This window comes from Topomyia yanbarensis, chromosome 2, assembly GCF_030247195.1.
Source record: "Topomyia yanbarensis strain Yona2022 chromosome 2, ASM3024719v1, whole genome shotgun sequence".
NCBI classification, from domain to species: Eukaryota; Metazoa; Arthropoda; class Insecta; order Diptera; family Culicidae; genus Topomyia; species Topomyia yanbarensis.
Genome location: NC_080671.1, coordinates 202001562 through 202073650, shown reverse-complemented (window position 1 = coordinate 202073650; position 72089 = coordinate 202001562). Strand labels below are relative to the sequence as shown.

Sequence of the window (72089 nt, the reverse complement as noted above, 5' to 3'; positions counted from 1 at the left end):
ATCTCTATCATTTCGAAGCTGAGTGATTGTATTGCGTTGCCTTCTCCTTTCTCCTAACTGGAACGTGGTCAACGGTTCTCCAGCAATATACGTTTCATTGACGCTGATGCGATGACATTTCTGCCTTTAGACGGTTGATGGTTGTTAACATTGTGGGATCTTGGTAGTAACCATCGTACACTGAACGAAGCTGAGCATAAAGCTGCTGATGTGTACGATGGAACTCGTTGTATGCTAATCTCGACATCCATCGAAAAAGTGATTTTGTTTTCAGTTTTTTTGTATGTTAACCACCAATCCATCCACATATTGAAATTTCGACGTTGTCGAGTCCAATACTACAATTCGTCAACATTTTCCGCAGTCAAAAGATGTGGCGACCAGAAACCTCGACCCGGCGAGGAAGGCAAGTTCGAGCGGTGACGGCCTTATGGTTTATGAAAAAGCAGACATGGGTGTGTATATTTCTCAGCTGATCACAGGGGCCCGAACTGACGTAGATGCTATCTAGTCTCGACATGGAGTTGTGAGTAATGTATGTGTGGCCGGTTATTTGCGGAATCAGTTTCACCCACACGTCGACGACGCGTCGTACAGATTCGTCTGCTGGATGGTTGCCTTGACTGCAGGACTCGTGTTATTTCCTTAGCACGCAGTTGAAATCTCCTGTTAGAATCACGTGTTCGGTCGGGTGTCTAAGGTAGTAGACGATCGTGTTGTTAAAAGCCTCTCCCGTTCTGCTCTTATTGCTGTGCTTGACGGTGCATACACGTTACAGAGTGTCGTATTATGTAGTCGTACCAAAGTTAGGCGACCATCCAGACTTTTTTCGACGTGAGTAAACCGTATGTGCTCTTTCAAGGCGATTACAGTACCTCTCCTGGAATGATCGACGTTGCAGATAGTATTATAGCCTGGCAGGGACAACTGTTCATTTTATACCTCCTGCAGAAAAACAATAACGAATTCCATCGTTCGGACGAAAGAGCATAGCGCGTTCAGCTTGGTCGTGTTGGTGATTGTATTTATATTGATGGTGGCTATATTGTAGCTGTTGTACTCCATTACAATATTATATCTTAATTGTGCGAATCATCGCTTTCGTCGTGTCGTTGTTTTTTGCCTGGTGGACGACAGAGCGAGCGTCGGCTGCCTGTGGAGGCCATGGATCGATCAGTATCATGCCCATCGTTTCTGAGCTCGTTCGGCACCGCTCTGCGCTGTGCGTCTATAGTTGTGGCCGTCTGCTGGGTTGGCACCTTGAAAGCATTGTCGTTCTGCGTAGTACGACCTGGAGGCTGATGAGACTCCGAATGTTGCTGTTTTTGTAGTGGTCTGTTCGTGTGTGTGACAACAGTCGGGAGTGCTGTTGCTGTATTTGGCAGCGGCGGCGAATGCTTCGGGGCCACCGGTGTGTTGGTTTTTATCATCAGCTGAATCTGGATCTGTTTTGGTCCGGCCGGTTGCTTTGCAACTTTTGCGTATGAAACGTTTTGTTGATCGGCAGCAGGGTTGTTAATCGATATTTAATCGTCATCGTCGATAACGTTAACCACCCGTCAACGTCATCGGAAACTCCGTTAACGATTATGTATCGTCGGATTCATCGTCATCGTCGATAATTCATCGGTGGTTATCGCGATACATTTTGCGTTACTTTCCCGTTTATTGGAGTTGAAGTTGATGCAGTTAACTTTCAATTGTTTAGAAATAAATAACTATTGAAGGACATGTTGTTGGCAGTTGAAAATCAATAGTTTTGGAAATTTTCTATGCACAGGAATGGGCCGGCGATGTGTCAAAATGGAATTTTTTGTCAACTTTTCGGGAGAGTTTTATATTGAAGGGAAAGTTATTGGCAGTTGACAATCAATAGTTTTGGACATTTTCAATACATGGGGGGATCGAAGACGTGTCAAAGTGGATTTTTACAGCTTTTGGGGAAAGTTTATTATATTGAAGAAGTTATTGGTAAGTGAAAATCAATAGTTTTGGGCATTTTCAATGTACCGTCGGCGCGTCAAAATAGATTTTTTTCAATTTTTTGCGAACTTTTTATATTGAAGGGCAGGTTGTTGGCAGTTGAAAATCGATAGTTTTGGACATTTTCAATTCACAGGAGGATTCACCGGAGCACAGTGTTTCCAAAGTGGAAAAACGCTTTTAATCCAGCTAACAGTGTGATGAGACATTTCTTATAACTCTTATCACTCTCTTCGGATATTATATCGTTTGAGAACATTTAGAACTTGATGCTTCGCGATGTTTTTGATAACACATACTACATGGGAAAGTGGCAGGACTCAGAGAATCGCTCAAATCAGCATAGGACAACATCAGTGCTAGAAATCTCAAATCAAATCAATGGGAAGCGAAAAAATGGCCCATAAAATAGACATAGCTACGAATTATTGTTAATGCTCTGTTAATAAAATATCTAAATTGTGGTGGGAAAACTGAATTTTCCTAAAGGGGTTATATATTGTACTGAGCCAAAAAAATCGCATTTTTTTTAATCGATTTGAAGTTTATACTTTACCCTTTGGCGATTGTTTACTTTTTCGGTCCCACCTATCAGCATTGAAGTATCGTTCTTACGTTTTTTTACAATAACTACAGTTCTACACCACCTATTTCGTCCGGGTTTTCTTCAATAGCGATCATTGTTACTATTTACAGCTGATATCAGCTTGATAATCCTAAAAAAATACGAAAATGACAGTTTCGCTTTTAAACTGCTAGCAAAAAAAGTATCGCCCTGTTTGTTTGCATGGAGCGTGGAGGGCGAAACTTTAAATAAACAAACAAAAATACAGTTTCTCCCGTTGTATTTTTTGCTGTAGTTTAAGAAAGCAATATCGTAGAATCCAAATTTTTAGGTTAATTGGTTGCGTTTCAAAGCCCTCATTCGCATGTATGAAAAAAGCCTTATGTTTACATTTGTAAGCATCGCCATTTTCACAAAAAAGGGTTGAAATGAAATCGCAGCTCCGGATATCACGCTATCTCTGAAGTGCATGCGTGCATAGTTCCAAATTTTACTTCGACATCGACTTTTTCTAAAGGTGACTTCCCAGTAGTATCCTTGATTTGAATTATTATCGCTAATCCTAATGCCAAAGAACAAATAAAAACCTCTCGAAAACGAACCGTTTGGGAAAATCATCATCATTACTGGAATTTTCATTTTCACGAAATTTTTTGATAACCTTCCGTCACTTGCGTTAATGCACTGTGTGCACAGTGCACTGAAAATCTAGCGAAATCGTCTTAGGGCACCAGCGGGTCTAATTCAGAGCTATCTGCGCGGCGAGTAAAGTAAAGAATACTAAAAATTAATTTCTATTCCATAATTTTCAGTTCAGCAATTCGAGAGATCGTGCTCACCGCAAGCCATGAAAAATAGACTACGTTGTGAAGCGATGGTCACTATTTATTAAAAAATCACGGTTAAATAAAAAAAATTATACTATTAAAAAATTTCAAATAGTTTATAATTTTCACAAACTTATTAAGAAAAATTGTTTAATAATCTTTCGTAATATTGTGTAAGAAAAAAGCTGAAAATTTCAGTATTTTCTCTATCTGCAACATATTAACGCTTAAGTATACCAATTAATTGGTATACGAATTGGAATAGGTTCGCCAAATTTTGGAAGAAGTCTATAAAAAACCCCTTGAAAATTACCTAAAAATTGTTGTAGTTCGATACAATAAAAAATCCCCAAAAATGAAATGTACCTATTAATGTGAAACACAGTGAATAATACATACAATAAAGACCCATTTTTATCAGTCTCATGGTGTATTTTAGGCTGACAAAATGGGGACATTGACTAAATCGGGCAATTTTTTTTTCTTTATGATAAACTGAAGCTGTTAAAATATTCTTCCCGTCCCTTGATGTAGTCTGATAACTATTTCTGATTACGATGAACTTTTTATTTTTGCATATTTCCATCTTCATGATAAGGAAAACATGCTCAAGAAAGGATTTACTCGAATTCAGTCTTTTTTTTTATTTCGATTATAGAGGTTTTAACCTTAAGGTCATTCGCCTCTTCGGGTTAGAAAAATCTCTTATGAAAATATCTAACCCTATGTACGGGGTCGGGACTCGAACCCAGGTGCGCTGCGTACAAGGCAATCGATTTACCAACTACGCTACACCCACCCCCCGAATTCAGTCTTGTTCGTCTGCTAGAGCCCATCAAACATATGTTCATATTTGGCTGATAAAATCAGGGTTTCAATGTATTATAATAGATATTCAGCATTCGAACAAGTTTCTTGTGAACGAGTGTAGAACGACTTTGTTTCTACTTACTTGAAGTCAGCGGCGTAGCCAGAAATTCGGTTTGGTGGGGGTTTGGTGAAAATCGATCATACTGTCCAAACGGCATAATTCCGAAACCGTAATTTTTGAAGTTTTAAAATTCTGCAGAATTAATTTTTCAGAAAATAGTAACAGAATTCGTGTCTAGCGAATTTGTTGAGACTTTATTGTAGTCATGAATATTAACCTGAGAAAAATCACCATAAATACTTCTTGGACGATATACCGTCAAAATTATTTTATCAAATGATGCGCTGTTTAACGTTTGTAAAACTCATCGAAGATACTAAACCTCCGAAGTTGGCGGTTTCAAAATGATGCTATCTTGACCTTAAATTACTGATTTTAAACATTTGACCTATACATATAATTGGTCATACAACAAAAATCAAATGCTCATCAAAATCGATCAGAACCTGCTAGAATCGAATGGAAATCGTCATTTTTCATAAATTTCTCTCTACATTCGGAAAGTGTTATCCTCGTTATTAATCATATTACGTTTTCGTCTCAACTCGACGCATTCCCAAAAAAACCTGTCTTAATCCACCTAGTGGTGCAATTGTGCTTTTCTCATTTGTCCAGACTACGATTCCATGTCTGGTTATGTTCAATACAATGGTGGAAATGAATATTACATGTTCAGTACGATTTGCACATACGTACAATGGATCGACAGCCACGATCTTGAGATACTATGTGATACTGAAACGTCGCTTGAAACCAGGGGCGGATCATGGAGAAAGGTCCGGGAGCTCCAGATCCTGCCGAAAATTTTCAACTTGTTAAGAAATTTTAAACTAGTTTTAATTTTAAAGTAGCTACCCCTCACTGCATACTCCCTCCGGGCCGGTATGATTGACGATTTTTAGAGTGATTGCATAACCTTTCTATATGAGAAAGACAAAAATGTACCAAAGTCCAAAAAAGTCAAAATACAAATTTGATTTTGAAAATTTTTCATTTCAGTTTATATGGGAATTTGCTGTCTGGTTGCACTCTTCAACTCGTAACTCCGGAACCGGAAGTCCAATCAATAAAAAATTCAATAGCAGCCGATGGGAAGGTTGTACCTTTCATTTGAGACTAACTTTGTGCAAATCGGTCCAGCCATCTCTGAGAAACAGAGGTCACATTTTTTCCACATACACACATACATACACACACAGACATTTTCCGATCTCGACGAACTCAGTCGATTGGCATATGACACTCGGCCCTCCGGGTCGGGATTAGATTGACGAATTTTAGAGTGAATGAGAAAGGCAAAAACATTTTTGGCAAATGTTGAAAGTTATGCATTTTTTTGGTGAGCAGTTCTATGTTTCATAGACATTAAATCAATTTTAACTTCTCTTCCTATTAAATAAAGACCCTTATTACAGTACATCTCTACAAAAACGAGATCAATTTCAAAATAAATCTGAGGACTATGATTGATTACAGAACTCTGGAATTTTCTATTGGAATGTTTTCAGGCAGGAATTTGATATTGATGCTATTAGACAACTGTGAAATGAAGACCAATAGATCAGGTACATATCAGGACCCCATTCCGACAATTTATCAAAAGTCCTCATGATGTTTACAACAACAGGTTATCAATCTACGGATCAGATAATTGTTATTGTAATATTGAATTAAATCAGTCTGCATCAATAAATTTTCAACTTCAATCCAATATTTTTTTTGGGTGTGGTGGGGGGGGGGGTTGTATGGTGTTAAACCCCAAAACCTTCTCTGGGCTACGCCGTTGCTTGGAGTTATTTATTTGGCTTTTCATTTTCCGATATGTTTCAGATCGATATCACGCTATCTCTGAAGTGCATGCGTGCATAGTTCCAAATTTTACTTCGACATCGACTTTTTCTAAAGGTGACTTCCCAGTAGTATCCTTGATTTGAATTATTATCGCTAATCCTAATGCCAAAGAACAAATAAAAACCTCTCGAAAACGAACCGTTTGGGAAAATCATCATCATTACTGGAATTTTCATTTTCACGAAATTTTTTGATAACCTTCCGTCACTTGCGTTAATGCACTGTGTGCACAGTGCACTGAAAATCTAGCGAAATCGTCTTAGGGCACCAGCGGGTCTAATTCAGAGCTATCTGCGCGGCGAGTAAAGTAAAGAATACTAAAAATTAATTTCTATTCCATAATTTTCAGTTCAGCAATTCGAGAGATCGTGCTCACCGCAAGCCATGAAAAATAGACTACGTTGTGAAGCGATGGTCACTATTTATTAAAAAATCACGGTTAAATAAAAAAAATTATACTATTAAAAAATTTCAAATAGTTTATAATTTTCACAAACTTATTAAGAAAAATTGTTTAATAATCTTTCGTAATATTGTGTAAGAAAAAAGCTGAAAATTTCAGTATTTTCTCTATCTGCAACATATTAACGCTTAAGTATACCAATTAATTGGTATACGAATTGGAATAGGTTCGCCAAATTTTGGAAGAAGTCTATAAAAAACCCCTTGAAAATTACCTAAAAATTGTTGTAGTTCGATACAATAAAAAATCCCCAAAAATGAAATGTACCTATTAATGTGAAACACAGTGAATAATACATACAATAAAGACCCATTTTTATCAGTCTCATGGTGTATTTTAGGCTGACAAAATGGGGACATTGACTAAATCGGGCAATTTTTTTTTCTTTATGATAAACTGAAGCTGTTAAAATATTCTTCCCGTCCCTTGATGTAGTCTGATAACTATTTCTGATTACGATGAACTTTTTATTTTTGCATATTTCCATCTTCATGATAAGGAAAACATGCTCAAGAAAGGATTTACTCGAATTCAGTCTTTTTTTTTATTTCGATTATAGAGGTTTTAACCTTAAGGTCATTCGCCTCTTCGGGTTAGAAAAATCTCTTATGAAAATATCTAACCCTATGTACGGGGTCGGGACTCGAACCCAGGTGCGCTGCGTACAAGGCAATCGATTTACCAACTACGCTACACCCACCCCCCGAATTCAGTCTTGTTCGTCTGCTAGAGCCCATCAAACATATGTTCATATTTGGCTGATAAAATCAGGGTTTCAATGTATTATAATAGATATTCAGCATTCGAACAAGTTTCTTGTGAACGAGTGTAGAACGACTTTGTTTCTACTTACTTGAAGTCAGCGGCGTAGCCAGAAATTCGGTTTGGTGGGGGTTTGGTGAAAATCGATCATACTGTCCAAACGGCATAATTCCGAAACCGTAATTTTTGAAGTTTTAAAATTCTGCAGAATTAATTTTTCAGAAAATAGTAACAGAATTCGTGTCTAGCGAATTTGTTGAGACTTTATTGTAGTCATGAATATTAACCTGAGAAAAATCACCATAAATACTTCTTGGACGATATACCGTCAAAATTATTTTATCAAATGATGCGCTGTTTAACGTTTGTAAAACTCATCGAAGATACTAAACCTCCGAAGTTGGCGGTTTCAAAATGATGCTATCTTGACCTTAAATTACTGATTTTAAACATTTGACCTATACATATAATTGGTCATACAACAAAAATCAAATGCTCATCAAAATCGATCAGAACCTGCTAGAATCGAATGGAAATCGTCATTTTTCATAAATTTCTCTCTACATTCGGAAAGTGTTATCCTCGTTATTAATCATATTACGTTTTCGTCTCAACTCGACGCATTCCCAAAAAAACCTGTCTTAATCCACCTAGTGGTGCAATTGTGCTTTTCTCATTTGTCCAGACTACGATTCCATGTCTGGTTATGTTCAATACAATGGTGGAAATGAATATTACATGTTCAGTACGATTTGCACATACGTACAATGGATCGACAGCCACGATCTTGAGATACTATGTGATACTGAAACGTCGCTTGAAACCAGGGGCGGATCATGGAGAAAGGTCCGGGAGCTCCAGATCCTGCCGAAAATTTTCAACTTGTTAAGAAATTTTAAACTAGTTTTAATTTTAAAGTAGCTACCCCTCACTGCATACTCCCTCCGGGCCGGTATGATTGACGATTTTTAGAGTGATTGCATAACCTTTCTATATGAGAAAGACAAAAATGTACCAAAGTCCAAAAAAGTCAAAATACAAATTTGATTTTGAAAATTTTTCATTTCAGTTTATATGGGAATTTGCTGTCTGGTTGCACTCTTCAACTCGTAACTCCGGAACCGGAAGTCCAATCAATAAAAAATTCAATAGCAGCCGATGGGAAGGTTGTACCTTTCATTTGAGACTAACTTTGTGCAAATCGGTCCAGCCATCTCTGAGAAACAGAGGTCACATTTTTTCCACATACACACATACATACACACACAGACATTTTCCGATCTCGACGAACTCAGTCGATTGGCATATGACACTCGGCCCTCCGGGTCGGGATTAGATTGACGAATTTTAGAGTGAATGAGAAAGGCAAAAACATTTTTGGCAAATGTTGAAAGTTATGCATTTTTTTGGTGAGCAGTTCTATGTTTCATAGACATTAAATCAATTTTAACTTCTCTTCCTATTAAATAAAGACCCTTATTACAGTACATCTCTACAAAAACGAGATCAATTTCAAAATAAATCTGAGGACTATGATTGATTACAGAACTCTGGAATTTTCTATTGGAATGTTTTCAGGCAGGAATTTGATATTGATGCTATTAGACAACTGTGAAATGAAGACCAATAGATCAGGTACATATCAGGACCCCATTCCGACAATTTATCAAAAGTCCTCATGATGTTTACAACAACAGGTTATCAATCTACGGATCAGATAATTGTTATTGTAATATTGAATTAAATCAGTCTGCATCAATAAATTTTCAACTTCAATCCAATATTTTTTTTGGGTGTGGTGGGGGGGGGGGTTGTATGGTGTTAAACCCCAAAACCTTCTCTGGGCTACGCCGTTGCTTGGAGTTATTTATTTGGCTTTTCATTTTCCGATATGTTTCAGATCGATCCGATGGTCATTAGTTAGAAAAATTGCAGTCAGAAGGTTCGCACAAATGAACATTTTTGCACTGATAAGTTATCATGTTCCTTCCAGACAACTTGGAAGTGTTCGGTGCGGTGATTATTTCTAGCGGTTGTAGATAGAAAAATGAAATACAAAATTCGATTTGTCGAAATAATGTTTGGCTTATTTCAATGGATTATTTCTATATTGAACAATAAATAGGCGACAAAGAGTTATCCACAAACAACAAGCCATAACTTTTAAAGTATTCAAAATAGATATTTTAAGTCTTCAGTAAAGTTATTCGCAAAAGTAAGAGCTACAAATTTGTAGAAGGCATCATTTCTATATAATCACTTCCAAGAAAATTTGTGAAAATATCTCACTCAAAGGGGGATTAATCAGCAAAAGCACAATACGAAAAGAAAGGGCATATTTCCTCCATTAAATTCTCCGAAGATACTATTGACCTAAAATAAGCCGTTTAGGCGTTAATAATAGATTACATGTTTTTGGTCATATTTCTGGCAATGGGAAATGATAAAACGAGTTTAATCCACCTAACAGTGTGATGAGACATTTCTTATAACTCTTATCACTCTCTTCGGATATTATATCGTTTGAGAACATTTAGAACTTGATGCTTCGCGATGTTTTTGATAACACATACTACATGGGAAAGTGGCAGGACTCAGAGAATCGCTCAAATCAGCATAGGACAACATCAGTGCTAGAAATCTCAAATCAAATCAATGGGAAGCGAAAAAATGGCCCATAAAATAGACATAGCTACGAATTATTGTTAATGCTCTGTTAATAAAATATTTAAATTGTGGTGGGAAAACTGAATTTTCCTAAAGGGGTTATATATTGTACTGAGCCAAAAAAATCGCATTTTTTTTAATCGATTTGAAGTTTATACTTTACCCTTTGGCGATTGTTTACTTTTTCGGTCCCACCTATCAGCATTGAAGTATCGTTCTTACGTTTTTTTACAATAACTACAGTTCTACACCACCTATTTCGTCCGGGTTTTCTTCAATAGCGATCATTGTTATTATTTACAGCTGATATCAGCTTGATAATCCTAAAAAAATACGAAAATGACAGTTTCGCTTCTAAACTGCTAGTAAAAAAAGTATCGCCCTGTTTGTTTGCATGGAGCGTGGAGGGCGAAACTTTAAATAAACAAACAAAAATACAGTTTCGCCCGTTGTATTTTTTGCTGTAGTTTAAGAAAGCAATATCGTAGAATCAAAATTTTTAGGTTAATTGGTTGCGTCTCAAAGCCCTCATTCGCATGTATGAAAAACCTATTTTAATCCACCTAGCGGTGCAACTGTGCCTTTCTCAATCATGAATCACGAGAATGTGTGCGTTGTTTATATTCATTAAAAGCTTTTAAATGCATACATTACATTTTATTATTGTACATCACATGACAACTATATACAGGAAAATAAATCAAAAATTTTGAAGAAGAAAAAACAGCCACGGTAATATTGAATTGAAAAAGGTGCGAAATCGGCAAAGTCCCAAAAAGTCGATTTTTACAAAAAAAAATTTTTCGAGATAACATAAAATCTCGACGTTTCATGCATTTTAAAGATGTTTTGCATCAAAAATACGAATTCGATTTCTGAAATTTCATGGGGTCCCCCCTTTGAAAAAAAAATTTGGGTTCCGGTTTATATAAGAATTTCATATATGACCGGACGATTTAGTCTATATTTCCGGCCCCATATAAGCGATCCGTACGAAATTTTATAAACATCTGTGGGGATATTATAGCTGTCATTTGGGACTAAGTTTGTGAAAATCGGCCCAACCATTTCCGGGAAACTGATGTGAGTTCGTAAATTTTGAAAGATGGCCGCTTTTCCCGGGCACTTCCGGAACCGTCTATGGTGGTCAATGTGGTCAATGTAGTCAACGAAAGTTTGGTTGGCCGTCGGTGACCTAGAACAGCAAATTTAAGTTGTTTGAGAGACATTTTAGCGAAATTTTTACCTTTTTTGCTTTCATCGGAGTATCGGTTTGAATCACAATTTGCTATGTGATCGCACGCCACAACCTATAACTCCGGAACCGGAAGTCGGATCGGGATGAAATTAAATAGCCATTTACGGGGACGCAATACTTATCATTTTAGGCCAAGTTTAGTCGAATCGGTCTAGCCATCTCCGAGAAACCAGTCACATCGGTTATTCTGAATTTAGATACTTCCGCCGGGGCTTCCTGAACCGATGATGGTGGCCAATGTGGCCAAATAGACTTTGAATGGATGTTAGTGACCTAATACTACAAATCGAAGCAGCTGTGGTCATATTTTCGAAAAAAAATCACCTTTATGCATTCATTGCAGAATTTATTAAAATCGACATTTTCTGCGTGTTCGTACTCATCACCCTGTAATTCCGGAACCGGAAGTCGGAACCATTAGAAATTCAATAGCAGCCTTCGGGAACGTTGCACCTTTCATTTTAGACTAAGTTTGTCAAAATCGGTTCAGCCATCTATGAGAAAAATGAGTGACATTTTTGGTAACATACACACACACATACGCACATACACACACATACATACATACACACACAGACATTTGCCGAACTCGACGAACTGAATCGAATGGTATAAGTCACTCGGCCCTCCGGGCCTCCGTTAAAAAGTCGGTTTTCAGAGCAATTGCAATACCTTTCTATTGAGAAAGGCAAAAATTTCACCTTTTTACATTCATCGCAGAATTCGTTAGAATCGGGATTTGCTGCGTGATCGTACGTATCACCCTGTAATTCAGGAACCAGAACTCGGATCCGCACAAAATTCAACAGCAGCTGATGGACCTTCCATTTAAAATCAAGTTTGTCAAAATCGGTTCAGAAAATTCCGAGAAACCGATGTGGACAAATCAACAAATTTTGTTTTGTAACCATACTCTTCAACTCGTAATCCGGGACAAGATGTCGGTTGAAAATCAAATTCAATAGCAACCTATGGGAATAGTATACCTTTCATTTGAATCTTAGTTTGTAAAAATCGGTTTAGCCATCTCCAAAAAACCGATGTGGACATTTTGTTAACAAATCCGCACATACACACATACATACATACATACGTACATACATACATACATACATACATACATACATACATACATACATACATACATACATACATACATACATACATACATACATACATACATACATACATACATACATACATACATACATACATACATACATACATACATACATACATACATACATACATACATACATACATACATACATACATACATACATACATACATACATACATACATACATACATACATACATACATACATACATACATACATACATACATACATACATACATACATACATACATACATACATACATACATACATACATACATACATACATACATACATACATACATACATACATACATACATACATACATACATACATACATACATACATACATACATACACACATACACACATACATACACACAGATATTTTGCGATCTCGGCGAACTGAGTCGAATGTTATATGAGACTCGGCCCTCCGGGGCTCGGTTAGAAAGTCGGTTTTTGGAGCAATTGCGTAACCTTTCTATATGAGAAAGGCAAAAGAATAGTATTTAATTAGCTTAATCAGCATGAGTTCAATGTTATCTTCATGTGATTATATTTTGAAAGGTTGGAGGAATGGGTTTGAAAGTGGAGGGAATGGGGGGTTAGTAGAGTGGGAGTGGAGGATGCGTCAGAAATCCTTCATCTTATTTCGGTATACGGGGTGGATGAAGGAAATGCGGGCGTGAGGGTTGTCCAAGGGGAGGGGAGTGATGAAGGAGGGATGTATAAGGGCAAGACGAGAGGGGGGGGGGGTAGGGGCGGCGACGCAATACTCAACTGCATATTTTGCCTTCTATTTGAGACTTGGTTTGAGAAAATCGGTTCATTCATCACCGAAGAACCGATGTGACTTTAATTGTGGAATATGCCCGGAATTCCGGACTTCCGGAATTGTCGATAGTGGACAATACATTCAAAGAATGTTTGATTGGCAATCAGTGATCTAGATCTGCGATTAGAAGTAATTTGGTGACCATTTCAATAGTTTTTAGCCTCTGAGGTATTACGATTGTACCGATTTATATGGGAAATTCCAGTGCATCCTTACTAACACCCCTGTAACTCCGGAAGCAAGAGTCAGAACAGAATGAAATTCAGCAGCAGTCAATGGTATTACTGTATCTTTCATTTGAATTCAAGTTTGTAAAAATCGGTAGAGAATTCGTTGGGGAGTGGGTGTGATATTAGCTTAGGAACTTGGCGGGTTCCTCGGGGGCGTCATGAACTGTCATAGGTGGCCAATGTGGTCAAAGCTGCTTTGATTGATCATTAGTGATCCAGACCCGTAAACTAGAGTAATGTTACATAAATTTTAATATGTTTTACATCATTTGAACATCATGGTGGTACCAGTTTATATGGGAATTTGCTGTGTGACCGCACTCTTCAACCCGTAACTCCGGAACCGGAAGTCGGATTAACTAAAAATTCAATAGCAGCTTATGGGAGCGTTATACCTTTCATATGAAACTAAGTTTGCGAAAATCGGTTCAGCCATCTCTGAGAAAATTGTGTGAGTTTAAATGACACACACACATACACACCCACATACACACACACACAGACATTTGCCGATCTCGACGAACTGAATCGAATGGTGTATGACACTCGGCCCTCCGGGCCTCCGTTAATAAGTCGATTTTTACAGTGATTGCATAGCCTTTCTTTATATGAGAAAGGCAAAAAGCCTTATGTTTACATTTGTAAGTATCGCCATTTTCACAAAAAAGGGTTGAAATGAAATCGCAGCTCCGGATATCGCGCTATCTCTGAAGTGCATGCGTGCATAGTTCCAAATTTTACTTCGACATCGACTTTTTCTAAAGGTGACTTCCCAGTAGTATCCTTGATTTGAATTATTATCGCTAATCCTAATGCCAAAGAACAAATAAAAACCTCTCGAAAACGAACCGTTTGGGAAAATCATCATCATTACTGGAATTTTCATTTTCACGAATCTTTTCGATAACCTTCCGTCACTTGCGTTAATGCACTGTGTGCACAGTGCACTGAAAATCTAGCGAAATCGTCTTAGGGCACCAGCGGGTCTAATTCAGAGCTATCCGCGCGGCGAGTAAAGTAAAGAATACTAAAAATTAATTTCCATTCCATAATTTTCAGTTCAGCAATTCGAGAGATCGTGCTCACCGCAAGCCATGAAAAATAGACTACGTTGTGAAGCGATGGTCACTATTTATTAAAAAATCACGGTTAAATAAAAAAAATTATACTATTAAAAAATTTCAAATAGTTTATAATTTTCACAAACTTATTAAGAAAAATTGTTTAATAAGCTTTTGTAATATTGTGTAAGAAAATAGCTGAAAATTTCAGTATTTTCTCTATCTGCAACATATTAACCCTTAAGTATACCAATTAATTGGTATACGAATTGGAATAGGTTCGCCAAATTTTGGAAGAAGTCTATAAAAAAACCCTTGAAAATTACCTAAAAATTGTTGTAGTTCGATACAATAAAAAATCCCCAAAAATGAAATGTACCTATTAATGTGAAACACAGTGAATAATACATACAATAAAGACCCATTTTTATCAGTCTCATGGTGTATTTTAGGCTGACAAAATGGGGACATTGACTAAATCGGGCAATTTTTTTTCTTTATAATAAACTGAAGCTGTTAAAATATTCTTTCCGTCCCTTGATGTAGTCTGATAACTATTTCTGATTCATTCGTTGTTCGACTTGCGCTCGGATAAGACGTGTGCTAGTGCTTTTGCAGTTGCCTTCCCCGGCTCAGTTTTTATTGTGTCCAGTGCTCAGTGCAGTGTCAAAGCCAGTTGTGATTGCTAGGCCTTTGTTTCGAAAACAAAGTGTGTCGTGCTGGTATTGTCAGCCAGTCCCAGCAAAGGTCATCGGCATCGAAAAGATAAGTACCTGTTTCCCTTCTACTATTATTTTCTGTTTTGCCCTTGATACATTCCGTTACTGCTCTTTTTATCGTTCTTTGCGCGAAGTGCTGATCTCGCGCTAAAATGTCCCTCGACGGTCAGCCCACCGATGATAATATGGATGATGAAACATCCCCTGATAAGCCTCCTACCAAACCCCCTCGCCTAAAAGCATACCCAGAGAACTCGACTGGGCCATTTGTGGTTTACTTCCGGACCACCAATAAATCATTTGATATTTTGAAAATATCACGTGATCTGACAGAGCATTACTCGGCCGTGACCCAGATTACAAAGGTTCGCGCGAATAAGTTAAAAATTGTTGTTAGCGACCTCGCACAGGCAAACGGGATTGCTTCCTGTACCCGCTTTACGCAGCATTATAGGGTGTATGTACCGTGTGTAGATGTAGAGGTCGACGGGGTCATAACCGAGGCGAGTTTGACATGCGAGGACGTGCTGAAGTATGGGGCTGGCTGTTTTAAAAACCCCCTACTAAAGCCGGTGAAAATATTAGACTGCAAGAAATTGCACACGCTCGCTGGAGATAAAGAATCCTATATACCATCAGCCTCGCTTCGGGTGACTTTCGCCGGATCGTCTCTTCCAAATTATGTCCTTCTGGATAGGGTTCGCCTGCCTGTACGCCTGTTTGTACCGCGGGTAATGAACTGCAGCAACTGCAAACAGTTGGGCCACACAGCCACCTTTTGTGGCAATAAAAAACGATGTGGCAAGTGCGGTGGAGAGCATGAGGATGACTCTTGTGACAAAGACACTGAAAAGTGTGTTTACTGCGGGGGCCCTCCGCATGCTCTTAAATCATGCCCTGCGTACAAACAGCGCGGGGATAAAATTAAGCGCTCCCTCAAGGAACGCTCGAAGCGCTCTTATGCAGAAATGTTAAAGAATGCTTCGCCATCTGTCCTTTCCGAAAACTCCTTTGCTCTTTTGGCTCCTGTTGAGCAAGAATCTGATAATCCACAAGAGGGAACATCTTTTGTTAACCCGGGGGAGTCCAGGAAGCGGAGAAATCCTGCCTCCCCTAGACTGCCCCGTAAGGGTCCCAAGGTGTCCTCCTCTGAGAGTGCGCCAACCACATCTAATAAATCCAACGGAAGTGCTGCACTAATGCCGAAGCAATCTGCTCCTGGATTTGGAAATTTTAATTCAAACAAGGAGTACCCACCACTTCCAGGGACACCAGAAACCCCAAGTGTCCCTCTTTTTCAAACAGACACTCAGTCCAGTAATGGACTAATGAAATTTTCTGACATCGTGGACTTAATTTTCACAGCTTTCAATGTTACCGATCCTCTTAAAAGCCTTCTGATACGTTTTCTCCCTATAGTGCAAACATTTTTGAAGCAGTTGACTACTAAATGGCCCCTCCTTGCAGCGATCGTATCCTTCGATGGCTAAGTCATCGAACGAGGTCACTGATTCGATCACTGTTCTACAGTGGAACAGCAGAAGTATCCTCCCGAAAATTGATTCCTTTAAATTTTTACTAAATAGTTTAAAATGTGATGTTTTCGCATTATGTGAAACTTGGTTAACTTCCGATATAAATCTCAACTTCCACGACTTTAATATAATTCGTCTGGATCGAGAAAACCCCTATGGAGGAGTACTTTTGGGGATTAAAAAGTGCTATTCTTTCAACCGAATTAACCTCCCTTCGACACCAGGCATTGAAGTTGTCGCTTGTGAAATAAGGATCAAAAGCAAATACCTTAGCATTGCTTCCATCTACATTCCCCCTAGAGCGTCGGTAGGGAACCGAACGCTTTGTAATATCACGGAATTCCTACCGGCACCGCGGCTAGTTCTAGGAGACTTTAACTCGCACGGTACGGTATGGGGTGGTCTTCACGATGATAACAGATCAACATTAATCCAAGATCTTTGCGACAATTTCAACATGACCATCTTAAACACGGGAGAAATGACACGGATTCCTACACCACCAACACGCGCAAGCGCGTTGGATTTATCTCTATGCTCGACTTCGCTACAGTTAGATTGCACGTGGAAGGTGATCCCTGATCCCCACGGTAGCGACCATTTGCCTATCGTAATTTCAATTGCCAACGGTTCAAGACCATCAGAAACAATCAATGTCTCATATGACCTCACACGGAACATTGATTGGAAGAGTTACGCGACCGCGATATCCGCTAAAATCGAATCCATTCAAGAACTTCCTCCGGAGGAAGAGTACAGGTTTTTGGCTGGCTTGATTCTCGACAGTGCGAATCAAGCTCAGACTAAACCAGTACCGGGCGAGAACACCCACGGACGATCTCCCACCCTGTGGTGGGACAAAGAGTGCTCAGAACTGTACGCGGAAAAGTCCACTGCGTATAAAACCTTTCGGGACGACGGGTTACCGGATAGCTATCGACAGTACGCGTCGCTAGAAAAGCGAATGAAGTGTTTGATGAAAGCCAAGAAACGCAGTTATTGGCGCCGGTTCGTCGACGGGTTAACGAGAGAAACAGCGATGAGCACTCTTTGGGGTACGGCTCGACGTATGCGTAACCGAAATAGTATTAACGAGAACGTGGAATATTCAAACCGCTGGATATTCGCCTTCGCCAAGAAGATCTGTCCAGACTCTGTCCCGGTACAGAAAACATACCACGCCGCGTCTCCTCACGATACCGCGAACGAAACACCGTTTTCGATGGTGGAGTTCTCACTTGCCCTCTTATCGTGCAACAATAACGCCCCGGGGTTAGACAGAATCAAATTCAACTTGTTGAAGAATCTGCCTGATTCTGCTAAAAGGCGTTTGCTGAATTTATTTAACAAGTTCCTTGAGGGTAACATTGTTCCTCACGACTGGAGGCAAGTGAAGGTCATCGCCATCGCAAAACCGGGAAAACCAGCCTCCGACCACAACTCGTACCGACCGATTGCAATGCTTTCCTGTATCCGGAAGTTGTTCGAGAAAATGATCTTGTTTCGCCTCGACAATTGGGTCGAAGCAAATGGCTTACTGTCAGATACACAATTTGGCTTCCGCAAAGGCAAAGGGACGAACGATTGCCTTGCGTTGCTTTCTACAGAAATCCAAATGGCCTATGCTAACAAAGAGCAGATGGCATCAGTCTTCTTGGATATTAAGGGGGCTTTTGACTCAGTTTCTATCAATGTTCTTTCAGAGAAGCTGCATCAGCATGGTCTTTCGCCGATTTTAAATAACTTTTTGCTAAACCTGTTGTCTGAGAAGCATATGCATTTTTCGCATGGCGACTTAACAACATCGCGATTTAGCTACATGGGTCTTCCCCAGGGCTCATGTCTAAGTCCCCTACTCTACAATTTTTACGTGAATGACATTGACGATTGTCTTGCCAATTCATGCACGCTAAGGCAACTTGCAGACGACGGGGTGGTCTCTGTTACAGGGCCCAAAGCTGCCGATTTGCAAGAACCATTACAAGATACTTTGGACAATTTGTCTGCTTGGGCTCTTCAGCTGGGTATCGAGTTCTCCACGGAGAAAACTGAGCTGGTCGTCTTTTCTAGGAAGCGTGAGCCGGCGCAACTCCAGCTTCTACTCATGGGTGTAACGATCAATCAGGTCTTCACATTTAAATATCTCGGGGTCTGGTTCGACTCGAAAGGTACCTGGGGATGTCACATTAGGTATCTGAAACAAAAATGCCAACAAAGGATCAATTTTCTCCGGACAATAACTGGAACATGGTGGGGTGCCCACCCAGGAGACCTAATTAGGTTGTATCAAACAACGATACTGTCGGTAATGGAATACGGATGCTTCTGCTTTCGCTCCGCGGCGAACATACATTTCATCAAACTCGAAAGAATTCAGTATCGTTGTTTGCGTATCGCCTTAGGGTGCATGCAGTCGACCCATACGATGAGTCTCGAAGTGCTGTCGGGCGTTCTCCCGTTGAAAAATCGATTTTGGGAACTCTCATATCGATTGCTCATTCGATGCGATATCTTGAACCCGTTGGTGATTGAAAACTTCGAAAGACTCGTCGAGCTTAATTCTCAAACCCCTTTTATGTCCTTGTACTTCGACTACATGGCACAGAGCATCAATCCTTCTTCGTATAATCCCAACCATGCCCGTTTTCTAGATACTTCTGATTCTACTGTATTCTTCGACACATCCATGAAGGAAGAGATTCGTGGAATACCGGACCATATACTCCCTCAAGTGATCCCCAATATATTTTATAATAAATTCCGTGAAGTCGACTGTGACAAAATGTTCTACACTGGATGTATCTTTCCCGCTTTCATCCTAGCGTTAGCAAGGAGACAGTCGAAAAAATGTCCAAAGAAGGGCTAAACTGCAACGAGGAAATAAAGGTCATTCCGCTTGTTAAAAAAGGCATAGACGTCAGTACTCTGAACTTCATATCTTTCAAAGTTGGAGTTCACCCAAAGTACCGTGAAGCAGCTCTTAACCCTGACACATGGCCGCAAGGCATATTGTTCAGGGAATTTGAGGATAGCCGTACCCAGAACATTTGGTGCCCACCGACTGATTTTCCTACGCCTTCGGAAGCCGCATGTATTCCGCTAAGTCAACCCGGCCCATCAACCCTACAGAGGACTCCGCAACGATTGGCAATGCCACTATACCAAGCTACACCGCCATTGTGAAGGAGTGTCGACGCTGATCGCATACTGGGACGCAATGCAGTTGGTACAATGGAAGCCCTCGATCCCCCCGCTACAGTCGAGCCCTTGCAGCCAGCGTTCAGCAGTCGTCCCGGTCCTGTATGTGTGGGTGGAGAAGGGGTCTTCCAAGCCGCCTTTCTCGGCAAGTATTATACAAATTGTAACGATACAACGGTTAAACCGATTCACGCTTCTAGTTCATCGTCCAACACTCGCCGTAAGCTACTACCGTCCCGTTCCTGCTCTCCGCATCGCTCCATCGGGGTTCAACGCATACTGGGACGCACCGCAGTTGGCACTATGGAAGCCCTCGAGCCCCCCGCCACAGTCGAGCAATTGCAGCCAGCGATCATCAGTCGTCCCGGTCCTGTGTGTGGGATGGGTGAAAGGGTCTTCCAACCCGCCACAAATGGCAAGTATACATCTGATCCGAACACTTCAAGCGCTGATGTATTCTTCGCTTCCAGTAATTTGCCTTTTGCTCTAACATCTTGTGACGAGATGTCAACTATTTCTGTCGCCGATGATGATCGCTGCATTCTGGAGCGCGATGCAGTTGATTCGCCCTCTGCAGAACCTGATCCGTCATCCAATAACATCGAGATTTACTACCAGAATGTTGGTGGCTTAAATTCATCAACGGACAGCTATTTGCTCGCGACCACGGGCTGCTGTTATGACGTCATCGCCTTAACCGAGACGTGGCTCAACAACCGTACTCTGTCTCAGCAGGTGTTTGGTTCAACATTTGATGTCTTCCGCTGTGATCGCAATGCCCTCAACAGCCGCAAGACATCAGGTGGTGGTGTACTCATCGCCGTTCGCCATGGTATAAAAGCCCGAGTGATCAACGATGAGCGGTGGGAGAGCTCCGAGCAAGTGTGGATATCAGTGAAACTTGCCGATCGCAATCTCTTCCTGTGTGTCGTGTATTTTCCACCTGACCGAATTCGTGATTACAGCCTGATCGATGTACATCTTTCCTCCGTTTCTTTCATCACCTCGATCGCTGCCCCATCTGATGATATTGTTATACTGGGCGACTTTAACTTACCTGGCTTGACCTGGTGCCCAGCAAGTAATGGATTTCTACGATTGGATATCGAAAAATCTGTGCTTATCAACAATGCCAGTTGTATCTTGGACAACTACAGTAGCGCAACTCTTCGGCAAATTAATAATATCATCAACGAGAACGGACGTACATTGGACCTCTGCTTTGTAAGTGCCCGGGACTACGCTCCGTACTGCTGCGCCGCTCCGACACCTTTAGTTCAGCATGTGCGCCATCATCCCCCACTACATCTTGTACTCGCTGGTAACCTAGGAGTGAGTTTTGAAGACGTCTCAAGCTCTATCGTCTACGATTTTAAAAACGCTGACTACGACAGCATCGTTAGCACGCTGTTGGATATAAACTGGGACGAAAATCTTAACAATGATGACGCGAACGAAGCAGCGATGACGTTTTCTAATATTCTTAACTACCTAATCGACCGTCATGTGCCAAAACGAACAGTCAGCACAAATCAACACCCTCCCTGGCAATCAACAGTGCTTAGACGATTAAAAACTGCCAAACGAGCCGCATTTAAAAAGTTCTCGAAGCATAAGACACTTGCATTACGAAACCACTACTTTCAACTCAACCACGAATACAAACAGCAAAGCAGACGTGCCTTTTTTAGATATCAGCGAAACGTCGAACGTCAACTGAAATCCAAGCCCAAGTCGTTTTGGAAATATGTGAACGAGCAGCGAAAAGAATCCGGGTTACCATCTTGTATGTCATTAAATGGAGTTTTAGGCACCGACACTAAGGAAATTTGCCAATTGTTTTCCGACAAATTTTCAAGCGTTTTTTCCGACGAGAACCTTTCCCCACAACAAGTCGCTGCCGCTTCAAATCTAACTCCTTCTCTAGGACGAACCATCAACCGAATTTGTGTCGATAATGCTGCCATTCTTGCAGCAAATTCCAAGCTGAAAGCATCTAGTTCCCCGGGTCCAGATGGCGTTCCTTCGATTTTTCTCAAAAAGTGCATCAGCGGGCTTCTTGAACCACTTCGGCGAGTCTTTGTGCTATCACTCAATACTGGAACATTCCCTTCCTGCTGGAAAGCAGCGCACATGTTTCCAGTTCACAAAAAAGGAAACAAATCGAACATTGACAATTATCGAGGAATCTCGTGTTTAAGTGCAGTATCAAAACTATTCGAGCTGGTTGTCTTAGACCCTCTTTTCTTTCACTGCAAACACTACATTGCAGACGATCAACACGGATTTATGCCTAAACGATCGACAACGACTAACCTGCTCTCGTTCACAACATATGCAATGGATGGATTCGCTGACGGATTGCAAACCGATGCTATTTACATGGATCTATCTGCGGCCTTCGACAAAATCAATCATGATATCGCAATAGCGAAGCTGGACAAACTCGGTATTCATGGACAACTTCTGCGCTGGTTTCGTTCCTACCTCGATGGAAGGCAACTTCAAATCAGCATTAAGGACTGTCTATCTACACCATTCTTCGCTACATCCGGCATCCCACAAGGAAGCCATCTCGGTCCAGTGATATTCCTCCTCTACTTTAATGACGTCAACATCAAATTACAAGGACCCCGCCTTTCTTTTGCCGACGACATGAAAATTTTTCAACAAATACGGGATAAAACCGATGCCGAGCTTCTTCAGAGGGAATTGGACAGCTTTAGTACGTGGTGTGATCTAAACAGAATGGTTTTAAACCCGAGCAAATGCTCAATCGTTACGTTCACGCGGAAACGCCATCCGATTCAGTTTAACTACCATCTCTTCGACTCGAGTATTCCAAGACACTCTAACGTCAAGGATCTCGGAGTCATCATGGATTCGGCACTAACGTTCAAACCACATACATCATCCATTGTGGATAAGGCTTCAAGACAGCTTGGGTTCATCTTCCGAATAGCGAAAAACTTTAAGGACGCATACTGTTTAAAATCTCTCTATTGTGCGCTGGTTCGCTCAACACTGGAATATTGTTCTGCTGTTTGGAACCCTTACTACCAGAACGGTGTCGACAGAATCGAGGCCGTCCAACGCCGGTTCATACGCTTTGCACTCCGACATCTTCCTTGGCAAAACAGATTTCAGCTGCCGAGCTACGAAAACCGTTGTCAGTTAATACAGCTCGATACTCTAAGCATCCGGAGGGACTGCTCTCGAGCCCTGTTCGTCTCGGACTTACTGTCTGCCAGGGTGGATTGCCCTACAATCCTCGGACGCCTCGATCTTCAAGCTCGCGTTCGAGCTCTGCGCAATAACTCTCTTCTGCGAGTCCCATTCAGGAGAACTAACTATGGGCGCCAGGGCGCTGTTACCGGACTCCAGCGTGTGTTTAACAGTGTGGCGACGGCGTTTGACTTCAACCTGACAAGGAATTCGATAAAAACTAAAATAATTCGTATTCTGAAATGTAATTAGTTTAAGTAACCACCATTGGGGCCAAGGGGTCTGTTGGTGACGGTACAACAAATAAACAAATAAACACTGACGGATCGAATCTCGATGGGTCCACTGGCTTCGGTATCTTCAATAATACTATCACCGCTTCATTCAAGCTCAATGATCCCGCTTCAGTTTACGTCGCAGAATTAGCTGCAATTCAGTACACCCTTGGGATCATCGACACTCTGCCCACAGATCACTACTTCATCATCTCGGACAGCCTCAGCTCTATCGAGGCTCTTCGTGCGATGAAGCCCAAAAAACAATTCCCGTATTTTCTGGGGAAGATACGGGAGTCCTTGTATACGTTATCTGAAAAATCTTACCAGATTACCTTTGTTTGGGTCCCCTCTCATTGCTCTATCCCGGGCAATGAAAAGGCCGACTCATTAGCAAAGGTGGGCGCATTAAATGGTGACATATACGAAAGACCAATCTGCTTCAACGAATTTTTTAGTATTTGTCGTCAGAGGACACTCAACAGTTGGCAAACCTCATGGAGCAATGGTGAACTTGGACGATGGCTACATTCCATTATCCCGAAGGTATCAACGAAGCCTTGGTTCAGGGGGATGGATGTGGGTCGGGATTTTATTCGTGTAATGTCCCGGCTCATGTCTAACCACTACACGTTGCATGCACATTTGCGGCGTATTGGGCTTGCGGAGAGTAGTCTGTGCGCTTGTGACGAGGGTTATCACGACATCGACCACGTTGTCTGGGTTTGTGCCGAGTATTGTGACGCCAGGTCTCTGTTAAAGGATTCCCTTCGGGCCCGAGGTAGACCACCCAATGTCCCAGTCCGGGATATGCTAGCAAATCGCGATATCCCCTATATGTCCCTTATTTACAATTTCATTAAAACGATAAATATCCCAATTTAGCCCCTCTCTTTTATTTCTTGTTTTTAGAAATTTCCTCTTGCTTGTGGAACCGATCAGCTGCAGAGTGCCACTATGTAACCGCCGTCGCCTTTACCACTACGCCTGCATAGAAGGAAACTGAAGCGAGAGCGACTTGATGTCCGATGACTTTTTAAGGATTCCCCGCGGGTCCGAATAATACCATCCGCCAACCCGGTACTCGACGACTTACTAGACTGAGGCGCAAATTTGTTTCGCTGATCTCCCGTTTGCGCGATAGTTGCAAGTTTTGCTCTTCTTTCCCTGTCACCATATACGTCTTCTCTCCCCTGTCCTCGACACACCTGCTGCTACACTGATGTGGAAATAGGCCCCCCTCTGAAATATCTTGACCAAGCATAAGTCTTCGTTAAAAAATCAAATTTGATTTCTGTATTCCTAGTTTTAAGATAGCTGTAATTTTTACTCTTTATTGAAACTCTTGTCCTCCATCTTGTAAATAGAATTGTATCCCTAGTTTTAAGATATCTGTGAAATTTCTCATAAATATTTGTTCCACCTTTTGTTAGTTTTAAGATAACTGTAAAATATTTCGTAAAATACTATTACTCCCCCTCTTGTATATCAAACTGAATCCCTTGTTTTAAAATTTTTCATAAAAAAATCTTTTGGCCCTCTCTTGTATATTGAATCTTATTTCTAGTCTTAAGATAGCTGTAAACTTTTTTTTTTCTTGTATAAAAAAAATATTTCAACATTGTAACCTCCTAGTTTTAAGATATCCAAAATGTAAAAACAAAAGAATTTGGCACCGCCAAGCTAACGCATTTGTGCCTATCAAATAAACGAATTGAATAAAATAAACTATTTCTGATTATGATGAACTTTTTATTTTTGCATATTTCCATCTTCATGATAAGGAAAACATGCTCAAGGAAGGATTTACTCGAATTCCGTCTTGTTCGTCTGCTAGAGCCCATCAAACATATGTTCATATTTGGCTGATAAAATCAGCGTTTCAATGTATTATAATAGATATTCAGCATTCAAAGAAGTTTCTTGTGAACGAGTGTAGAACGACTTTGTTTCTACTTACTTGAAGTCAGCGGCGTAGCCAGAAATTCGGTTTGGTGGGGGTTTGGTGAAAATCGATCATACTGTCCAAACGGCATAATTCCGAAACCGTAATTTTTGAAGTTTTAAAATTATGCAGAATTAATTTTTCAGAAAATAGTAACAGAGTTCGTGTCTAGCGAATTTGTTGAGACTTTATTGTAGTCATGAATATTAGCCTGAGAAAAATCACCATAAATACTTCTTGGACGATATACCGTCAAAATTATTTTATCAAATGATGCGCTGTTTAACGTTTGTAAAACTCATCGAAGATACTAAACCTCCGAAGTTGGCGGTTTCAAAATGATGCTATCTTGACCTTAAATTACAGATTTTAAACATTTGACCTATACATATGATTGGTCATACAACAAAAATCAAATGCTCATCAAAATCGATCAGAACCTGCTAGAATCGAATGGAAATCGTTATTTTTCATAAATTTCTCTCTACATTCGGAAAGTGTTATCCTCGTTATTAATCATATTACGTTTTCGTCTCATCTCGACGCATTCCAAAAAAAACCTGTCTTAATCCACCTAGTGGTGCAATTGTGCTTGTCTCATTTGTCCAGACTACGATTCCATGGCTGGTTATGTTCAATACAATGGTGGAAATGAATATTACATGTTCAGTACGATTTGCACATACATACAATGGATCGACAGCCACGATCTTGAGATACTATGTGATACTGAAACGTCGCTTGAAACCAGGGGCGGATCATGGAGAAAGGTCCGGGAGCTCCAGATCCTGCCGAAAATTTTCAACTTGTTAAGAAATTTTAAACTAGTTTTAATTTTAAAGTAGCTACCCCTCACTGAATACTCCCTCCGGGCCGGTATGATTGACGATTTTTAGAGTGATTGCATAACCTTTCTATATGAGAAAGACAAAAATGTACCAAAGTCCAAAAAAAGTCAAAATACAAATTTGATTTTGAAAATTTTTCATTTCAGTTTATATGGGAATTTGCTGTGTGGTTGCACTCTTCAACTCGTAACTCCGGAACCGGAAGTCCAATCAATAAAAAAATCAATAGCAGCCGATGGGAAGGTTGTACCTTTCATTTGAGACTAACTTTGTGCAAATCGGTCCAGCCATCTCTGAGAAACAGAGGTCACATTTTTTCCACATACACACATACATACACACACAGACATTTTCCGATCTCGACGAACTCAGTCGATTGGCATATGACACTCGGCCCTCCGGGTCGGGATTAGATTGACGAATTTTAGAGTGAATGAGAAAGGCAAAAACATTTTTGGCAAATGTTGAAAGTTATGCATTTTTTTGGTGAGCAGTTCTATGTTTCATAGACATTAAATCAATTTTAACTTCTCTTCCTATTAAATAAAGACCCTTATTACAGTACATCTCTACAAAAACGAGATCAATTTCAAAATAAATCTGAGGACTATGATTGATTACAGAACTCTGGAATTTTCTATTGGAATGTTTTCAGGCAGGAATTTGATATTGATGCTATTAGACAACTGTGAAATGAAGACCAATAGATCAGGTACATATCAGGACCCCATTCCGACAATTTATCAAAAGTCCTCATGATGTTTACAACAACAGGTTATCAATCTACGGATCAGATAATTGTTATTGTAATATTGAATTAAATCAGTCTGCATCAATAAATTTTCAACTTCAATCCAATATTTTTTTTGGGTGTGGTGGGGGGGGGGTTTATGGTGTTAAACCCCAAAACCTTCTCTGGGCTACGCCGTTGCTTGGAGTTATTTATTTGGCTTTTCATTTTCCGATATGTTTCAGATCGATCCGATGGTCATTAGTTAGAAAAATTGCAGTCAGAAGGTTCGCACAAATGAACATTTTTGCACTGATAAGTTATCAAGTTCCTTCCAGACAACTTGGAAGTGTTCGGTGCGGTGATTATTTCTAGCGGTTGTAGATAGAAAAATGAAATACAAAATTCGATTTGTCGAAATAATGTTTGGCTTATTTCAATGGATTATTTCTATATTGAACAATAAATAGGCGACAAAAGGTAATCCACAAACAACTAGCCATAACTTTTAAAGTATTCAAAATAGATATTTTAAGTCTTCAGTAAAGTTATTCGCAAAAGTAAGAGCTACAAATTTGTAGAAGGCATCATTTCGATATAATCACTTCCAAGAAAATTTGTGAAAATATCTCACTCATAGGGGGATTAATCAGCAAAAGCACAATACCAAAAGAAAGGGCATATTTCCTCCATTAAATTCTCCGAAGATACTATTGACGTAAAATAAGCCGTTTTGGCGTTAATAATAGATTACATGTTTTTGGTCATATTTCTGGCAATGGGAAATGATAAAAATCTTTCGTCCGCATTTAATGTTAAATATCTCTTTTGATAATAGTCCGATTTCAACAATCTATAGCTTGTTCGAAAGGTATTCATTAAAGCTGTCTAAAAACATATAAATTGTTAATCTATATTGTCAATTTCGGCAGATAATTCAAAAAAAACTGCAAAAAACGCCATTTTTACGCATTCAAACATTCATATCTTGGAAACTAAACATCAGAATCAAAAACAAATTAATAGCGTTCATACTGTTTTTTAGTTCTTTCATTTAAAATTGGTTTGGATAAGATCGGTTCAGCCATTGCTGAGAAACTCGAATGAGAATTTGTCCGTTACATACACACACACAGACACACACACACACACACACACACACAGACATTGTCCCAAATCGTCGAGCTGAGTCGATTGGTATATAAGACTCGGCCCTCCGGGCCTCGGAAAAAATCTTGAAAGTTTGAGCGAATTCTATACATTTCTTTTATAAGAAATGTAAAAAGGTGAAAGAAATTCTTTGAACCACGAAAAACAGTTTTTAGCTATACACCGTTAGAAATTATTAAATTTATAGCACCCATAAATTCAAATCAAACTGAAAATATAAACATGTAATACGACCTTCAATTGAATATCAAATTCGATTTGATGTATTTTTATTAGAATCTGTTGTATCCATAACTACGTATTATTCATGTAGCTTTTTATCACTTTAAGCAAAAAGTTATATTACTCGAATGTAATTCCACATAACATATAATGCACATATACGGAGCGGCTTGTGAGATGTAGGTTTTCATCTATGTATCTGCATTTTACATTACACAAAATGTAACTTTTAGTTGTTACCAAGAAAATGATCCTTTCAAGTGCATCGTGCACAAACAAGTGTCAGCCATTTTGATAAGCGGAAGCAAATAGTGCGCGTAAGAGTGAAAAAAATTAAAATGGACAATTTCAAGTGTATTTTGTGCGATTGTGCGTTTTCCAGCATTGAAATGTGCTTCAGACACATGCGCGTGCATGGAAATCGGTTGTTCCAATGCCCCGAGTGCCTCGCAAATTTTCGATCGTTGAATGCGTTCAAAAAACACTTTCGACAACGTCACTTGTCCAAATCTACAGCCAAAATATACAAGTGTTCTGTGGATTCGTGTAGTGTCACAGAATCTGATGCACGAAAATTGTCGAAACATGCAGCGTGGCACATTTCACTAGGGCAGCCTGTTTTCTGCCCATTTCGATGCCGTACAAGAAAACCATTCGCTACCTGTAATGCCATGAGGATTCACAACATGTATTACCATCGTATGAATCTCCCAATCGGAACCGAAAATGTTTCAAGTTCACAACCATGTCATCTCTCAGCAACACTTGAAGTAGATCAGCAAGTTGGATTAGACATTGAAGTGGCTATAACTGCACCGACTATTCCAACTTCATCCATCGAATTGATTTCGATCAAGCGTCGTCAGATCGAATTAATAATCGGAAGCCTTTTCCTCAAACTTTTGTCAAAAAATCACGTCACTGATACAGCTATACAAGAAGTAGTCGTAGCTTTCGGTGAAGCAGCAGCAGTTCGTGAAGATTGTGTTAAACAGTGCTTAAAGGAATCCGCAGAGGAATTCAATTTGCCATGTGCAGTTCAACAAAGTATTGAACACGATCTGACCCAAGTAGACCTGATGAACCGTTGTTTTGGGCAAAAGGGTATTTTCAGAACGTCGCATATGCGTAAAAAATTTTTTAGGGAAAATTTTTCCTTTGTGCCACCTCTCCAAGTCCCGTTGCAGAGAGATCAATGAGTACAATCCATGCTTCTATTACTATGTCCCTATATTAGACACATTGCGTTCGATGCTAGAAGACGACACAATTTACAAAACCGTTTTCCGAGATAGAAACACTAGATCTGGTTTTCTGTCTGATTACACTGACGGACTAAAATTCAAAAGTAGCAACTTCTTTAATCACAAAACAATCAACATTTTTCTATATCAAGACGCTGCAGAGGTTGTCGTAAATGCAATCGGAAATGCAACTGGTCGTCACAAACTTATTTGTGTATATATGGTGTTGGGAAATCTTCCGCCCCATCCGCGCTGTTTAACTGATAACGTGCAGCTTGTTCTATTGTGTAAAAACAAAGATTTCTCTCAGTTCGGACAAAACAGAATTTTCAGGAAACTTATAGAAGATATAAAAATACTCGAAGAGGAAGGTATACTGATTAAGGGAAATGCAGAAGAGCGAATTTTTGGATCGATATTCACTACAATGAACGACAACTTGGGCGCTCATCAGATCGCCGGATTGACCGAAAATTTCTCTCGGTGTCCACATTTTTGTCGTTGTTGCTATATCAATCATGACGAGTTTAATAGAGATTACCTTTATACTGCAGAAGTGCGAACCCCAGATTCACACACTCAAGATCTGCATGTCATATCAGAAAACCATCATAAAGTACCTTACCGTGGTGTGAAAACTGATACCGTATTTAACGAACTAAAGTATTTCAATGTGTTTCATTTTGGAGCAGCACCTTGTTTAGCGCATGATTTATTTGAAGGGTGGGCAAACTGCGATCTGTTTTTAATTTTGAAAAAAAATGATAAAACAACGCATCCTAAAATCGAGGTTTCTTCAAGCAAGGGCTAACGCTATTTTTAGTACTCTCAACGTGAACACGAAAATAACGTTTGATTTTACCAGAAAATCGAAAACGATAAAGGCAAAAGCATGTGATGTATGGCATTTGATTCAAATTCTTCCATTTATTATGTTGAATCTAAATATTGAATCATCAAACCCGTTATTTGTTATGACTTTATTGATCAAACGAATTACAGATATTATAACGGCACCGGTAATATCCAAAGAACATATTTATTTACTGGCATCACTAATAAGAGAGTATTTAGATATTAGAGTGAACGAATTCAAAACGCCACTCAAACCCAAACACCATTTCATAACTCACTATCCAAAATTGATTTTGTGGCTAGGACCTCTAATGTCATTCTGCACATTGTTTTGCGAACGGAAGCATTGCTTTTTTAAGCGAGCACTACGAAGCACTATCAACTTCAAAAATGTCCTAAAATTCTGTAGTGAGCACCACCAATTTTACCAGGGTATACTTAATATGAATAACAAACGTTTTGAAAACAAATTTGTTGTAATAAAATATCTAGAAGATAGCAGAGAACTTTCTCTGTCACTACAAGAAAAGCTAAACATTTTTGGATTACTTGGACCACAAATGATTTATGTTGAAACTGGGTTCTTTAAAGGGTATAATTATAGCAAGGATAACTTTCTCTTTCTACAACATGACGATTTCGTTGCATCGTTCCACGTATTAAAACTGAAACTCCTTATTCATAACACTAGCTCAGGCTCAGTTTACGTTTATGGTGAAACGTGGGCAGTTATTGATATACATGAACGAGGCATACTGGAGGTTGACGGCAGCGAACAAACACATACACTGATATGTAAAAACATCAATGATTTTATCGATAGAACGCCTATATCATCTTTCAAAGAGAAGCAGCGAGAATATCTGTTTATTAAACATACCATTCCACTACAGTAATAAGCACTACCAATGAAAATGGAAGAATTTGCTATCTTCCGAATTTGTGATTCGCGACGTACAAACAGATGTATAATACCGGCACTACCAAACATACAAAGCCTCTTAGAACAAGGTAAGTAATATTGTTACCACGACATATATGTTAATAATTACCTTTTATATTTGCAGGGTCAATTGCATTGCAGAAAAATGTCGATCAAATCCTTATGGAAAGTGATGGTTGTAAAATAACCACCGATCTCGTGCTTGGGGTTTTTCAAGACCAGCTCATGATGCTACTAAGCCCAGGAGAGTATTGGAAACCGAAACAACAGGCGCACTCCAGTGTCTACTCGAATGAAAATGGCAATGGTATGAGCTTCATTTACTATATTTGCTGGCACATAATAGCCTATTCTTTTCGGGAAAACAAATCTCAATTCAGTCTTAACTACGGTCACATGATACATTTTACAAGCGGACAGTGTACGGAACAACCTCACTTCCGCTTCCACTAAACAAAATTCAAAACATCAAATACCTGGGAGGTTTCCAGTAGTATTCAAGCAACACATGAGATATATACCTAACCACCTGGGTTGGTATTCAACTATCTAGCCGATTTTATTTGTAGGAAAAGATTGTTTGCACGGGGATTTTAGAGTTAAACAAACACATAAACTCTCGAAACTCTATCTTTATAAACTCTCGAAACACTATCTCAAATATTAATATTCCAACCACTAAAGAAAAACAAACAAAATCTGCTTCAGTGTGCGTATTTCAAACGTCAGAATAGGTATTAGCTTATCCCAGTCAAACTGGTAAAAAAGTTGATTCAGAATCCTAACTGATTTCCACCGGAATTGTGACTCAAATACACCAACTGTCTCCGTGTTATAATCGGTTGTTGAATTTGACCCAGAATTTCGGAAGATACCAGCAAGAATTTCCAATCAAATACCGGAAGATTTGACGTAACGTAACGTAACGAAGGTCGAAAAAAAGTAAGTCGAAGGTTGGAATTCTTATACGAGGGGGTCACAATTGATTTTTATCACAAAAAGGCCAAAACGTTATATAAAGGCAGCTCGAGACTGAAGTCAAATCTATTCTAGCACCTATCGTCTTTTTCTTTTTTATTATGTTCTTTTATTGCAATAACTAATAAACTAAATGAAAGAACATTAGATACTGATTTCTGTACGCTGCACAGAGGAGTAACTAGGGTCGAATCCTGGTCCAAATTATTTATTGCAACTATTGCTGTTATTATGCCTTAATATGAACTACAAATAAACTATAACTAGTTTTTTGGGACAATTCGGCATCTATCCACCTACCAGTGCAGAGGTCAATTTTCTATATCTTTTCGAATGCTAGTATTTTCGAGGTGATCTTTGTGAACATACTTGTTTTCCAGTTGCATAAACACTTGATCAATGAAAAAGGAAGTAGAAGAGGGAAGCCTGTGCACATATTCTTAGAAATACATTTTGCTAAACATAGTATTTGGCCCTGCATCATTAGGGTGTACCTCAATGCCTCAAATTTGTAAAAATTTCAATATTTTCAAACCGCTTGGAATTTGTGAATCGGATAATATCGGAAGAGTGAATATTTTTGGATAGTTGGAATCATGTTACAGTTGATCGATCTTCTGTAACTTTGTCCAGCCTCACTATCTTTCGACCCTGGACCCGAACCATGAAAAACTTTTTGTGTACATTCTATGAACTAATTCAAGAATTCATTGGTTACTTTAATTTATTGTTATTAAAATTAGTGAATACAAAAATACATCATGTATTTATATACATTTTAAATGAACGAAATTTAATTCAGAAATTATATAGTCTAAAACAGCGATTCTCAACCTGGGGTCCGCGGACCGTGATGTCATTCCTGGGGGTCCACGAAGAGGAAAATTTTTCCGGGCGGATATTGAAACTTCAAGTTTTTTTTACCGTACTAGACTGAAAATAATATGTTGACAGCATATAAATCGATGTTAAGCCGTGGGTATCCGCAACCGCCCAGGGTAGTTTTGAAGGGGTCCGCGACCGCCCAGGATAATTTCGAAGGGGTCCGCGATGACCCAAGGTGAGTTTGAAGGGGTCTGCGGAGCAAACAAGGTTGAGAACCGCTGGTCTAAAAAACTTATAAAGTTCTGTAAACATGAAATAGATCAGCTTCCAAAAAATTATGCAAACTGCGAAAATAAGTATTTTTTCAAGAATTTTAAATCACTGTATGTACACACACAAAAAAATGTTAGTAAATATAAGAATTTATCCCTCTTAGCAAAAAACAACCAACGCATACACTTAGTTTGAAAATAAAACTATTATTTTGATTACTATTCTTCATTAGCTTAAAAGGAAAACTTTTATTTTGATTATCATTCTTGATTATTTTAAAAGGTTTACTTTCAACCTAATAGTAGGCGTTGATTGTTTTTTGCTAAGAGCGGAACACTCTTACCTTGTTTTCTGTGTGTAAATGTATGTAATTACTCGGCAAAAAAGTCTGACATAAAGACACAGAAAGAGTCCATGTTTTTACACGAAGAGGGAGAGAGGGGGATCAAAAAAGACACTAATTTGTCCAGGTGGTATATCAACGGATTCTAATTAAGAACTATAAAAATAGATCTAGAAGCATCTGGTAAAAATATCCCATTTACCTTAGAATAGATAGTATATTTTCATACAACTTTAACGCTCGAGAAAAATGTCCTCTGTGATCTCAACATTTTGTTTACCAGTAACATGTCAGTGTCATTACAATTAATCACGAGATGTTTCAATAACTATTATTCAAAACGAGAAAAATCACTTCGCGCCATACAAAAGAGCTACATGTCGACACTTTATTTAGAGATTCAGCGTTTGATTTTGAAAAAAAATTCTCAAATTTTAAAAGTGTAAGCGAATGTACGGAAGGTATTTTATAACCGTTCGATGATATCAGTCAATATCCCGGTCAAACCATTCGGAATTTGATTCGGAATCCTGAATGGAGTCATTATGGATTCCAAATCAAATGCAACAACCGATTCTGAGTCGGAATCGGTTGTTGCATTTCATTTGGAATCCATAATGACTCCATTCAGAAATCCGAACCGGTTCCGGAATGAGTTTAACTGGGATACAGTTGTGATTATAGTTGCTATATTCATAGTTAGGCGGAGACACTGAGTTGAACCAATTGAACATGTCAAACACCAGAGCCATTCTCGATTAATCGAGAACTATTCGGACATTCCTAGTTGGACCATTGCCCAACTAAAAACAACTGGATGTCAAAATCTCATGTTTTGACTATGACAATCAAAATGACAAGGGTTAAAGTGTAAAGAGATGCCATTACATTACAAACATTGCATTCGACTAGGTTTTGATTACTCTCCATAGTTCCAACCAGCGCATCAAATTCGTTAGTTTAACATTGATGGTGGTTCAACCAGAGAATCACCACTGTATATCAATAACTTATGTGCTTAATAATGTCACTCGTTGTTCTATGACATGGTTTACACAAAAATATGAAGCTAGGACATAAAGCATTGAAATATAATAGCATAGATTTGTGCGCTAAATGAAATTTTGTCCTTAGATATATTTTAGGTGCGAGAAGCAGTTTAGCTATGCATTCTGATTATATTCAATGTATTTTTTTTAATTCGTTTATTTTACACGGCTCAATACGTTAGCTTAAAGGAGCCATGGGTCTTTTATGTATTTACAAGATGTAAAAAATAAAAATTACAATACATTTTATTTTACGCCTGTAAGATCCCGTGCGCGCAACTTGCTATTACAAGCGGAGATCTTTTTTCGCATCGGGAAGATGTTCCTTCTCTCGCCAATTTCGGGGTTATCTATGTCTCTCTCGTTGTCGTTTACGTCCGTATCAGCACCTTTATTACTGCCTTGATACTCGCGATCAGATGTTCTTGCTGGCTTCTTGCCCTTGCGGGTCACGAATGTGAACACTCCATCCTTGGTAGTAGTTTATTCAGTGGTGGTATTAGTTGTTAAGTTTGAAGTACTAGACGCAGCTTTTACAGTTGTCATTATTGCCTGAACAGCAGCCACAAATTTGGCAACCGTTTGCGGTTCAGGTGAAGCTGGAGCTTGGGTGTTGGCATTTCTTTCTGCAGGTGAGCTTTCCTCAGCGGTTTTTGGGAAGGGTTGTCCGTAGTGTGCCGTTTGTTCACAGAACTGGCACGTATTCGTTTGTCCTTGATATGTACAAAGAGTTCGCTGTGTAATGGTATCACCACCTTCTGTTTTGTACTGCAGGGTAAGGTAGGAGGGAATGGGTTGGTCTACCCGCATTATCACCACAAAGACACCATTTGAAATACCTGGGAAGTAGTTTCTCCATGTGTCCTCCGTAATAGATTCTACTGCTCCGAAATTCGACATGAATTTTTTAATTGCCACTTTACAAGTAAGTGGAGATAAATCATGTAATTTAACTTCAATATTTCCATTATCCATGTATATAGGGATCTTGATTTCAACATTGTCACAAACAAGCACGTGTTTCAAGTTGTTCTGCGAAATAAATCTTTTCGCCTGGGCGAATTTGTTGAAGGTTATCAGCACCGCATGTCTGACGTGTTCAAGCTGTATGGTGGAGACTTCCGAAAACCGAAGCTGCATTTTCACCTTCAGCAGATGTTCCACATCACGAATACTTGGTCTTATGCGAAAGGACCTGAAGTCAATCGCCACTGTGTTAGGCCGAATAATCACGTTTTGCTGATGAGATTCAGTCATCTTGAAAAATCACCCAAGAATACTAGTAACGGTATCCTTTGTTCTTCAAACAATGCACACAAGTAACTGTTTTTTTCGTTCGCTTTGCACTGGCTCGGACAGAAGCAGGAGCACACTGAGTATCGTGACCGCTGTCTTTGATGGTTGAAAATATACTGACTATATTCAATGTATGTAGTACATTAGGTTCATTCCAGTATCTGCAGAAACTTCTTCTGGTCGTATACAGAAACTTCTTCTGGCACGTATACGTATACAGCAACTTTTTTGGCTCCTGTTCACTCCGGAACAACTGGGAGCAACCCGGTCAAACCATTCGGAATTTGATTCGGAATCCTGAATGGAGTCAGTATGGATTCCAAATCAAATGCAACAACCGATTCTGATTCGGAATCGGTTGTTGCATTTGATTTGGAATCCATAATGACTCCATTCAGAAATCCGAACCGGTTCCGGAATGAGTTTAACTGGGAAGAAGCGTGTACTGGAACAAATCTATTCAAAAATAGAAACACCCCTCGTTGCAGAAGCTATTTCGATGTTATTTTTTCGAGCACCTCGCCGCATGCCGCATTAGGCAATCCATGCAGGGTGGCCAGACCTACCGATTTATCGGTAGTCCTACCGATTTTGTTCTTCCCTACCAATTCACAGACGACCAAGGCAAAACTACCGATATTTTGTTATTCCTACCGAAAACTACCGATTTTTATTGATTTTGGACACATCCTACTAAACATTCATTTTTTGGGTTAGATTTGGTCAGATATCTGTGTTGTCAGTATTTTACAATTCCAGTTCAATACTACGTTTTTGGAACAACAACCCGTCCTACCGATAACTACCGGTAAACTTTTAGTGACCCTACCGATATTAAGGAATTCTATCTGGTCACCCTGAATCCATGAGACATTTTTGATCAGCTGATTATTTCTTCTGACGTAACTCGGGTGGGTGCAACGTCCGACGAAATCGCCGATTCGATCCAACATCAAACGAATCGGGCTAACGAAGTATGGTCGTCGGATGGGTTTTTTTGTTCGCAGGAGCAAACTTGTTGACAAACCCCTCGCTGAAATGTCAAACAATCGTCGTGGTGGATTGCCTAATTGTTGTAGGTAATAACAAATACAATGGCAGTTATTTTATTTTCTTATGGTGACATTATAGTTTTTGTTTATACTTAAGCTTAAACCAGTAGTTTGTGTAAAAAGTGCTTTATGGAATATAATGTTTTTTTAGTTTCACGGAGCTAAATCTTTGGTATACCTTAAAAACTATAATTTGATCAAGACTGAAAAATGTAGGTTCATGGCTAAATTCTCAATTATCTTGCATTCACTATGTTATGAGTGACGGACGTATTTTGTTCTTATGGTTTATAGAAGTGATACATAAACTCATTCCCACAATTTTTTCATATTGATATAAAATTTCCTAATAGTTCATTATAGATTTGAACATAATAATTGAACAATTTTTGAACATGGGTTTTGAAGAGGTCTAAGGAAATCGGTATAAGCAGGAGCCCTAATTTTAGAAATTGTATGTTAAAAAAATATTCTCTCGTGATTTTTGAAAACAACGTTATTGCAAATGAGGGCCACTCTTTGTTTACTTTGTCTTTAGTGACTGTTGATACGTATTGTAAAATTATTGGTAAGCTTTGTAGTAACGCCATGGTAATTGAAAGAGTTATGACGTTTACAAAAATCACGCGAGAATTGGATTTTTATCCTACGAGCTGCAAGTAAATTTTTGAAGTGTACAGAACATTTTATGATCCTAATAGTAAACTACTACTAAAGTACGAACAAAATTCAGAATACTTTTTGAATTTAAGCTACCTTATTAAGAGAATTTCTTAGTTTGAAAGATAGTTTTTGGGCTGGGATTTGTGCCTATTTTGTATACTTGCTTTTGTATACATGCTTTATTTGCATAGCTTCACATAAAGTCTCATTATATCGCTTTTCAAACTAAATTTTGAGAACATAGGGTGTTCGGTTTGTTTTAGCCATCTCATGTTTCGCTCATGTCAGAGACGAAGGGTAACAATTAGTCAACTTACACTTACAGTTAACTATTGGTACTTTTGTTTTGTGACGGTGTAGTCGGTGCCACACTCATTCAAACTTGGGTGTAATCAGTCAAATTCTATTCTTTACACTTCACCGCTCTAGCAATAGATATAAGTTTATCACGTCGCATAGTGATCCCGAAATTAGAAAAGTCCTTCAAAAGTATTTTCTTGCTTTCAATGGCAGTTTCGCGTTCAGGTGTGCAAAGCAAAGTTTCTTAAAACATGATAATGCATGAAACCGCCAATTTCTCCACCCACGCTTAACTTTTATAAGCCAGATTTAACGTATCGTTAAACCTGGCTCTAATGTTTGGTGTCGGAGAAGATATTCGTCCTGCTTCGGTTAGAAATTAAACTTTTCTTAAGGGAGCATTTTTAGAAATCATTTATAGAAACATTTGAAGGCAGGTTTCAAAACGTTTCATCAACTATTTCTGAAAACACCTTTGCATGGAAACATAATCGAAACCAGTAAACATTTTCCCCATTTTTGCCTTTCTCATATAAAGAAAGGCTATGCAATCACTGTGAAAATCGACTTTTTAACCGAGGCCCGGAGGGCCGAGTGTCATACACCATTCGATTCAGTTCGTCGAGATCGGCAAATGTCTGTGTGTGTATGTATGTGTGTGTGTGTGTGTATATGTGTGTGTGTCATTTAAACTCACACAATTTTCTCAGAGATGGCTGAACCGATTTTCGCAAACTTAGTTTCATCTGAAAGGTATAACGCTCCCATAAGCTGCTATTGAATTTTAGTTATTTATTAATTATTTTAGTTGATCCGACCTCTGGTTCCGGAGTTACGGGTTGAAGAGTGCGGTCACACAGCAAATTCCCATATAAACTGGTACCACCATGATGCTCAAATGATGTAAAACATATCAAAATTGATGTAACGTTACTCTAGTTTGCGGGTCTGGATCACTAATGATCAATCAAAGCAGCTTTGACCACTTTGGCCACCTATGACGGTTAATGACGCCCCCGGGGAACCCGCCAAGTTCCTAAGCTAATATCACACCCATTCCCCAACGAATTCTCTACCGATTTTCACAAACTTGGTTTCAAATGAAAGTAATACCATTGACTGCTGCTGAATTTCATTCGGTTCTAACTCTTGCTTCCGGAGTTACAGGGGTGTTAGTAAGGATACACTGGAATTTCCCATATAAATCGGTACAATCGTAATACCTCAGAGGCTAAAAACTATTGAAATGGTCACCAAATTACTTCTAATCGCAGATCTAGATCACTGATTGCCAATCAAACATTCTTTGAATATATTGTCCACTATCGACGATTCCGGAAGTCCGGAATTCCGGGCATATTCCACAATTAAAGTATTGGTTCTTCGGTGATGACTGAACCGATTTTCTCAAACCAAGTCTCAAATGGAAGGCAAAATATGCAGTTGAGTATTACGTCACCCCCCCCCCCCCGCCTTGCCCTTACACCTCCCTCCTTCATCACTCCCCTCCCCTTGGACCACCCTCACGCCCGCATTTCCTTCATCCACCCCGTATACCGAAATAAGATGAAGGATTTCTGACGCATCCTCCACTCCCACTCTACTAACCCCCCATTCCCTCCACTTTCAAACCCATTCCACCAACATTTCAAAATATAATCACATGAAGATAACATTGAACTCATGCTGATTAAGCTAATTAAATATTATTCTTTTGCCTTTCTCATATAGAAAGGTTATGCAATTGCTCCAAAAACCGACTTTCTAACCGAGGCCCGGAGGGCCGAGTCCCATATAACATTCGACTCAGTTCGCCGAGATCGCAAAATATCTGTGTGTATGTGCGGATTTGTTAACAAAATGTCCACATCGGTTTCTCGGAGATGGCTGAACCGATTTTTACAAGCTAAGATTCAAATGAAAGGTATAATATTCCCATGGGTTGCAATTGAATTTCATTTTTAACCGACATCTTGTTCCGGATTACGAGTTGAAGAGTATGGTTACAAAACAAAATTTGTTGATTTGTCCACATCGGTTTCTCGGAATTTTCTGAACTGATTTTGACAAACTTGATTTTAAATGAAAGGTCCATCAGCTGCTGTTGAATTTTGTGTGGATCCGAGTTCTGGTTCCTGAATTACAGGGTGATACGTACGATCACGCAGCAAATCCCGATTCTAACGAATTCTGCGATGAATGTAAAAAGGTGAATTTTTTTCCAAAATGTAAACAAGACTGTTGAATTTGTAGATCTAGGTCACCAACATTCATTCAAAGTCTCTTTGGCCACACTGGTCACCATCGACGGATCCGGAAGCATCCAAATTCAGAATAACGGTTATATTGGTTTCTCGATAATGGCTAGACAGATTTGATCAACTTAGTCTGAAATGAAAGGTGTTGCGTCCCCGGAAACCGATATTAAATTCCATCTCCATCCGACTTCCGGCTCCGGAGTTACGGGTTGTGGAGTGCGATCACATAGAAAACTCCGATTCAAACCGATACCGCGATGAATGCAAAAAGGTGCTCTTATATATACTTACCAAGTGTAATAAGAATGAAAGACATTTCCATAAAGTTATATTGTACGAACCAGGTATTGAATCATAGTTTGGAGAAATGAGAAAGGCACAATTGCACCTCTAGGTGGATTAAAACAGGTTTTTACTATTGGGGCCACTACACATATTGTACTATTGGAACACTAGGCAGAGAAATGTACGCAACGGTTTGGTATACTGCCGTTGTATACATTTGCCCAGGTATAGGGGGCAGACCACCAAAGGTTTTTTTTGCCGAGCATGAGCAAACTGGATAAACCTAGAAAATTTGTAGTGGCGTAGTACCCATAAAAGGGGTACAAATTACCTACTAATAGGTTCCAATCCATATAATATTTATCTATTTCTAGGTAATATTTGCTTAATTCTGATTAACCATTACCTAATTTTAGGTGGTTTCAAGTTACCTACCTACTGGTGAGTATGTGCAGTTTTGTGGAGTTTAGGTACTATTTATATAGGCATCCAGAAAAGTGCACGAACTTAGAAGTGGGTATATTCACTCTACCTAAATTAGGTGATTACGAATCAATTATTAATGCATTGTACATGAAAAAGAAAACATATTGTAAAAATTCCACCTATTAGTGTGTAAATCATACCTTCTGGTTGGGTACAGCGCTAGTACCAATTCTGTAGGTGCATCCAGTATACTGTGTACTTGCAAATAAGTGTTTGGTATCGTATATAAGAGATGGAGCTAGTATTCTGCCAAAGGGGCGGAACTATATTTTTTGAAGGAATTCCCTCATCGTGTTATGTCTGTTTGTCTGTGATCTTACAAAACACGACCAAAATAAAAAATGCATATTTTAATAATTGAATTTACTCATCATGTTTCAATATCCATTGCTCAACAGAAGTTCCCGATTGTAACGAAGATGAAGTAGAAGAATCTTTGCCAAATGTAGCTCAGCAAGATGGTTTCAATGAAGAAGTAGAACTACAGGAATCAGCAACTGAAACACTCGAGACACACCAAGTTCAAAATACAGATCAGATGGCTACACAAATGATAATTGATATTCATGACGATAAGCTTTCGCAATGCTTCGATACGGCACTGGATGAAGTGGATTACAACAGCAAATGTGCGGACGATCCGTTGGCAGACTTCGACGAAAATCAATCGCCTAATACAAGCAAAAAACGGTCCCTCAATGCGATTGTAGTCGAGAGAAATAAGAAGAAAGTTTCTGTGGATATGAAATTTGAATCATTCGAAATAAATTGGTGTAAATTGAGCGATAACTTACTTACGGAGCTAAGAAAAAAGCAGGATTTCAAAAATAAAAACCCGAAACTTAAGGTACCCAGAATGATGCGGATCAGTAATGCAGATACAAATACTCTTGTGAACATTATAGTTGATCAATTGCGGGCTATAGACACGAACGTTCGTGCAGATACTATGGAAAGCGTAGCGAAGCAAATATTATCCAGATATCCTTGTCTGGAGTTTGAGGATGACGATGGTTTCGGAGCAGGCGAAGGCTACGTATCATTAAAGTATAAAATGATCAACAGGAATGCCTATCTAAATCGATTTAAGGATCCAAATAAACCATCAACTTCTCGTTCAGAAAAAGTAAAGTTGAGGAATGTCAGAGCTGGAACAATTAAAGAATATTGGACCGAAACATCGCCGGACTGTACGAAGGACATTAAGTCTATGCTTTTGCGCGAAGAGCCACATCTGCTCACAGATGAATTTATGAGCAAATCTCAAGCATATCTAAGATATGTTTTAGATGAAAAACAAGATCTTGAAAGTACGTTGAAACAGTTCCCCATAGTTCGTTGCACAAAGATTTTGAATTTTCATTTTACGAAAGCAACAGGAGTTGACGTTTCAGACCTTCGGAAATATTATTCATCTAAGAAAAGTAAAATCATTAATTACTCTCTTACATGCCGGCGTGGGTATCGTCTGAAAAATAATGCAACAGATCTCGAAGTGTTCAGTTTCCTCGCTTCATTGCTCGGAGAAAATATCGACAACCTCATCATACAAAAAGAGGTGACATGAAATAATTCTTTATGATATTTTATTATATATTATCAACTTTACATTGCAGATTGGCACATATATTGACGATATTTCAATTGATGTAGCAGGACCAGTCCTCGTTTGTGTTGGTGTGTAACTACTGAACTTATATTTAAATTAGAATAATGCAACAGTGGGGAAGCTTATTTCGTTGGTTAGATTTTGTTTATAGTGTTTTACCTATAGCTATTAAAATATTGTGCATTCAAACAGTAATATTAAAAATTTGTTTGAGGTTTATATTTTCAAAGTGCACAGGAAAAGATATTATGTTTAATAGAGGGTGCAGAGCTCTAATTCTGTCATGCATTTAGTTGTCAAATCATGTCCAGCACTTGGTTACCCATTACTTTCACATGATGCACTTAGTGCAATAAATGTCACGCAGGAACCTATCATATCTAAGAGCTAGACAATGTCCAACCAGTGCTAAAAATTGTATACGTCCTCTATTAGCTATAATACCTTTCCTTAGAAACTGTCTTTATATTTTTATCGAGATAGATTTCAAAATCGAAACAAAATATGTATTGATGGGATGGGCTTGAGCATGAGTAAACCAAATCAATCTGATAGTTGAATTTTAGACACATTTTGATTATAGTAGAAAATAGCGCAGTGTTATTATTTTTTATCTGTGCAGTAATGTAGGAGATATTTTTGATCTTTAATATATGTTTAGACCTTTGGAGCTTATACATAATTGTAACACAGTTTCATATGTAAAAATTAGATTAACCGCCAACAATTTAGAGAGACACAATCACTTTTATTTGATATACAGGGAATCGCTGGACACATTCACTGCCGCTAGAAGCATTACTGTCCCATGTGCTATGGAAATCCCTATACACATGGGACAATTATGCTTCTAGCGGCAGTTCATAGATCATTAATAATCCAGAAGTATATTATAAAACAAATCGTTTTCATTATAGATCTTGGAGCAGACAGATTCGTATACTACGTGTATGCGGAAAATTTACGTCTAAATGATGGAGCTGATAATATCATTGATGGCCTTGAGAATTTGATGGCAGTATACTACGTACACAATTTTATGTACGTTACCAGCAATGGGAAGTTTCTGGAATTTGTTCAGCAATATTTCCTCAAAATTATTCCACTGCTGGGATCAAAGAGCACTGCAACAAGAGTAGGACGACGTCAGCGCGTCGTGCGGAAGATCATCACAGCTCTTTCGGAACATGAAATTGTCGACCAACAGAACAAATGAAGCAGCAATTTGCGATAGTCGAGCTCAAAAGACAACTTTTACACGAAATTTCTAAGCGCATTATATGCATATATAAATGATCTTTTCTTTTTAAATTCGCATTGGAAAATATTAAATAAACTGAAGTACATATGATTTCTTTGTTCGTTAATTGTCAACAAGCCTATAAGAAATGGTCTATTGTAGATTTCGGTTATGCAATATAATTACATTGAAAATTCAGTGCATGTAAAAATCAATGGTTTTATGTATTTTTACATTCAACATTTTACATTATGGTCTCATGTAATTTTACATTCAACAAGACGCTCCTATTATGTGCAACTTAGATGATGTAATTTCACAAGAAATTTTCTAACTGTGTAGTGTCTTCAGCGAAGTTTATTTATATTTTTTTTCTACATTTAAAAACTATTAGTTGGGTGATTAATCCCTCTAAAGCTGAGAAGCAAGTTTTTGTTTGGTCATTTATGAAAATAAAAAAAACTTTACTTGGCAAAGTTGTTGATAATATCTTAAGTAATAACTTAGCTGAAGAGACCATGCGTCTATCTGTCGATTTTGATTTACATTTGTGGAGATTTCTTTGATATACTCCTGAAAATTGCTTTTTTCAAAATACTTTTCCTGGTAGTTTTGTAGAATTTCAAAATGTTCCAAGATTTTGTTCAGCATAAGAAAATACACAATTTTTGTAATTTAAGTTGATTTGTATCTCTTACAACTTAGAAGTTATCGAATGTTTTAGTGTCCAAAAACCAATATTTTGGTATGGAAGCCGCAAATTTCCGCAGACGAATACCAATACGAATCTGTAAAAAACACTATCAACATCGTTTGGTGGGCTCTAGCCTACGTTCAAGTCAAATTCGAGTAAATTCCTTGTTTAGCATATTTTTCTTATCTTAGAGATGCAACATATACAAAAATAATAATACTGTCCTGTAAGACCTCTTTAAGGGAAATTTTTACTAAATGATCAGAACGGGTTATGAGGCTTTGTCGAGGGACTAAAGAAGAATATTTCAACGTCTGCGGTTTATTAAAAAGAAATAAAAATTAAGTTAATCCAGGTGTTTGCATTTCGACTTCGTCGCTTTAGAACCAGAAAAAATATGTGCCGATTTTGTCAATGTCATCGTTTTATCAGCCTAAAATTCGCCAAGGGGCTGATAAAACGGGTCTTCACCGTATTCAAAAAACGATTAAAACTATTATGAAGCCGTTTATAAATTACACTACATATTTAAGGGTAAAAGAAGGAAACATGAAGCATCTTGTTACATAATGGAGAGAAGAAACGGAGCAGGGGGCTAAAAGCTTCCCAACTAGAAAAGGAAATCAAACATTGGAAATATGTATTCATTGTCCTTTTTAAAATCCAAAATCTTCTAGTTTAAATTAAAATAATAATAAAATCCGTTAATCACCACACCACTTAAATGTGTAGTGTAATTTGTGAATGGCCTGATAATAGTGATTTAGTAGTTATTTCAATGTATGCTTTTGTGCGCTAAAAATTTCTAATTACACAATGGCTCAAAAATTTGTTTTCTTCATGGTCAAAACAATTTTTATCACCTTTTTGCCGCTTGGAAACACTGTGCACCTGGGACTCTTCTGTGCAACTTACTCGAAAAGTTAAAAAAATTCCATTTTGACACATCGTCGGACTCTTCTGCGTATTTTCGAAAATTGTTTATTTTAATTTTCCCTTCAATATAATACACTTTCCCGAAAAGTTGAAAAAAATTTCATTTTAACGCATCGTCGGACCCCGCTGTGCATAGAAAATGTCCAAAACTATTGATTTTCATCTGCCAACAACATGTCCTTTAATAGGTATTTATTTCTAAACAATTAAAAGTTAACCGCATCAACTTCAACTCCAATAAACGGGAAAGTAACGTAAAATGTATCGCGATAACCGATGAACTGACGATGACGATGAATACGACGATACAATTATCGACGATGACGATGAAGGCGACGATACATTATCGTTAACGGAGTTTCCGATGACGATACATTATCGTTAACGAGTAACGCCGATGAATTATCGTGAAAAATGTATCGTATTAACAACCCTGATCGGCAGCAAGTTTCTGCACCAGAAGTTTCTTGTTCTGGATGCAAGAAATGCCACATTGTCGAGCTCGCTACAGTGCCGGCATGTTTTCTGTAGACCGTAGTACAACAGAGCTGTACACTCTCCGTCGATGGTGACAAAAGATGGAATGTTCTTTTTCACCAGCATGTTTGCTATCCGAACGCCAGTCGGGATACCACCGAGCGCGTATCTTTCATCCCCCATTATTTAGTGAAGCGATAGTATGGCACCATAGGCTTGCAAAAAATCGACGATATTTTCGTCGGTAACATCCTCGGAAAGATCAAACAATTTTACATCCACTGCTCCATCCTCCATCGTGATCCTCAGCTTGTATGTCTTGCCATCGATCTCTGTTTCGTGCTTGTTGTCGTGTTCTTGGACGATGGTTTGTGCTATCAAAAGTTCACTGATGTCGTCTCATTACGATACTATATGCGACGACCCGAATACTGAAACGAATATAGGGCCGGCGATGCCCAAAAATCCCTTCAACGGAAAAATTTGAAATGGAAAATAGTCCGTGCACGATTTCAAAGCGAAAGCAAAAACGTGTCTACTCCTCTAGGAAGTTGAGCAATGAAACTAGAGGAAGTCGTCGATCTCGGAACAGACTTCGCGCTTTGGATGTGTGGAATCGAAGAAGACGAAATTGTGTTACTGAGCTTCTCTAAACTTGAATTCCTCTGAAAGCATGAACTCGTTTTTCTGATGAATAATTAAGTTCGTAATACTGGAAATAAATTAATAGTTATTTTCATAATTGGCGTAAGCTAGCTTTTGAAAAACACAAATAGTTTCATAAACATTATTTATGATTTCAGTAGCATAATACAGATTTTTCAATGTACCAAACTTTCCCAATTTATTATCTAATTTCTACTCCTGTGTGCAGCACAAAAATAATCCTTTCTAGATCAAGTATGATTTAAAAATGATGCAAGATACTCTGATCGTGCTGCAGTGCAGAATACATTAATGAGCGCTAATCACTAATTTTACTCACTATTTATTTATCGATCTATATGTTATAATGTATACTAATTCATACATTTTTGTAACAAATAGTATTTCAACGCAAAGCGCATCAAGATTTTGTCAACGAAATTGTGTAACGCACTTTTTGTGGTTTGTTTATCTTTAAATACGTATCCAATCGCTGGTTTTCTTTCTCATTTCCGCTTAAACAGATTACTCAAATTATATGCCACAATACTTTTCTTGTTTCCTTAGAGTATGAATTGTTTAGGTTTACTTGTAACATGCCATAAAGATACATTTTAATTTTCCTTTAAAACAAATTCTATATTTTATATTTTTATTCAGAACTGTAGTATTTTCAACTATTTATTGTATTATACTTATCTGGTAATTACTTAACATAACCTGCTGTCAAGATAACAAGCATTTTCTTATTTTTTTCGGTCCAATATTAGTCAAAGTCTCTCTTACCTCAAAGTAACTGTACGCAATTCCAACTAGCTATAAGAACCTGGCACGAGAAAAAAAAACGCACACAAATATCTGTTGCATAAGATTCTGCAGGAAAATATTAACATAGACACGACAGAACCAATGAAAAATTCCCCTCGTAATGGAAAATTCAGCGATCGCTTTATTACAATATAAGCAATGCTCCTCATAGTCGGCTATTTGGAGTTAAAGTTGCTTATTTGAACAATTGAATCAATACAGCAAATGATAAATTTTCCAAATTCTCAGCAGCCGGCTGCCCTGAGAATTTTTTTAATAACGCTAATGGCTCATTTACTAATAAATCACCCCTTCCCGTAAAGGATTCCTGGGTATCTAGCAGCGATATGTGGCTCACCGTGTTATTCCAATGAACATTTTGCTATCTCAATTGTTTATGGTCAATAACGGAGTAGCAACCATGGGCGATCTATATATATATATATATATATATATATATATATATATATATATATATATATATATATATATATATATATATATATATATATATATATATATATATATATATATATATATATATATATATATATATATATATATATATATATATATATATATATATATATATATATATATATATATATATATATATATATATATATATATATATATATATATATATATATATATATATATATATATATATATATATATATATATATATATATATATACTGTCTGACAAAACGCACGAATTGCGGATCGTTTGTCGTGTAGTCACTGCGTAAATGACTGTATAAAAAGTATCTCAAAAACATGACCCAAAATATTACAGCCTGTTCAAACAATTGATTTAAAGATAATGGAACAATGCCGGATCCACACAAAAGGCTATAACTTATCTTTATGTGAGGAAAGCATAGAACTTCAACCTTCCAGCAATAACCATTCGTCCTACAGGTTATATGCATTTGTACAGCTTTGGGATAGCAAACGTTTCATAATTCATCTTTGGCTAACTATGTGTATGTATGTCAATAATAAATTTCTCAGTTTGCCTCGCCTTGCTTCTCTTTTGGCGGAATTACCTTTGTGTTTCCAGCTTTATTCCCCTGTGCCGGAAAGCGGTACTGGGTGTTTATAGGAAGACTTTATAACCATGGTAAAAGAAGTTGAAAAATAGCATGATTTATGGTAGTTGTATTTTTTCGCCTCGTGCTCTCTTTCCCTATTTTTCAAAGCTGCTTGGCTTTTATCACCAAGTATCATGTAGTATTTATTGTTCAAGTCTCCCTCCTTCTCCGGCTCCTTCAGTGCAGAGCAGGAAGCTGCCTTTCCAAGGTGGAAAATATATTACCCTGAGAGATCGCGTATAATTGCAAACCTATTCGACATTTCATCCAGCCGATAAAGGCAATTCCATAAATCGAACTGAACTCACAGCCGTTGAGCTCGTCTTTCCTTTACTTTTGTTTAGATTTGTGTCTCTTTTCACACCACAGCCGACAGCAGCCCAAGTTGGTGAAAAAATATTGACATCATCAATAAACTGGATTTGCCACGCTTGACACCGGGGGTTGATCGGAAGGTGTCCTATTAAGACAAAGACGGAGAGAAACATTCACTTTGATTTATGTGCTACCATTAGCTGGTTTAAATGACTCTCCCGAGATTAATCGTGTTCGGAAGGTCGATCTTTGGGTGTGGAAAGCGGCTAAAGGAGCAAAAAAACTGCGTGAGCGTGGATAATATCGTTTTACGGTGCCGATATTTTCCAGCTGTCAATTAGTTTGATACAAATGGTTTATTTTATGTGTGGATATAATGAATCACTTAGAATTACGAATTCGTTGGACAAAATGAATTCACTGAGAATGAGAACCATGTAAACGATAGGTGTACAACATATAGTACGTTTTACATTTTACATAGAGGAAACGAAACTAGTTTAACAATTTTGTGCCATTTGAGTTATGGTATTTAGTTTCTGAGATATAACTGATACTACTAAAACACGACGGGTTATAGACATAAAACCTTCACATAAAACCAATTTCAAATCCGGTGCAGTCAAAGACCACGTGCTTCGGCGTTTCCTCCACGCCTTCGCACTCTATGCAGTAGGGTGCCGTGACCTTATAGCAACTGTGTTAGGTAAAAATGTATCTCTTTGGCTTTTCTGTTCAAATGCGGTATAAGCCGAAGACGATGACTCCAACTTCCGTCCTTCGCGTTATCCCAGCTTTGTTACCACTTGGTCATCGAATCAGTTCTCGCTAACTTCCTCGTACCTCCTTTGATAACACTCGATATCCTTGCCATTACTCTAGCCGATAGGGATCGATGTAGAGAATTACCTAGGGCTAGAGTAATACCGATACTGTCTCTCTCGATAAGATTCTATACGCGCTCACGACTCTAGGCGAAACACACTTTTGATTTTGCTTAATAGTGCAGATCACCTACCCCTTAACAAGAATATTGAACCTCAGTATCGAAGATAGTACACCAGCCAGAAGACGCCCCCTCTTGCACGTTGGTCTATTTCGCCGCCTTCTCACAGACAAAATCGACGTGGTTATTGAAGTTTAAGTCCCTTTTCTTTCAGTACGCGTGACGGTGCTTTTGTTGTACCTCCTACTAAAAACTGAGCCCAATGAAACGCTGTGCAGTTACTGACTGGAACCACCCTTGTTTTGTGGTGTACTAGTTGAAATTTGACTCTGTTCATCAAATTTTTGATTGGGTTGGTGATCTCCATTGTCAGCATGTCAACCGTTTCCAGCATCTAGGCTTTCGCATTCGAATTTATTCAATTCAATATCCCCTTTTTCAATACAATAAATATTTCTAGGGGGTTTTGTCCCCTCTACACCACCCTTCCCCCTCTTCTATACCACTGGCAGATAATTAACATAAAATAAGTCAGAAAATGTATTTCACAGCAAATATATTCGCAGAATATAAATTTGTCAGTAAGGTAATTTGCTATCAAATTTGATATTTTAACAGCACATATATTTCACTGAAAATATTTTTTCAGCGCTTATATGAGAATTCGCTCGAGTCGCCGCACGCATTCTGAAAACTCATTCGACCGAAGGGACGCGTCTAACAAGCCCGGAATTGTACCCGCCCTGATCGAAGAAGTGCGTGGCCCAAACCGATGAGTTTTCGGCAGCTGCGGGCACAAGAAAACTTGGATTCTCTCAAGCAAGTGCTTCGAAGCATATTGAAAGTGATCTCCTGCTTGCAAACTTCTGCACTCAATGGCGTTCGCGACAGAGACCGAATTTCAACATCGACGATTTTTATCTCCAGTCCCAGGATTTCGCAACTCAATCGATCAATTTCAGTAATTCTAGATCCTTAAAACACCATCAAGAACTGTTGCCTCACTAATCAATAGAACATAAACGACATTCGAAACTAACTAGGTGACTTGCAACTGCTAATAAACCGATTCGATCTCGCATAGCATAGCTAGTTCTTGAGGAAACTGACATTCGCACTAAGCTCGATCCAAGCAACTGTGTTTGCTCTGGCGGACGCTATGAGTGGCACAGCACGCATGGATCCAACATATACCAGACTATTGATCTTGCTGACCGATCTAACTGTCATGCCACTCAAGTCATGCTCGACTCGGATCGCCACACCCTTAGCAATCGAAATATCTATCCCGATACCAATCACCATGATTTCTATCTACCTCCCGTCCAATGGCATCGAAAAATTTGCGAATGAACTGGGATGCCTACAGCCAGAACTTCGGTACCATACCGAGCGTTCCAGTTGAAAGGGTTTCCTTTAGTCCTTAAATTCGTGTTCGAGGCTGTTCAACTTATCCTCTTGCGATAGGGAATAGTTTTGTTTTACCTAAGCTGGCCAACTCTGACGAAAAAATCTAAACACCTTTCAGCAACGAAGCGTATTTGTTCACTACACTCACTCGGGTAGATGGTTCTCATAGTGTACGAATTTTTTTTGGCAGAGTTGGTCAGCTTAGTTATACCCTATCACAGACAAACATACACGATTGTCGTTGTCTGTGATAGTTACCAATGTGTTATGCTAAGTTCGATCAAATGGAAACCTGTGACTCAACGCTAATTCATTCTAAGTATGCTAACCCTTACGTAGCCAGTACTGAAAGGCATCCTAGCAAACACTGCTCTAATTAGAACGCATTAGTACATGGTACAAATATCACACATCGCTTGTCGTGCCATCAACAGATGAGTTGTAAATGGATGGTACAAGTGATACTATTATGAGTATTTAATGTGAATGATCTAATACCCATGGAGCCGGAAAACTACCGGCGTCCGATGTTTTGTTGAAACATAAGACTCAGTACCCTTCGTACTGCCTGCCTGAAATTCAGAAGACGCGTTAAGAGAGCAAGATCAAGTGTAAGGTGACATTCCACGCGACTAGAAACACTTTTAAACTCGAGATAGTGCTTAGTAAATCCACCAGCAAAGAGCTGTGCAGATAAGTAGACGCAAATCCTTAGGGCAACGCTTACCGTATCGTGATGGCCGAGATCAAAGGTCCGGGAACACCAGCCGGAAAGTGCGTTGACAAAATAAAGATTATCGTAGAGGGACTTTTCCGGAAGCACGACCCAATCGCATGGCCATCTACACCGTGCGTTGATACAGACGGTGGAAACGCTGGTGACAATCGAGTTTTCAATGAAAGCTGGCAAACGGGCTGAAAGCGAAGAAAGCTCCCGGACCGATGAACATGTTCAACAGTGCCTGCTGGGCGGCTATCGCCATAGCGCTGAAAAGAAGGTGAGTCCCGGATTGTTTGTGCAAGGTTCTGACAGGTTGCTTTAAGAACCGAGTACAGGTGTACGAGGCGAACATGGGGCAGGAGCCGATTAGGGTTTTGGCGAGAGTACGGGATAAATCTACCACCAAGGAAATCAAAGGAAGGGTAGATTCACTGCCGTGGACTATCCGACTATATCGTGACAAAAATGGAAAACAGACATCGAAATCAAGAGAAATTCCGCCGCTGGGAAGCTCTCAGTCGGAGTAGGGTGAGTTCACCGCCGGGGATTATGCGAGTAGATCGTGATAAGGCTGACAACTGAACGATATCAAAAACAGGAATTAAAGGGTTCAAGAAATCGGCACTTAAACGGCTACCTGAGACGATAGCTATATGCCGATAGATGGAAACGAAGAGCAAAAGAAGAGCCGGGGGTTGAATGGCTCAAAGGTCGAGCCACTTCGTGGATCAAAAAAGTAAAAGAACCGTCCCCATCCAAATAATTCCTTGATGTAGTTCCTTGGGGAAGAAGAGTAATGAGTGTTTTTAGTGGTTAGGCACGAAAGTGAGTCGAGACTCCCCTCATAGTGCAATACATTACAGGCCAGGCTTTTGAGGCTTTTTATGCCTGGTATATTACACTCCAGCCGACATTAGGTTGAGGATTTTCAGAGTGATGGCATATAAGAAAGGAAAAAAACGATAAATTATGAAAAAGCGGAAATAAAATTTTAAGGTTTTGTCCAGCTAGGCCGCACTGTGTCCCTGTAGCTTCACATGTTCTTTTGAATCATCTACTACAAGTATATGAATATGAGCATTAAAGAGAACGGTGTCGATGTAATACATTTTTTCGCTGGATCGATCGATGTCCTTCTGCTGCAACTGGTTAAGGTATTCTGTTAAACTTGTGTGCACTTTTTTATTGGTGAAAAACTTGACACACGAAAAATTGCGTCCCACCTCGTTCAAAGTCTGCTTAAGTATCTCTCTTCACCACTGTTTATAATAGCATAAATACTAAGTCATTTGACATCATTGCCATGCCAACTGTTCCCCGTTGAAACTTGTCGTTGCGTAGGCCAATGACTTAATTACCAACTGACTGGCAAACCAGCATTCCTTTCGAATTCAGCTGGTGCCGCTCCCAGGAATCGACCAGAATGAATTATTGCCAACCACACGCGGCAACCCAACTCACTCTGTCCACCGATTGCTGCTTTTGTACGACCGGCTTTGCAATGCGAGTTGGGTATGAAGCGGCAAATTTATTATTTTTCGTTTTTTGAATTATTGCTCACTTCCTGCAGTTAACACTGTCGAATTAAATTAGAAGCTAATGAATCTGATACCTGCTGACGTACAGTTTGTATTCACAAAGGCGATAGATGAGGAGAAGTGATTGGAGTGAGTAAGCAGGGGAAAGAAATGCTACCGGTGGATTTGTTCGTCCATTGTAAATGGAAATGAAATTCGGAAAGAATGGAAAGGAAAAATGGAAACACTTTCCGTAGTCATAACTCAAACCAGGTACTTTGGTACTGATTTAGGTCCACGATGGTTGGCGGAACACGAGATTTATTGGTGTCCAAAATTATGAGTATTCTTTCATGTTACAGAATGCAAATAAGTAAAAGCTAATTTGATAAACATTTGAACGAAGGAAATTTTAGCGACTGAAAAATTGATATCATAATGCGCTCAATTCTTCGTTTTGTACCTACTTCCAATCAGTCAGGATGAGTGATCGTTCGACGCACAGCACAACGGCCACCGAAACATTCCAACCAGAAAGTGCCATAAATCAGACCGAGTGCGGTTGAAAACCGTCGTCCCATTTTCAGCTCTACAAGACGTAATTGATTACCACGTCGTTCTCCGATGACACACCAACAGCTCAGCGCGCCGCCGCCATCGAGAGTCAAAAGGGAAAGGCCGTTGATGCACCGCTGCCATTACCATTATGAACTCATTAACTAACATGTCATTTCACTTCGTTAATGTACCTTATCTCTCCCAGTTTCTCAGCGCTGTTCCTACAGGCCCTGTGTAGAAGCTGTCGGCAATTTCACAGCAGACCCATAAATTTATGAATTGAACATCCGGTTTCAGTCACTCGTTTAGCCACTTGGCGGCTGTTTTAAGGTTTACTGTCTTCTGTCCCAAGAGAGCTATGATGTGGACTCGTCTGGCTCCGAGCATCAGCAACATTTTGCCCTCTAGGCTGGACTTGTCACCATGACAGCCAATCTGGAATGAAATGTGTTGAGCGATAACTGGGTCCTGGTTTGTGGCTTCAAAAGCTCTGATGAGCAACGACGTTCTGGAAGCACTTGAAATGTTCCGAAAAAGGGTCGCCGACCATGAACGCAAAAGCATTCTGGAACATCAAAGAAGTCCGGAACACATTTTCGGTTGGCGTGTTTATATAATGCTTAAATTAGAATTAGGTCTAAAATAATAAATATTATGATCACAACCGCCGACGGGCAGAGATGCCGCTTGGGCCGAGCAACAGTAGACAAGTAACATGTTACGCTTTGGAATAAATATATAATTTATCACCCTCTCAAATGCGAGCGACCATAACGAAGATTAGTGTCCGGCTGGCTCGGTGGAGACGGAAGAAGAACAGCAAGGCGCGAACAGAGAGGCAGACAGAGAGAAAACCCATGAAGAACAGAAACGTATAATAAATAAAGTAATCAAGCAATAAAATATTATATCGCTTAAGTGATACAAGGCGGCATGTTGACTTGCTTAAATGGGATAATCGTTGCCGTCAAAAGGAACAGCACGGTCGATATTAGAAACTAAGCGTCCGTAATACTTGAAGCGACTTCTGACAGGAATATTAATCACTCAACAATAAATTCAAAAGCTCACTGTGGGCGATTATACCATACCGATACTTTGTTATATGATTACTTTAAACTCCAAATTTTATTTTTGTTCTTCATCCTGATACAGTGTTGAAAAGTAATATCTAATTGTTGTACGAAACTATGTTCAATTGGTTGCGAGTTATTTTACTTCTCATCATTCACGAATATTTTCTGGAGAATACTTTGAGACTACTTTGAATGCAATATTCGTGCTTCACCTGACCCACATTTATACGTTCACACAAATTTTAGCATCTTCTTTTTTTTTTTAATCAAACAAACTGCACCAAATCTTTTGAGTTTGTTTTAATGCATAATGAACTATATTCTTTGAATTTGACAACATTTAGTACATTTGTTATGTTAGTTTTAGTGAAAAGTGGTGTCTGACATGTGTACGTTTGCTAACAAAAATGCAGTTTTCCCAAAAAATACAGTATTCTAGCTAATATTAAATAATAATCAACACTACATTTAGTAGTCAATCGAAGAAACACACAACCAGGGAAGTGCATGTCGCATTGAAGTAGTATTGTATTGAACCTCATATTTATTGCCGCTGAGCTCATTCTAATGTTTTTTTTTTATTTTCTTACATTTTTGTACATTGTACTTACATTTTGAATCTTTCCTACTTTATCATCGTACCTCATCCAGCAAAAAATATCCGACTAAATAGCAAATAGTTAGATGACAATGAATGTATATTACAAAAACACTCTGCTTAACCCTACGAAAGTCACGCAAATGGCCCACTGAACGAACAGCCGCTGATGCGCTAACACAGTTACGCTAGTTTTTCCGAGCAGCGTGCACGCAGTGCACTAGCGTGACTGCCGTAAGGTTAACTAAATATAAGCTAGTTTTTTCGTTCTGGAAGTTTGATTACATTGCACGCATTCACTTGATACATTGATTTATTTATGCGAGGCTCATTACGTGAATTAATAGAAATTTTTGAAATTGGCTATTTGATTTACACTGTACTGTATTCCCTTCCATTTCAAGACTTGAAAATAATTGCATCGGTGGACAAAAAGATTCAAATTTCATTATCAACAGAAGTACTGAAGCTCAATGGTAAATAGATTTCACAGGCCTTAGCAACTCCGGAACCTTATGCTGGGTTCGTTTTGGTTAAGTTTGTTAGGTGCTGTTGTTTGCGGTGAATCGAGTCTGGTTCGGAGTCAAGTTTTAACCCTTAATGTTGCTAATGTTTAAGATCATAACTGATACTATGCGTTTAAATTCGGTATTTTTTCAGATACGCAAATCACCAGTTTATTTGTAGATAGTTCAAAAGATTTTCCTGAAAATTAATCCAGTTAAAGTTTCCCAATGACCATGGATGCAAGCATCACTCGCCACAATTAAAGTTAGAAAAACTGCTTTCAGTTCTTAGACTGCTACAGTACGATGGCAAAGGGGAGGAAGTCAGACCACGCAACGAAATATTCCAAGATTTAGAACGAGTATTGCAAATCCCGCCGTTCAACCGTATGGATTTTATTGTTCGAAGGAGTTTTTTTTATCGTTGTGTAGCGCGCATAACAATTTCTGCTTATGAATCCAACCCCAGACCTTTGTAGGTTTTTTTTCAGACTGTACAATTTCTGAACAAAGTTATAAATATTTAAAAAAAACATATGCCTAAAAGACACGAAGAAGTTACAGGAAAATGAATCAAGCGTTACTGGGCCCAAAATTTTGTTTCGGGCGGCGTTTATTATGACAGTATCCAACTATGATTTGGTTTTACAGCTTCAAATGTTTAGTTTCATGTATTAAAATTTGGAGGAAAAAAATCAAGCGCTCATATCAGTAGGGGACGGTGAGGAGTTGTGAACATAGTTTTGTTTTCGGGGCATTACTACCATAAACATTGGTCCATTTTCGAAATTTGACCTGGTATTTGTAAAAGACACCTTAATACATCCACAGGCTGAAGCATTTTAAAATAATCATTATCTTATTTGAGATATGGCAGAATGCGTGGAATCGGCATTTTTTGTTTGGTGGGGAGTTGTGAACCATCGCAAAAAGTAAAAGAAATGGAATATTTTCGTGGTTTAATTGAAAGTGATCTGATTCGTAAACGAATAGGTGACAACATGATTCGCGCCAAGCCACCTTAATTCGCAGTTGCGGCACGGGGGATTAAAATTGTGGTAGTATCCTGTTCTTCGCATAAAATTGAACCCTTTTATATCATAATATATATGAGTCATCCCTGATTTTCGAATTATGATACTGTTCTTTTTTTTTTAAAAAAAAAACTATAATCCACTAAAATGCATGGTTCTCAACTCTCCACTTTAGATATATTCGAAAAATACGTATCTCCATTGACACACTAAAGGTTCATCCAAATCTTTCTAATCAATGAAAGCCAATTGCCAAAGGAATATTATGCACCAATTTACTTTGGAATCAGCTACATAACGGGACTCCACATACCACAAACACAATTGAGTAAAAAATTTTTTGTTTGGTATATTTATTCGCTAGTTACCTCACCACGAAGAACATGAGTTGATGCAACATTTGCTAATGAGAAAGTAACGTAATGACAGTAGAAACATTTAAAAGTAGTTACTACATTTTTATCATTTATTGCTTAGCGGGAAATGACGGTGTTCACAAATCCCCATGGTTCATAACTCCTTGCCGGTGCAACATTTCTGTAAACACGTTCTTCTAAAGAGAAAAATCTGTTAGAAAGGTCACGTGGACTATTTTCATACCTCTACCCTCCTCTTCTAGGACAAGCGTGGACATTTTCGTACCCTAAATTGTCCACATGATATATGGATAACCCCAAAGAAAGACACTCATCAATGCTAGCTAGTGGACCCTAAGAACGATATTGGAAATCCAGAAATGAGAAATTTTTTCTAGGCACCATGTATCATAACTATTTACCATCTTGCTTGTGTGCCATATCAGCAATCTGAGCAAATTACTGCCAGTCATGTCGGCTCCCTTTCTGTGTAACCATAGATCGGCTTCTGAGCGCATCTATTATTTTCTCTATAGTTCGCACTGCTGGAAATATCCCAAGAAAATCCATACATCCTGCCGAAAAGCATCGAAAGGTGAGAGAAGATCATTATTTTTCTATGGAATGGCCATTAATCTTTACGATTATTATTTGTATACCTTACGCATTATCTTCGCTAAAGTTGCAATTTTATTTCGCATTGTGTCTTTTGGGTAATACCAACTATACCATAGAAGTAGTCAGACACCCTTTGCAACATTCCCTAAGCTTGTCATAAATTGAAGTGTCGGTGCGTTTCTTTTGTAGAAATCTTATCTAGTACAATGATGTTGGCATCGGGTTATTTTCCTTTTACAGTTGTTAGTAATGGCGAGTAATGGTTGGGAAGTATGAAGGGTGTCATTTGCAATTATTAGCTCAACACGATTCATAATCTCTATTTTTCAAATTAAACGCTCGAAAACTGGTGGCTTCAGTGATTGAACTAAGAAGACTAATTCCCGTATATGAATATGCATATCGAAACCTAGATTTTCTGTTCCCTAGCTTAACACTGTCAAAGCAACAGCTAAATCTTACATCTACAGAATGAAAAACGTCTGCAAGTGGCGAGCCCTTTGTAGTTCCGGGTAGTAAACCTTACACAGATTAGCTTCTTTCTCTTTTTCTGTCGCTCGAAGGGAATCTGAATAAACCGCTTTCTGGTTAAGCGAAAATTAGCTCCGTGATTTGTTTATTTTACGAAGAAGCTACGTAAACAAACAGTTGTTTAGCTTAGTGAAGATTAAAGTTCTTCTTTTCGATAGAGCTTCTCTGCTCTATTCTCGACAGGCAAGCAAAGTTTTCCTAAGATCACCAAAGATTAGAGCGAGAAGCCGATTTTACGTTGACGGGCTGGCTTCATTATAACAGAAAAAGGGGCAGTCTGTTTTCCTTCACAAATGGTTGATGATCTTGCAAGACCCAACCCTGGTGGTACCCGAAGCTACATCCCACATTAATACTTGTTGCTGCCTGGATCAACCGGGACTAATGACGCCTCCGGTGCAAACAGTTGATTGTTTTGCTGGATTTGTCTTTTCAGGTGGCCTTCGAAGCCGCTTAACGGATGAGCCGATGCAAAATCTATATCTAAACACTAATATTCAAATGAGATCGTTTTTTTTTGACATCAGAAACAATGATTGAATTTCAACCGCCAAGTAAGGAGCTGACGTTTTTTTCATAGCATCAATGTTTACTTCCCAACGATAGGATCTTTAGAAATGCTATGCAGTATATCGAGAACACCCAGATTGTTTCTGAAGATATCATATTTGTACACATGTTTTTCTTTGAATTTCACCAACACCTCGCTTTCCTTTGCTTTGCGGCATTTCTTTGTACTACTGAAATCTCAGATTTCTTCGAAACAGCCGCTATATAACATTGCATCTTATATAGAGGATTTAAAACGAAATTTATATTTTCATCGATATTGTAGTTGAATCCTCCGTGTCGAAATATCTTGGGAAAATGAGAACACTTGTTACTTGAACGAACATTTCAGGTATAAAAATATTATTAATGGGGAGGTAAGGTTAATTCGGTAACGAAGACACATTTAAAAAAAATTTGGTGATGCAGTTAGTTTTAATAAATTCATTCAATTACATATGGTATATTTCCCCCAATTTCCATTGCAAATGTACTGAAAAGTGAGCCAGTCACAGTGAATCTCCGGACACGCGTCGTCGAAACCAAAGCTCTACTGGACCAATTGTTTTCGAATTTTGCAAGTTAAACTTCATATAATTCGCCAAGCTACTACGGAAGCTTTTTATTTTGCCTCGATTTGTTTTTTTGTAGCAGTTTGAATGAAATGCGATTTACACTAAAAAATCGGTTGATATGATGTGATGGGATACGTACGGCATAAAACATCGCATAACTTTTTTTGTACCTATGTATTACAAAATGTTAATTTTTCACTAATAAACGTTTTTGCCTTTCTCATATAAAGAAAGGCTATGCAATCACTGTAACTTTTTAACCGAGGTCCGGAGGGCCGAGTGTCATACACCATTCGATTCAGTTCGTCGAGATCGGCAAATGTCTGTGTTTTTTTTTTTTTTTACAATGGAGAAGACCTTTATGTCCTAGCCCAGTACACGTGCTAACGGTAGGGTCCAATCTACCACACGGGGTGCACTGGGGGCGTGTCGGACTCGAATGGTGACCAGCCATTAATACCGACTAAACTCCATTGGGCTCCGCCATCATTCCTCCCAGGAACTACCTCTCGGTATTACTTCTGGGGGGATGGCTGTACTCAATGTACTCATTCACTCTCACTCGCGCGATCATACATCCTGTATGAGGCTTACTTGGGTGCTCTCTCAATCACACTTTGATTCACTCTCAAACACTCCCACATGAGGCTGACTTTTGTGCTCACATTTTACGTTCCATGCGAGGCTGACTTGTGTGCTCACCTTACTCATTCCTTGCTAGGCTTACTTTTGTGCTCGCCCTACCCATCCATGTGAGGCTGACTTGGGTGCTCACCCTATCACCTGATTCACTCTCAATCGTGCCACTCTATTGTACCTTTGTCACTCCCTCTGGCATCCCATGTGGGACATTTTTCTTAGGCCCCACTTCTGACATACCATGCGAGGCTGACTTTTGTGCTCACCTTTTTCATTCCTTGCTAGGCTGACTTTTGTGCTAGCCTCTACCAACCTGTGAGGCTGACTTTTATGCTCACCCTTAACATGCAATGTGAGACTGACTTGGATGCTCACCCTTTCACTCCTCTGCCACGCCATGAGGCATTGATAGCTTAGTTCCAACATACTACGCTACGACCCTCCCATCTTGGCATGAGGCAGTCCACTTATACGCCTATACACTAACTCTTCTGTCTTGCTTCGGGGTGGCTGGGTTTACCCCTTACGCGGTTGCCATTCGCTGCGCCAACCTACCTCGGCATGAACAGACCATTCACTCTCTTATTTTGCGCTTGGCCTTTTTCGCTCCAGCTAACCAATCACTAGTTAGCCGTGCCCGCCGTCTGTTGCTCGGTTCGCCAGATTACCTGTAGCCTACTGGCAATCTGGATGGTAGCAGCCGAGACTGCGTTCCACTTCTCCACCGTTTGACACATCCGCTGGATAAGGGTATCCGGGGTTGTGTCCCAGCCACAGACGTCAAGCATTGCTCTTCTTTCGACGTCGAACCGATGACATACGAACAGTATGTGTTCGGCAGTTTCATCTACACCTGGGCAGTCCGGGCAGACTGAGACCTCCGCGTGTCCGAACCTGTGGAGGTACTGACGGAAACAGCCATGGCCTGACAGGAATTGTGTCAGGTGGAAGTGAACTTCCCCATGGGGTCTTCCCACCCAGCTCGATATGCTAGGTATCAGCCGGTGGGTCCACCTACCTTTCGAGGAGTTGTCCCACTCACGCTGCCATCTGGCGACCGAGGTCACCCTGGTGCGCTCGCGGGCTCCCCTATTTCCACGTAGCTCAAAGCACTCCTCATCTTCCCGAATGACCAGCCCGACTGGCATCATGCTCGCTATCACGCAGGATGCATCGTGTGATACCGTGCGGTAGGCAGATATCACTCTGAGGCACATCACGCGGTAGGTGCTCTCCAGTTTCTGTAGGTAACTGGTTACCCTCAGTGCTCTTGACCATGACGGGCCGCCGTACCTGAGGATAGATACGGCAACGCCTGCCAGTAACCTACGTCTACTGGCGCACACCTTTGAGCTGTTGGACATCATTCTCGATAGTGCTGCAACAGCAGTCGACGCTCTCTTGCACGTATAGTCGACATGGCTGCCGAAGGTCAGCTTGTCGTCTATAATGACTCCGAGAGACTTCAGACTTCGCTGTGAAGTGATCGCGACTTCTCCCACATGGATAACTGCATGTTGTGCCGACTTGCGGTTGTTGACGATAACTACCTCCGTCTTATGATGAGCGAGCTCCAGGCCTCTCGCGCTCATCCATTCCTCCACCGTGCTAATCGCGTGTTCTGCGGTTAGTTCTACCTCAGGAATTGACTCCCCGTAGACCTCCAAGGTTACGTCGTCGGCAAAGCCGACGATCTTGACCCCAGGAGGGAACTTCAGTCTCAGAACCCCGTCATACATGAGGTTCCATAGCACCGGGCCTAGGATCGAGCCCTGCGGGACTCCGGCGGTAATCGGAACCCTTTTCTGACCGGCATCGGTCTCGTATAGCAGTACGCGGTTTTGGAAGTAACTTTCCAGGATCCGGTACAGACCCACCGGTAGGCTAAGCCGGTGTAACGAGAGCGCGATGGCATCCCAGCTTGCGCTGTTGAATGCGTTCTTCACGTCAAGTGTCACTAACGCACAGTATCGAATACCTCGCCTTTTTCGTTGGATCGCTATCTCGGCAGTATTTATCACTGAGTTGAGAGCGTCCACTGTGGACTTACCCTTCCGAAAGCCAAACTGGTTGCTTGACAGACCGTCCGTACCTTCCGCGTACGGGGTGAGCCTGTTGAGGATGATCCTCTCAAGCAGTTTGCCAGTCGTGTCTATCAGACAGATTGGTCTGTACGCCGATGGGTCGCCTGGCGGCTTCCCGGGCTTCGGCAACAGCACCAGTTTCTGCCTTTTCCATCTATCGGGGAAACGGCACTCGTCAAGGCATCTCTGCATAGCTAGCCTGAACATGTTCGGGTTCGCTATGATCGCTGCCTTGAGAGCGTTGTTTGGAACTCCATCCGGCCCTGGAGCTTTGTTCATTGCTATGGATTTAGCCACTGCGAGTAGTTCTTCATTCGTCACTGGAACCACCATTTCGACCGTGCCCGCACTGTCTCGTAGTGCAGGTGGCCAGGGGCTTGTGGCTCGAGACGGGAAGAGTACTTCGATAATCGTTGCCAACTGGTCCGGAGACCGTTCTGGGGGTGAGGAGCCCCCTTTGGTCTTGGCCATCACAATCCGGTAGGCGTCACCCCACGGATTCGCGTTGGCACTCTCACACAGGTTGTCGAAACACGCTCTCTTGCTGCTTTTAATAGCCTTGTTAAGGGCTAATTTCGCAGCTCGAAACACTTCACGGCGGTTCTCTCTTGCATCCTCGGTGCGAGCTCTTTGCATCCTACGTCTAGCTCTGAGACAGGCTGACCGTAGAGCTGCAATCTCGGCACTCCACCAGTATACCGGGCATCTACCGTTTCTTGGCAGTGTTTTTCTCGGCATAGTGGCGTCGCACGCGCGTGATAGAACAGCTACCAGCGCATCCCCGCTTAGACTGTCGGTGTTGGCCTCCAGTCCCAGGGCCGCGGTGAAAGCTTCGCTGTCGAAGTGATTGGACTTCCACCCGCGTACCTGACAGGGATCTCCCGCCCTCGGATGCTGCACACCATAGTTGATCTTAAAGCGGATTGCTAAATGATCACTATGGGTGTAGCCTTCGTCTACCCTCCATTCCATGCCTGGAGCCAGACTCGGGCTGGCAAAGGTCAAATCAATCCACGCCTCCACTCCGTTTCTACGGAATGTACTAGCGGAGCCATCATTAGCTAGCACAGTATCGAGTTTCACAAACGCTTCCATTAGCGCTTGACCCCTGCTATTTGTACAGCGGCTGCCCCACTCCACTGCCCAAGCGTTGAAGTCTCCCGCTATTACTACCGGTTTCCGGCCCACGAGGTCCGACGAGAGCCTGACGATCATCTGGTAGAACTGTTCTATTGGCCACCTTGGTGGGGCGTAGCAGCTGCAATAGAACACACCATTGATCTTGGCAATCGCCACACCCTCGGCGGAGGGGTGTATTACCTCTTGAACCGGGAACCTTCCCGTTGTACAGATTGCCACCATTCCAGACCCGTCCGACACCCAATTGCCGTTGCCGGCAGGGATGCTGTACGGGTCTGATAAGAGGGCGACATCTGTCCTCGACTCCGAGACCGACTGCCACAGCAGCTGCTGGGCTGCTGCACAATGGTTAAGATTTAGCTGTGTGACTCTCACGGCTTCTTCTTATTTAACTCGCCGAAGGGACACGAAGGTCCGCCCATAGCATGTTTATGGGCTTGCTTCTTAGCGGTGCAGATAAGGCACTTATATGCCTTAGTGCACCCCCGCTCTTTATGCCCCTCCTCGCCGCATCGACGACATAGCTTGCTCCTGTCTAGGCCTTTGCATTCGTAAGCTTTATGGCCGGATTCTAGGCACCGATAGCAAATGTCTGTGTGTTTTTTTTTTTTTTTTTTTTTTACAATGGAGAAGACCTTTATGTCCTAGCCCAGTACACGTGCCAACGGTAGGGTCCAATCTACCACACGGGGTGCACTGGGGGCGTGTCGGACTCGAATGGTGACCAGCCATTAATACCGACTAAACTCCATTGGGCTCCGCCATCATTCCTCCCAGGAACTACCTCTCGGTATTACTTCTGGGGGGATGGCTGTACTAAGTGTACTCATTCACTCTCACTCGCGCGATCATACATCCTGTATGAGGCTTACTTGGGTGCTCTCTCAATCACACTTTGATTCGCTCTCAAACACTCCCACATGAGGCTGACTTTTGTGCTCACCTTTTACGTTCCATGCGAGGCTGACTTGTGTGCTCACCTTACTCATTCCTTGCTAGGCTTACTTTTGTGCTCGCCCTACCCATACATGTGAGGCTGACTTGGGTGCTCACCCTATCACCTGATTCACTCTCAATCGTGCCACTCTATTGTACCTTTGTCACTCCCTCTGGCATCCCATGTGGGACATTTTTCTTAGGCCCCACTTCTGACATACCATGCGAGGCTGACTTTTGTGCTCACCTTTTTCATTCCTTGCTTGCTACCAACCTGTGAGGCTGACTTTTATGCTCACCCTTAACATGCAGTGTGAGACTGACTTGGATGCTCACCCTTTCACTCCTCTGCCACGCCATGAGGCATCGATAGCTTAGTTCCAACATACTACGCTACGACCCTCCCGTCTTGGCATGAGGCAGTCCACTTATACGCCTATACACTCACTCTTCTGTCTTGCTTCGGGGTGGCTGGGTTTACCCCTTACGCGGTTGCCATTCGCTGCGCCAACCTACCTCGGCATGAACAGACCATTCACTCTCTTATTTTGCGCTTGGCCTTTTTCGCTCCAGCTAACCAATCACTAGTTAGCCGTGCCCGCCGTCTGTTGCTCGGTTCGCCAGATTACCTGTAGCCTACTGGCAATCTGGATGGTAGCAGCCGAGACTGCGTTCCACTTCTCCACCGTTTGACACATCCGCTGGATAAGGGTATCCGGGATTGTGTCCCAGCCACAGACGTCAAGCATTGCTCTTCTTTCGACGTCGAACCGATGACATACGAACAGTATGTGTTCGGCAGTTTCATCTACACCTGGGCAGTCCGGGCAGACTGGGACCTCCGCGTGCCCGAACCTGTGGAGGTACTGACGGAAACAGCCATGGCCTGACAGGAATTGTGTCAGGTGGAAGTGAACTTCCCCATGGGGTCTTCCCACCCAGCTCGATATGCTAGGTATCAGCCGGTGGGTCCACCTACCTTTCGAGGAGTTGTCCCACTCACGCTGCCATCTGGCGACCGAGGTCACCCTGGTGCGCTCGCGGGCTCCCCTATTTCCACGTAGCTCAAAGCACTCCTCATCTTCCCGAATGACCAGCCCGACTGGCATCATGCTCGCTATCACGCAGGATGCATCGTGTGATACCGTGCGGTAGGCAGATATCACTCTGAGGCACATCACGCGGTAGGTGCTCTCCAGTTTCTGTAGGTAACTGGTTACCCTCAGTGCTCTTGACCATGACGGGCCGCCGTACCTGAGGATAGATACGGCAACGCCTGCCAGTAACCTACGTCTACTGGCGCACACCTTTGAGCTGTTGGACATCATTCTCGATAGTGCCGCAACAGCAGTCGACGCTCTCTTGCACGTATAGTCGACATGGCTGCCGAAGGTCAGCTTGTCGTCTATAATGACTCCGAGAGACTTCAGACTTCGCTGTGAAGTGATCGCGACTTCTCCCACATGGATAACTGCATGTTGTGCCGACTTGCGGTTGTTGACGATAACTACCTCCGTCTTATGATGAGCGAGCTCCAGGCCTCTCGCGCTCATCCATTCCTCCACCGTGCTAATCACGTGTTCTGCGGTTAGTTCTACCTCAGGAATTGACTCCCCGTAGACCTCCAAGGTTACGTCGTCGGCAAAGCCGACGATCTTGACCCCAGGAGGGAACTTCAGTCTCAGAACCCCGTCATACATGAGGTTCCATAGCACCGGGCCTAGGATCGAGCCCTGCGGGACTCCGGCGGTAATCGGAACCCTTTTCTGACCGGCATCGGTCTCGTATAGCAGTACGCGGTTTTGGAAGTAACTTTCCAGGATCCGGTACAGACCCACCGGTAGGCTAAGCCGGTGTAACGAGAGCGCGATGGCATCCCAGCTTGCGCTGTTGAATGCATTCTTCACGTCAAGTGTCACTAACGCACAGTATCGAATACCTCGCCTTTTTCGTTGGATCGCTATCTCGGCAGTATTTATCACTGAGTTGAGAGCGTCCACTGTGGACTTACCCTTCCGAAAGCCAAACTGGTTGCTTGACAGACCGTCCGTACCTTCCGCGTACGGGGTGAGCCTGTTGAGGATGATCCTCTCAAGCAGTTTGCCAGTCGTGTCTATCAGACAGATTGGTCTGTACGCCGATGGGTCGCCTGGCGGCTTCCCGGGCTTCGGCAACAGCACCAGTTTCTGCCTTTTCCATCTATCGGGGAAACGGCACTCGTCAAGGCATCTCTGCATAGCTAGCCTGAACATGTTCGGGTTCGCTATGATCGCTGCCTTGAGAGCGTTGTTCGGGACTCCATCCGGCCCTGGAGCTTTGTTCATTGCTATGGATTTAGCCACTGCGAGTAGTTCTTCGTTCGTCACTGGAGCCACCATTTCGACCGTGCCCGCACTGTCTCGTAGTGCAGGTGGCCAGGGGCTTGTGGCTCGAGACGGGAAGAGTACTTCGATAATCGTTGCCAACCGGTCCGGAGACCGTTCAGGGGGTGAGGAGCCCCCTTTGGTCTTGGCCATCACAATCCGGTAGGCGTCGCCCCACGGATTCGCGTTGGCACTCTCACACAGGTTGTCGAAACACGCTCTCTTGCTGCTTTTAATAGCCTTGTTAAGGGCTAATTTCGCAGCTCGAAACACTTCACGGCGGTTCTCTCTTGCATCCTCGGTGCGAGCTCTTTGCATCCTACGTCTAGCTCTGAGGCAGGCTGACCGTAGAGCTGCAATCTCGGCACTCCACCAGTATACCGGGCATCTGCCGTTTCTTGGCAGTGTTTTTCTCGGCATAGTGGCGTCGCACGCGCGTGATAGAACAGCTACCAGCGCATCCCCGCTTAGACTGTCGGTGTTGGCCTCCAGTCCCAGGGCCGCGGTGAAAGCTTCGCTGTCGAAGTGATTGGACTTCCACCCGCTTACCTGCCAGGGATCTCCCGCCCTCGGATGCTGCACACCATAGTTGATCTTAAAGCGGATTGCTAAATGATCACTATGGGTGTAGCCTTCGTCTACCCTCCATTCCATGCCTGGAGCCAGACTCGGGCTGGCAAAGGTCAAATCAATCCACGCCTCCACTCCGTTTCTACGGAATGTACTAGCGGAGCCATCATTAGCTAGCACAGTATCGAGTTTCGCAAACGCTTCCATTAGCGCTTGACCCCTGCTATTTGTACAGCGGCTGCCCCACTCCACTGCCCAAGCGTTGAAGTCTCCCGCTATTACTACCGGTTTCCGGCCCACGAGGTCCGACGAGAGCCTGTCGATCATCTGGTAGAACTGTTCTATTGGCCACCTTGGTGGGGCGTAGCAGCTGCAATAGAACACACCATTGATCTTGGCAATCGCCACACCCTCGGCGGAGGGGTGTATTACCTCTTGAACCGGGAACCTTCCCGTTGTACAGATTGTCACCATTCCAGACCCGTCCGACACCCAATTGCCGTTGCCGGCAGGGATGCTGTACGGGTCTGATAAGAGGGCGACATCTGTCCTCGACTCCGAGACCGACTGCCACAGCAGCTGTTGGGCTGCTGCACAATGGTTAAGATTTAGCTGTGTGACTCTCACGGCTTCTTCTTATTTAACTCGCCGAAGGGACACGAAGGTCCGCCCATAGCATGTTTATGGGCTTGCTTCTTAGAGGTGCAGATAAGGCACTTATATGCCTTAGTGCACCCCCGCTCTTTATGCCCCTCCTCGCCGCATCTACGACATAGCTTACTCCTGTCTAGGCCTTTGCATTCGTAAGCTTTATGGCCGGATTCTAGGCACCGATAGCACCTGTCCACTGAAGGCGGCTGGGGTATACTGATAGGGCATACCGACCAGCCGATCTTCAGCTTCCCTTTCTCGGTTACCTTTTTGGCATCCGCATTGAGTAGCCTGAGGTAGGCTACTTGGGTGCCAGAGGGTCCGTCCCTCAATCGCACAGAGGCCCGCTCGATTGTGACGCCGCATTGCTCCTTGACGGCTGCGGCGACGTCTTCTGCGGTCGCGAACTCGTCCAAGTGTTTGCACTGGAGAGTTGTTTCCGCACCTAGCGACCTGATTTGGGCGCCCTCACCAAGGACCTCTTGGGCCAAGGCCTTGTATATTGCACTTGATTGTGCGCCTCGCTTCAACACCAGGAGCATCTCTCCCGTGTTGGTGCGTCTTACGCTACGCACATCCTGCCCAAGGGCCGAGAGGCTTTCGGCCGCTTTCATCGATTTAAGGACATCGGCGTATTTGTCCTTGTCGGTTTTTAACCACAAGGCTTCGCCTCTGTCCTTGGCCTTCCTCGCAGGCCGCGGTACCTCCGGTTTCGGTGCCGGCTTTTTCTTGGTAACCAGCGTCCAGGGGTTTGAGCCCCCCTGCCCCGGTCGTGCCGGGTTGCTGGTACCATCGCTCTCAACAGCGAGGTCACTCTCGCCCTCGCTTACCTCACCCAGGCGGCGTTTGACCTTGACGGTTGCACGCCGAGTGGTGTCGGTTTTGGCACCCTCTCCTGGCGACTTCCTAGGGCGCTTCGCATTCGATGCCGTCTTGCGATTGCCCTTTCCCTTTCCCTTCGAGGGGAACTCGGTCGCCGCTCCGATCGACGTGGCTGCTCCATAGCAGGTAAAGGCCACTGTCTGTGAGCCTCTATTAACCTTCTCTCTTTCCTCCCTATTGGAGGCCACTGTCTGGGTTTCTCTGTCGGGCCTCTCCCGACATTCCACCCTCTCAACATATGCCTGCTGTTCCTGTCTTGCGACACGGACAGCTTTCCGGAGCTCCAGAAGGCTCAACTTCAACTCCTTGGCTATGTTCTGCTTTGCGCTAGCGAAGTCGATTATAGCATCGAGTTGCTTCGCTACTTTGCGCATCGCAGCTATTGGCCCCTCCGATGCATTGGTAGGGGTATTGCCTACCGCTGCTGGGGGGTCACTGGTGCTTTCGAGTACAGCACTCATCGTTCCACTACTCTCCCCACGGGGGGGAGACCTCGCCAAACCACCTCTTGCGAAGGGGTTTGGCACCTCCGTCTGCTTATTTTTATTTTTATTTTGCTCCATGAAAATTCCCACGAGTAGCGCGAGAAATATATGTCCGCCACGCCAGAGCTCCGCATTAGCGTGGTAAGGGACGCTTACTGTGGGGGTTGCCCAGGTACCCCACAGGCTCCGTTAACGATCGAGCATCTTTTTCACCCCCTCGATCACTCATCCCTCGGCACGGGTCGCTTCACGCCTTGGAATTGGGGTTATGCCCTACCTTGCTTTACGTGGTGATCTCGGCCCGGATCATCACAACCATCCTCCTTTACCAGGGCTTTGGACCTGTAGCTCTGGATCTCAATAGTTCCATGTACGTATGTTATTACAGACATGCTACTATTGGGATCCGTCATTCGCTAGCGGAGTTAAATGTCTGTGTGTGTAGGTATGTGTGTGTATGTGTGTGTCATTTAAACTCACAATTTTCTCGATTTTCGCAAACTTAGTTTCATGTGAAAGGTATAACGCTCCCATCCTATTGAATTTTTAGTTGATCCGACTTCCGGTTCCAGATTTACGGGTTGAAGAGTGCGGTCACACAGCAAACTCCCATATAAACTGGTACCACCATGAATGATGTAAAACATATTAAAATTGATGTAACATTACTCTAGTTTGCGGGTCTGGATCACTAATGATCAATCAAAGCAGCTTTGACCACATTGGCTACCTATGACGGTTCATGACGCCCACGGGGAACCCGCCAAGTTTCTAAGCTGATATAACACCCATTCCCCAACGAATTCTCTACCGATTTTTACAAACTTGATTTCAAATGAAAGATACAGTAATACCATTGACTGCTGCTGAATTTCATTCGGTTCTAATTCTTGCTTCCGGAGTTACAGGGGTGTTAGTAAGGATACACTGGAATTTCCCATATAAATCGGTACAATCGAAATACCTCAGAGGCTAAAAACTATTGAAATGGTCACCAAATTACTTCTAATCGCATATCTAGATCACTGATTGCCAATCAAACATTCTTTGAAAATATTGTCCACTATCGACGATTCCGGAAGTCCGGAATTCATGGAATATTCCACAATTAAAGTCACATCGGTTCTTCGGTGATGACTGAACCGATTTTCTCAAACCAAGTCTCAATTGGAAGGCAAAATATGCACTTGAGTATTGCGTCGCCGCCCCTCCCCCCGCCTTGCCCTTACACCTCCCACCTTCATCACTCCTCTCCCCTTGGACCACCCTCACGCCCGCATTTCCTTCATCCACCCCGTATACCGAAATAAGATGAAGGAATTCTGACGCATCCTACACTCCCACTCTACTAACCCCCCATTCCCTTCACTTTCAAACCCGTTCCACCAACATTTCAAAATAAAATCACATGAAGATAACATTGAACTTATGCTGATTAAGCTAATTAAATATTATTATTTTGCCTTTCTCATATAGAAAGGTTATGCAATTGCTCCAAAAACCGACTTCCTAACCGAGGCCCGGAGGGCCGAGTCTTATAGAACATTCGAGTTCGCCGAGATCGCAAAATATCTGTGTGTATGTATGTGTGTATGTATGTGTGTATGTATGTATGTATGTATGTATGTATGTATGTATGTATGTATGTATGTATGTATGTATGTATGTATGTATGTATGTATGTATGTATGTATGTATGTATGTATGTATGTATGTTTTTTTTAGAGAGCAGTAAAAAAATTTTCAGGAAAACCCTGAGACCTGAGGGAAAATGTACAAAAACCCCAATGTCTCAGGGAACGGGTTTGGGCTGCCATCACCCGACCTGCTAAAAAATCACTGCTCTTGCCCAGAATCTGATTCTTCCCCGACACTACCTTACGGCATTACTTCGGGGAGGGGTTTTTATGTGCATAGTACACACTCTAATTCAACTACTTACTAGTTCGTTTCTTCCGCTGGGTTACAGCCCCACTCCTCTACACACCACCAATTCTCTACCATCCACACAGACTGGCAAGTTCTGCATGGCAGTCGGAAAGCTGGCTGTGAGTCGAGGCTTAGTATTCCTCCCCTACGAATAGAGTCTGGGCGGCAAACTTCAGACTGTCTAATTCACCGAGCCCTTCGGCTCCCTTGTGCCAGTTAGCACCGCAACTCCCTTCTCGCACCATTCAGCGCCGTTTACTCATTGAGCACCAGACTTGTTCGCGAACTACTCGGTTTAGTCCCCGACGATGGACCTAGCCTACT

The 72089-nt window shown here is 40.9% G+C and overlaps 1 protein-coding gene across 2 annotated transcripts; it reads left to right on the top strand.

Moving 5' to 3' along the window:
- The first annotated feature begins 29091 nt into the window (after positions 1-29091).
- Positions 29092-44192, top strand: LOC131682700 (uncharacterized). 2 transcript variants are annotated; one of them, XM_058964388.1, is made up of 4 exons: positions 29092-29110; positions 31213-31771; positions 41671-42949; positions 43799-44192. In XM_058964388.1, the coding sequence occupies exons 2-3, from the start codon at positions 31627-31629 to the stop codon at positions 42837-42839; spliced, it is 1314 nt and encodes a 437-aa protein (XP_058820371.1). In that variant the 5' UTR covers positions 29092-29110; positions 31213-31626; the 3' UTR covers positions 42840-42949; positions 43799-44192. The 2 variants fall into 2 exon arrangements, with proteins under 2 accessions (XP_058820371.1, XP_058820370.1); XM_058964387.1 differs by lacking the exon at positions 29092-29110 and having other exon boundaries at positions 31117-31771.
- Positions 44193-72089: the final 27897 nt, after the last annotated feature.

Bases quoted from the DNA above. Each gene is read 5' to 3' on its own strand.
- LOC131682700 (XM_058964388.1), top strand. From the start codon at position 31,627: ATGGAAAGTGATGGTTGTAAAATAACCACCGATCTCGTGCTTGGGGTT. The intron at 31,772-41,670 runs GTATGAGCTTCA...ATTGCTCAACAG, and splicing joins CTCGAATGAAAATGGCAATG to AAGTTCCCGATTGTAACGAA.